This window comes from Saccopteryx bilineata, chromosome 2 (assembly GCF_036850765.1).
Source record: "Saccopteryx bilineata isolate mSacBil1 chromosome 2, mSacBil1_pri_phased_curated, whole genome shotgun sequence".
Classification (NCBI taxonomy): Eukaryota; Metazoa; Chordata; class Mammalia; order Chiroptera; family Emballonuridae; genus Saccopteryx; species Saccopteryx bilineata.
In genome coordinates, this window is record NC_089491.1 from 266,303,402 (window position 1) to 266,375,081 (window position 71,680).

At 48.4% G+C, this 71,680-nt stretch overlaps 1 long non-coding RNA gene across 3 annotated transcripts; it reads right to left on the bottom strand.

Moving 5' to 3' along the window:
* Positions 1-419: 419 nt before the first annotated feature.
* On the bottom strand, positions 420-13,601 carry LOC136323233 (uncharacterized). Of its 3 annotated transcripts, XR_010728944.1 has the most exons (6): positions 13,488-13,601; positions 10,841-10,983; positions 10,337-10,490; positions 9,735-9,792; positions 2,392-3,176; positions 420-1,121 (listed from the first exon to the last, which is right to left on the bottom strand). It is a non-coding gene; the product is annotated as an uncharacterized lncRNA (long non-coding RNA). The 3 variants fall into 3 exon arrangements; XR_010728943.1 differs by lacking the exon at positions 9,735-9,792; XR_010728945.1 differs by lacking the exons at positions 2,392-3,176; positions 9,735-9,792.
* Between the last annotated feature and the right edge of the window lie 58,079 nt (positions 13,602-71,680).

Consider the following 71,680-nt stretch of genomic DNA (forward strand, 5'->3'; position numbering starts at 1 on the left):
TCTGGCAATGACACCTTGGTGGAGTTGGTTTAACCTTGATGTACAGCTTCCGTCTCTGCGGAGAGGGAGGCTGGCTGGCGCGGGAGGATCCCGGCAGATGAGCACAGGAGAACCCAGTGCCGTGCCTCTAACACCTGCGTGGTTTGCTCCCCTCCCCTGGCCTCAGAACCCGGAGGTCAGGTGTGTCCTGGGGGCTCCTTGCGGCCCCTGGTGTGGGGATGGCCTGCCGTTTCCTCATCCACTCGAGAGGCATCCTGCAGCCAGCGCGGGGAAGGCTCACTGCTCAGAGGGGTAGCATCGTTTATTCGAACTTGGGAGAACCTCGCTCCACCAGCCCCCGGGGGACCTGCAGATCAGCCAGCTTCCGACCTGCAGACAAATGAGCCTCCTCCGTAGGACTCAGGAGCAGGGGTCCCAGGGCCACTCAGATGACCGCAGCTCCCGTCCTGACCAAAACCAGAGCAGGGGCAGAATGACCTTCGCGCAGCTACCGCTCCCAGGACAAGGGAGCCGGACAGCGGAGGGAGGCACGGGGCTGTAATGAGATTCGCAGGCGCCTTTACTCACCCTCCGTGTCAAGGAGACATTTTCAAAAAGGTTTGACACAGCACCCTCGCTGAGCCCTTTGCCAAAGCGCGAGGTGGAGGCCCCTGGAGTACTTTGAGCCGGCTTCTGTTAACAGAGCAGTCCGTATGCATATTATAATCACGACGCTCCAATTCCCCGTTAAGCAGCTGTTCCCACAAAGAGGGACAATAGCCTGGCCCCACCCCTCTGAGAGCTGATTTCAGTCTTGTCTTTGCCAGTGCCAATTCTTTGATCAGTTTTCACTTAGGATCTGGAGGGCATGTTACAAAGTGCTTTGGGCTGGCTGCCAACAGGCACCTCACTGGAGCATGACAAGGGCCCAGAAGTGTCAGTGTTGGGAGAGAGACAGAGCTCACAGGATGCCTTTTAAAAAATAATTATATTTGAATTTTAAACGCAATCTTCATATATGTTGGATTCATTTATATGGAAAACTATGCTGGTTCCTCCATCCTTTTAATATTTGATGTTGCATCAGCTTCCTTCGTAGTTGGGATAAGCATTCTGTGGCTTCTTGGGGACTTTCTGGACCCCTGGGTTAAGGAAGAAACAATCAGAGGGCTAGATGCTGTCATTTCTTTGCCATTCCTCATCTGTTCCCCTTCCTCTGGTCCCTCAGCCAGATGCTTTGTTGCTAAATTGATCGTAGAGGATTTGAGGGGTAAGGTTGGGCATGGGGAGCCCCGAATAAATTTGGTTTGTTGTTGGTCCTAGTGGTAACAGTAGCTATCATTCATTTTTTTCCCTTATTGTGTGATAAAATATACAAAACACATCATTTACCATTTTAACCATGATTAGGGGTACAGTGCAATGGCAGTAAGTGCATTCCTATTGTTGTGCAGCTACCACCGCCACCCGTCCACAGAGCCCTCCTCATTTTTCAGAACTGAAACTCTGTCCCATTAAACACTGACTCCCCATTTTCTTTCCCTCCAGCCCTTGGTAACCAGCCTTCTGCCTTTCCATCTCTATGAATTTGATTACCCTGGGGACCTCATACCAGTGGAATCCTACAGTATTTCTTCCTTCACGTCTGATTTCTTTCACTTAGCATAATGCCCTCAGGGTTCATTCATGTTGTAGCAGGTGCCAGAGCTCCCTTTTTATGGCTGAGTAATATTCTGTTTATGTAGGTAGCACATTTGTTTATGCACTCATCTGTTGATGGGCGTTTGGGCTGTCTACCATGTATTGAGTCCTACAGTTTGTGGCCAGCCGTGTTAGATGTTTACCTTCGTCCAGACGTCTGGTTTAATTCTCACCAAGGCCATTACATGCCCGAGGAAGGGAAGCCTGGACAGATGAAGAACCTTGCTTGAGGTCAGCTGCTATTAATTAGTCGAACTGAAATTTGTCTTTAGTGCTGTCTAATTCTGAAACTATACTTCTCAAATGTTCCGGGAGTGCTTAGGGGAATGTGTTAAAGAAGAAAGATTCCCAGGCTTTGTCTTGGGCTATTATGGTTCAGAAGTCTGAAGGGGGGCCCCAGGATTTGTGCCTTCACAAGCGCTTGACTCCAGCCTAGGTCAGCAAGGCCAGGTCTCACTCTAGATGCTGTGAAGTCTAGGGCTTTGACTCCTATCCCAGTTATCTCACTCCTCAGGGAACTGGAGGCAGCTTCCCCCCAAAACATTTTAAGATAAGATAAGCAAAAGTTTCCCAGATAAAGAAAGTTCATAAACAGAAGTGTGTGAGAGGCCCGCAGTGTGGGCTGTGTGTTCGCCACCAAGCTTCTTAGCAGCCTAAGCAAAGGGTGGATCGGCCACAAAATCTCTCTCCAGCTCATAACAGAAAACATACCAGCAGCAGCACAGCTGTCGTGTACATTCTGGTCCGAAGGCTCCTCATTGCGAAGACCCCGTGCTTTAGTGGGAAATAGTCAGGAATGCCCCCAAGTCAGTGAGCTAGGACTGTCACAGGGGCTGTGTCTTCAGGACGAGCCAAGGTGCCATGCTAACACACAACTGGGTAGAGACAGACCTGGAGAAAATCGCACTGAACTCTTTCAAGCCTGCTTTGCTTTTTTCTGCAGGGGTGTCACTGAGTTCTGTGTGCTTTGACACAGACCCACCAGCTCCTTGTTCGATTACTGACCTGCCTCAGCCGCTCCATTCTCTGTGGTTCCTCTCCCGGGCCTGCAGGTCCCCCAACCCCAGAGAGAGGAGCCCAGCGGGGGCATCTGCTTTAATGACTAGGATGCTTGTCTTTAAAGTTTGCAGAGCCCTTGGCCTCCAACCACTGGCCAGTTTGGTCCTTCTTCCTCCGGCATGCAAGAAAAGCTGCTGTCTGGTTGAGTGAGCTCTGCTATAAATCAAAGTGTCACCACTTAGCCAGTAGAAGTGATTTAATTAATCCGCTGTGTTGTCCCCTGAGCATCACTCCACCTGACTGCTAATCAACTTCCATCAGCAGGAGGAAAATACAGTCCCCCTTTTTTCTGAACCGTGTTGCATGAGATGAAGGAGGAGAGGGAGGGGGAGAAAAAGTTAATTGCAGTGGGGAGCTCAAACTGTCACAAGAAGAAAGTCTCTTGTCTGGCATCTGCCTCTTTATACACTGTCGTCCCTGTCTCCGTCTCGGGTGAGCTGCAACAGAGGACCACATTTTAGTGATATTAATATAGACATTATCTATTGTCCATATCTATTTATCAGAAATAATATCTTGCCTAGAATCCCATGACAGCTGGCATATTGCACAAAGACACTGTTCTTTTCTCGTGCACCCAGTGTTTAGACCTTAAAACACACACACACACACACACACACACACACAACCTTCATTGATAATCAGATAACACTGAGAGTTTGTCTATCTCTCCAGTGCAGGAATATTTTTGACCATGACTACCTCAATTTCTGTCACATTCAAGTGAAATAAATGCAAGCAATTTCTCTGCAATGTAATTAGGCAGATCTGGTTAATGCTATAGTGCTTTGAAGGCGAAACAAGCTATCATAGTGAGAATTCCTAGTCTAGGATGCTCAAAAGCTGCTCTAACAGCCTCAGTTTTCCTTGAGTCTCATTATGAATCATAGCCAGTATGGCTCCACTTTATAGGTGGGAGAAACCAAGGCAAACAAGGGTCAGGGAACTTTCCAGAGAGTTGCAGAAAGTGTTCTGAAACTGGGACCTGTGCCTTGTTGGAGGAGGGGGGTGGGTAGGAGAGGGAGGCCCCAGATTCTGTTTTTTGAAGGCATGAGCTTATCTGGAATTGTATTCTTTTCCGATGACTGAGCACTTCTATTGTAAAAAAAAAAAACTTACAGAAAATCTCTTTGGTAGGACGAAGACCAGAAAATCTTTTAACTGATCCAAAAAAAAAAAAAAAAAAAAAAAAAAAGACATCTTGCATCGATTATATAAGAACTTCAGGTTTTCCCCATTAGATGTAGCCGCCCTCAGCCCCCAAGCAGAGATGGAGTTCCTGCCCTGTGTGGGTGAGCCCTTCTGCATGCATAGATGGGGTCGGGGCAGCATTGGCCTGCCCAGAACACTGTGCCTCAGCACAGATGTGCCGGGGACCAGAGCCTCTTCTGTACTGAGGTTGATGGACATGCCTTTTAAAGGGAAGGTTGCCCTGGAATCTCATTCCACTAACTCCCAGTGCCCATTGGCTTGCCAGGACTTTGCTGGGCACTTGCACACATGGCCTCTTTTGTGCATAATGACTGCTGGGCCAGGGCCACCTCTAGAATTCTGGATGGACGACAGGGTAAATGACAGAGTGCTTTTCCATTATTAAGTCTAAATCTGGTTAAAATGGATATGCAGGGCAGCCTTAAAGGGAAAGAGGCATCCTAAGAAGGCCTATGCCTTCTGAAACCCCTGTGCAGAGCTGCTGAGCCGCAGAGGTGTGTGTGGTTCGTCCAACACTAGGGGGCAGTACCACCTCCTCCCTTGCCTTAGGGCATGGCTTCTCTAGGAACAGCTCTCCTCTTGTCTGAAGAAAGCCGAGTTGCTTGGGCAGAGGTGACAGCGAGAGCAGCTGGCTTTCCTGAAACTGAAGCTCACAGGCACTCAGAGGGAGATGACCTCCTCTTTGCAGAGGGTGAAGCCCTGCGCCTATCTGTTGCTGAGGGTCGTATAAAAAGGGCAGGGGTCGGAGCCCCATAGAACTGGGAGGAATTCTGACCGTGCTACCTGACTCTCTGTCTATGAGTGACTCAGATCACAGGGTGATGCAAAACCCCAGAAGCTCCCTCTGAGGCAGGCAGTGGAGAGTGCCCGTCCCTGAGCTCAGGGCTCTATCCCCACCCAATGGGTCATTACAGACATGTGTTCCCACGTGGACCTCAGACTACAGCCATATAACCACACTCCAGGCTGCCATTGGGTGTGTGGGGGCCAGCCAGAGAGCCCTTTATTGTCGGTTTGTTTATTTTTATACACAATTTTGAAACATCTGTTCTGACATTTGCCGGGGTCGCAGACAGGAAGAAAGCAGGGTTGGTATTTCTCAGGTGCTGCTGCCTCCCTGCGTCTGTAATTGGAAAGCTGAATGTTTCCCCTTGCCTTGCCACGTCTTCATAAACATTTCATTTGAAAGAGAAGGCAGCGATATTGTGCCCAGGGGTTACATTGTATGCAAACAGGTGTGCATTAAAGGGACGTCTTATAAGTGAGAAATGGCAAAGTGTTATGAAACCCACGCAAAAAGGTCTGTGCGACTTTCCTTTTAGACAACAGACCAGCCACTGGGAGTCAACGCAGCTCTTTCCGCTTTCTTGGATTGGAAGCCTATTCTCTCTCTGTTAATCCCCTTCTCTAGGTGAACATGATAAAGGTGCCCAGAGGTTCACTGAAGGTCGTATTTGCTCAGAAAACTTTTGCTGAGCACCTACTCTGCCCACATCTGGACTGAGTGTTAAAGAAGACATGGCCCATGGCCTGTCACGTGATTATAATACAGAGGGGTGAGCGTCACTCTGGGCAAGTGAATGAATAAATCGTATGGGAATGCAAAGGGGGAATCAAGGAGGGTTTCATGAGAAGTTAGCCAGATAGAAAAGGAAGAAATTGGGGGCAGAAGGAAGAGCTTCTGCAAAGACCAGCAGAGGTGACAGAAGTGCCAGAGCCACCCGACAGCACCATTTGATCATGGCATGCCATCCTGTATACCAAACGGTGTGCTAACTGCATTCACAGGAAGTCAGGTAGCACGGTCAGAATTACTCCCAGTTCTATGGAGCTCCGACCCCTGCCTTTTTTATACGACCCCCAGCAACAGATAGGCGCAGGGCTTCACCCTCTGCAAAGAGGAGGCCATCTCCCTCTGAGTGCCTGTGAGCTTCAGTTTCAGGAAAGCCAGCTGCTCAAGGTATGTCATCTCAATGAAGTCTCCAGTGTTCTCCAAAAAGTGGGGGGTATTAGCCCTGTTTTTCAGATGATGCTGGGAGAGACTGCATTGTTTGGCCAAAGCCAAGGCTAGTGAGTGGAGAACTGAGACCCCAGCCCAGGTCTGCCGTTCCCCGCCTTCCCACACTCTCCCCAGCCTCGCACAGCTTCATATGGCCAGAGCATAGAAGATGGAGCTGGGGAGGTGGAGGGGACATTGCAAAGGACTTTTCACGCTGTGTTACGGAGTTTGGACTTTTTCCTGTAGGCACTGGGAAGCCAGCAGAGGTTTTTAAGTGGATATTGATTCTGTTACAGATGGGAGATGGATGGGAGAAATACTCTGTGTCAGACTGCAGCCTGGAACCGCGCTCTCAGTGCCGCCCACCCAGCTCTGCCGGCTCCCTGTGGGGCCAGCTGTTCAGGCAGGAGGAGCCTCTCCTCTCCAGCAAGGCCCAAAGGGCCTTTTCTTCCTTTTCTTTTTTCTTTTCTTTTCTTTTCTTTTCTTTTCTTTTCTTTTCTTTTCTTTTCTTTTCTTTCTCTCTCTCTCTCTCTTTCTTCCTTTCTTTCTTTCCTCCCTCCCTCCCTCCTTCCCAATCAACCTCCCTCCTTTCCTTCCTCCCTCCCTCCCTTCCTTTCCTCTTCTTTTTTTCTTGGATGTGCTTTTTAACTTTTTGCTATAAAGCTCATATATGCATATAAGTTTAAAAAAAAAGGTTGAGTGGCATAAAAGATGAAAGTTAAGTCTCCTTTCAACTCATGGCACTTAAGATGTAACTGCTGTTACAAATTCTTGTATTGAAAATTTCTGTCCATATATGAGGTTACATATTTATGTATACACTTCTTTATTAATTTTTTATTTTATCTGTTTTTGCCTAGTTAACACGCGCACAACATTCTGTCCCCCACTGCGGTCCCCAGCTGCTGTGTCCTCTCCCAGTGTCACCGTCTGCTTGTGTTTATACAGAGATGGTTACGCACAGGCAGACCAATTACACCTGCATGTGTTCTTTCTCTTTTAACTACGAAGCTATATAGCACGTTATCGGCACTGTTGTACTTCTTGCTCTTTTGTTCTGTAATAATGGGTTTTTTAAAAAAAAATTCAGAATTCAGATCGTGCTTGCCGGGTACCATGAACTCTTCTAAAGGTTACCTATGCATGAATCCATTTAATCCTGTGGCGGGGGCACTGTGTGTAGTCCCCATTCACCAGGGAGGAAACTGAGGCATGGAGAGATTGAGGGACTTACCCAGGGCCATTCAGTTAGTAAGTCAGCCCTGACAAATAAAGCGGAGAGGCGACGCTGCTGCTGGAGGGCTGGGCTGACAATCTTCTGCTCTTGCCTTTTTTTTTTATTCCCCCTTTCATATCAGCGTATCTCAGAGATCTTTCCGGATTAGCCCATATAGACCTCTTAATTCTTTCATGTTGCTGCCTGCTTAATTTTAATTACTTCGTCATTTGCCTGTTGATGGATATGTGGGTTATGCCGAATGTCCTCTTACAAATAGCGAGGCTGCTGAAACATCCACGGATTGTAGGTCTCGGAGTACCCAAGCCAACGTAGCTGTAGAGTAAATTCCTGGAAGTAGACCGCTGGTCACGGGGTGTGCATCCTTTAACTTTAGTGGGTACTGCTGAATTGCGCTCCAAACAGCTGCACCGGTTTACCCTCCCCCCAGACTGCAAGCGCTGGGCTCACGTCCTCAGCCGCCCCGGGCCCCATCCACCTGTTTAATCTTCGCCAATCCGACTGCTGAAAAATCGGCTCATTTTAATTTGCCTGCATTATGAGTGCATTTTTTTTTTCATGGGTTTATTGGCCATTTTTCTTTTATGAACTGGGTTTGTTTTTTTTTGTGTGTGTCCTTCGTACGTTTTGCGTTCTGGCTTTGTCCTTTTCATAGAGATGTATATAAGAGCTCTCTGAATTCAAAAGAAATGTGTTGCCGGTTTTTTCCAGTTTCTTGTTTGTGTTTATATATATATTTTTCACCAGATAGAAGCTTTTCATTTTTATGTAGCTGGATCTGTCCATCTTTTCTTACGGCCTTTGGGTTTCGTGTTTGCCTTTTTCTCTCCACGCTTATATGTATTTTTAATGACCCACTTTTTTTCTCCTTAGACTTTTTTATGGTTTTAATTTTTTCAGTCGAACACTAGTCCATTTGGAGTTTATTTTGGTGTTAGGAGCGACATAGTGTTCCGGCTAATCCCTAATCCCTATCAAAATCCCAGCTGGATTCTTTGTAGAAATTGACAGGCTGACCCTAAAGTAAACACTGAAATGCAGGGGGAGGGGGGGGAAGAGGGGGTCCAGCTAGCCAAAATGAGCTTGCAGAAGAACAAAACTGGGGGACTTCTGATTTCAAAACTCCCTCAGTAATCAACCCAGTGTGGGCCTGGCATACAGCTATCCATGTAGGACCATGGAATAAAGTGCAGTGTCCAGAAATACACCCTTAGATTTATGCCAATTGATTTTTGACAGCGGTGCCAGAACCATTCAATTGGGGAAAATACTTTTTTTCAACATATTGTGACGGGGCTGCTGAATAGCCACATGCAAATGTTGAATTTGGACTTACATCTCACACCGTATATAAAAATTGTTAACTCAGAATGAACCAAAGACCTAAGTATCAGCCAAAGCTGCGAAAATACTTAGAAGAAAATATAGCTGTAAATCATCGTGACCTTGAGTTAGGCAGTGGTTTCTTAGATGTGATACCAAAAGCACAAGTGACAAAAGGAAAAATAAATTGGACTATCAAAATAAAAACACTTTGTGTTGTAAATGATCCTATCAAGAAAAAGTGAAAGACGCCTCACAGAGTGGGAGAAAATACTTGTGCATCATATATCTGATAAGAGATTTATATCCGACAACATAAAAAAATATTTGCAATTCATTAAATCAAAAGGCAACCCAGTTGAAAAATTAGCGAAATACTTGAGTGGACATTTTCCAGAAAAGATATACAAATGGCCAATAAGCACATGAAAAGATGTTCAACCTCCTTACGTTAGGTATAAGCAAATGAAATCCACAGTGAGACTTCCCTGCTGGGGTGACTGTAATAAAGATGGACGGGGTAATAAGTATAGGGGAGGATGTGGAGAAATGGGAACACTCCTCTTGCTGGTAGGAATGTAACACGAGGTAGCTGCTGAGGAAAAGTCTGCTATTTCCTCCCAAAGTTAAACAGAGAGTTGCCATGTGACCCAGTAATTCTACTTCTTAGGTATATTGCAAAAGAAATCATAACACACATGTCCACACAAAAACATACACACACATGTTCACAGCAGCGCTATTCGCAACAGCCATAAAGTGGAGACAACCCAGGTGTCCATCAGCGGATAGATAAACAGAATGTAGCGTGTCTGCATGATGGGATAATATTTGGAAATGAAAACGAGGGATGTGGCGTTGATGGATGCTACCACATGGATGAACCTTGAAAACATGCCGAGTGAAAGAAGCCGGTCCCGCACCACAGTGTACCATTCTATTTATATGAAATATATAGAATGAGCACAGCCACAGTGACAGAAGGGAGATTAGTGGTTTCGGGGGGGGGGGGAGTGAAGGAAGGGGAACTTGGGACTAACGGCTATTGTTTTTTTGTTTTTTTTGTTTTGTTTTTTTTTTAGGGAAGACAGAAACATTCTAAAAGTAGATTGTGGTATGGGTTGTACAATCCTGAGAATATACCAAAAACCATTGAATTGTATGGTGTGTGAATGATATCTCCAAAAAAAAAAAAAAAAAGATCTATTTAAAGAAAAAGATTACATGGTTCATTCTTTGGTGATCTTTGCCACATGCAGGGACAACATCAATCATCTTCATCCTTGAACACAAAGGGCAGTGACATAATCACTAATCATTATGACCTATTAAATGCGTTTGTAGTTGGTAGCTGTAGGCAGAAATAACTGCACTTCAGATACCGGATCACTGGATTTTTATTATGTTATTCACCACTGTGATATTCCAAACCCACCGCCAGCTCTATAAACAGCCACGTTAATTTTAGGTCTGTGAGGACAGGAGAATTTTAAGAATGCTGGTGCTTCTTCCCATAATCTGCCCGGTTCCGGCAAAGGGAAGCCCTGGCTCCCGTGCCGCTGAGCTGAAGTCAGACGGGAACCCAAAGGGTCTTGGCCCGCGGCCACCTGTCCATCCTGTTTGCTACCAGTCGGGGGTTTTGTGTGTGTGGTTAAATTTTATCTTTTTGGCTGTCAGACAGGCCTCCCCTTTACCCTCACTACCCTCCAGCCCCATCCCTCCCGGAGCACTGCAGCCGCGGTGCTGAGAACCAACCGAGAAATCCCCGCCATCTTTGCCGAGTGGAAACGCATGAGGGCAGCAAGGTGGCAAACGCTGAGTCTCACCTCTGGCGATGGCCTCATGTGCCCTGTCCACACGGCCTCCCGTTGTCCAACCCCTCACTGGCGCCACGCGCTCTCCGTCCTTGGAGAGTGCCCGTGGTTGTGCAGGATGTCCGATGGCGAAAGCACCAGCCTTCAGTACTCCTGCCAGCTCCTTCTAAGAGCACAGAGTCAGAGTTGTCCTCACCCCCTCGTCCCCCCAAGCCCCTGGCCTGGGGCTTTGGGCTGCTCTTGGCCAGTTCCCCAGGCTCATATATTTGTTTGTTTCCCCTTCCTCTTCTCCGAACTTTGAGGTCAGCGCCCCTTCCTATTGCTTTTCTGCTGCTACGTTGTTTCACTCTGGACTGGCGGTCAGCTCGCTTCCTGCCTGCCTAGGACAAGACCTTCCAATGAAAGTCGCTCTTCACTCCAGGGGCCCTTGAGCATTAATGGCCTCTGGAAGCAGATATTGTCTGACTTCCGGGAGTCTAAAGCACTTGACCTGCACATAATTACAGAATGACCTACCAGACAAGGAAATGTTTGTTTATGCTCCATCGCTGCTGCCCCTCGCCCCTGCTCCCCAAGGGGAGAAGCTTGGCACCGTCCATTCTCCCGTGTCCATTGTGAGTCTTTCCTCCGGGTTTCCGTCCTGTCCCCTCCCCGTGGACCTGCAGGCGAGGCGGGCAGTGAAAAGTAGCTGGTATGAGTGTTCTTGCTTAAAAAGTGGGATAACTTATGCAGTTGGATTGCCTTCCCTTAGTCACACCTGCAGCCCCGAGTTCGTCATGATGACGGGTGGAAAGTAAGTCGGGCACAGTCCCTGCTCTCATCAAGCTCACAGTTCAAGGGACAAATGCAAATGCCAACTGTGCTAAGTGCTCTGGTGGAAGAGCCCGGGGCACAGTGAAAGCATTTTATAGGAAGCCCTGACCTAGGGGTGCTGGGAGGTTGAGTGGAGGCCTAGAAAGGCCAGGGGTGCATTATTCACAACTTGATGGGGCCTCTTCTTATTTTTAAAAATTGCATTGACAGCTGCATTAGTATAAATCCAAGCTGGATTCATCATTATATAGTCATTATTACAATCTCTGTTCTTTTTCTAATTTTAAAAGAAATTAAGCTTTTTTTCTTCGTGGACCCCTAAAGGAATGTGGGCCTTGGACACTGCACTTGCTGTATCTAATGAGGAAATCAGACCCAGAAAAGCTGCCCTGCGGAAGAGATGACTGCCTTGAGGTCTGAAGTCTAAACAAGAGTTAACTCAGTGAACCAGGGATGAAGTGGGGTCGAGGCAATGGAAGCAACATAAGCAAAGGAACTGTGGTAGAAGACACTAACATCCAAAGAGAGTCAGAGAACAAGGGGGCACATGGGTAAAGTGAAGCTAGAAAGAAAGCAGGACCATATGGGCTATACAAATCAGTGTGACTTTTCCCCCAGAGCAGTGGGAAATTTTTAATGCTTCAAAAAGGGGCATTCTGAAGGTATCAATAGGAAAAGCTGACCAGAAATGTACCAAAGTGTACCCATATTCTCTCTATTAAATCGGACCAACAGAAAAACCAGCTTGGGATTGATCAGGCATTAATGATACCCCCACCTTAAGAAGAGATGGAGACGCGGTGGCAAGTCTTTGGTTAGCGGAGCAAAAAAGACAGTATTTTCCCTGAACTTCATTATATGCCCCATCCTAGACTGGGTCAGGAAACAAATCCTGAGACAGAGATTTCATGTAGCTTTATGGGCACGTGTTCTTGGGAATAGCATCCCTAAGGAAGTAAGGACAGGACTGGGCAGGTGCAGGGCCTCCCTGGAGCTGAGATGGCCTTTCAGAAATATCACATGTGGAAGACAGGGAGCTGGGCCTTTGCACCTCCTTGGATGAGGGTTGCTGTGGGGAGGGCAGAGAATCTTGGGTGAGCAGCTCTCAAACTAAGAGTAGTTCCCATGGAAGGTCACAACCTCCAGCATCCAACACGGCAGGTCACTGGGGAATGCCTTTTCTAAAGAGGGCCAGACAGTAAACATTTTCAGTTTTTCAGGCCACGCAACCTCTACTGCAACTACTGAACTCCACTGAGGCAGGAAAGCAGCCATGGGTGCCATGTAATGAACCGGCATGGCTGTTGGTCAATAAAATTCTTTATGGACAGAAATTTTAATTTCAAATCATTTTCACGTGTCATGAAATCGTCTTCTTTCACTTTTTTTTTTCTTACCCGAGCCATTTAAATATGTAAAAACCATTCTTAGCTTGCAGACATTGGACCTGGTTTAGCCTGCGGGCTGCAGTATGACAACCCTTGGTCTAAAGGGATTCAAGAAATAACAGAAGTTGGAATCTTTGGTCGTGGAGTTGTCAGCTGTTGGCTGGTTGACAAGAGACATTTGCCTTCTACCTTCAGCTTCCTTGTCAGTAGAATGGGAATGAGTAAAACCGGAGCTCCCCAGGGAGGGCTGAGCGGGGTGGGGAGGGGCAGGTTCTGTTAAAGCAGTCACGAATCACATTTCAGAATATTAAGTAGCATGGATGCGCTTCACCATTAGTACCATCCCTGAGGCCGCAGTCATGCACGAGTCTGAGGAAGAGAAATGTGTCTGATAAGGAACCTGGTGACATCCTGAAAACACACGAGGGAGAAACGGAGTCACAGTGGGTTCAGGATCTTAGGGAGTTTCCTCAGTGTGGGAGTCACTCGGAACCCAAACCCAGACCAGAGGATTTCCTTTCCTGTGTTTCTGAGGAATTGGCAATTCTCTTTCTCCCTTTCCCTCTCCCTCTGCTCCCCACCCTTCTCCCCCTTTCATGATATGTGTGTATTAAGTGGTCGTGCCCAGGTCTGCCTGGCCAGGTGTCCTAACGACAGGCTGCATTCCACAGGCCTGTTTCCAAAGCTGCCGGGGGGTAGCCTCCAAGTACTTGCAAAGGAAAGGACATACTCTAGCCACCCTCCTAGCCATCCTCCTCTCCCCAAACCCCGCCTGGACGCAGATGATAATTACACAGCCCAAAATGCTCAGAGGGAACACGTGGTCTGCGTTCACCACCCTAAGACTCACGAATACCCAGAAGAAATAAAGCATAAAACATCAACCTTACATCCCAGCTCTGACTCCGACCTCTTTCCCCTGAGAGTATGGTTCCCCCCCTCAACCTGCACACGTGGTTCACCTTGTCGGCTGCTATTTAATTGGAGAGGCGAGGACGTGATTGGGAGTGAAGCGGAGGTCCGTCTCGGGGAAGCCCAGCTCTCAAAGCCTGCCGTGGACGTTGCTCACCCTTCTGAATGTCTGCAGCCACACCCGGCTGCAGGTGCCGGGCGCTCTCCTTCCGGCACAGCGCCACGTGGCAACTGTCGTGCCTCTTGTAACTTGTTGGGTTGTTTGGCTTGTTTACTTACTCCCGCCCCACCCTGGTTCTTGTTTTGTCCCCTTCCTCGCTTATGCCAGAATTATTCTGGTTATTGTGGGAGCCAAAAGGTGCAGTGTTTCCATCTGTCACCCAAGTGGCTGATGAAGTCCCCCTTCTGTATCCTATATGCCTGGGTCTGAGTTCCATTTTTATTTTTATCCTTTCCATCCTGGGATGTGCTTGCTTCTGACAACGTTGATTAGCCTTATTGACAAGGTAGTGGATGGTTAGTATATAGATCAACTAGTCAGGCAACAACTTGAGGCTCAAGACCACGCCTTGTGTTTTATTCCTTCTGCCTTTTCACTCTGTTGATTGTTTCCCCGCAATGTGCAGAAGTGTTTAAGTTTGAGGCAGTCTCCTTTGTCTGTTTTTGCTTTTGTTGCCTCTGCTTCTGGTGTAATAATGCCCGTGAAGTCGTTGCCACGTCCAAGGCCCTGGAGCTTTTCCCGTATGTTTTCTTCTAGGGGTTCTGTAGTTTAAGGTCTTACTTAGGTCTTTATTTTGAGTTAGTTTTTGTATATGGTGTCAGGGAAGCGTCCGACTTCATTCCTTGGCATGTGGGCATCCCAGTAGCATTGGTTGAAGAGACCGTCCTTTCCCCGTTATGTAGGTATCTACGGATTTTAAAATCACAACCGAAATGTGCAAGGATAGCTGTGGTGGCGACGGAGGAGGGGTTCCGTTAGCGTTTTCTGGGCCGGACATCTCTCAGTAACTTCCCGAATCTGCTTTGGCTGGGACTGGCCAGCTGACGGTGGATAAAGCTCCCAGGTGACCCAATCCCTGTGCCTGTCACGAGTCTAGAACCAGTGGCACAAAGAAATCATTAAATTGGTTAAAATGGTCACGGTGCAGTGTAGACACTTTGCTCACAGGTGTCTGCTTTGCAGGGGTGGACTTTGTTCCTAGTGGGTTTTCTCAAAGCAGGGCACCCTTGTGAGCTACCTGGGGGCCTGCAGATCGGGCTGCCCAGGTCCCGATGCGGAAGTGCTGGCTGCCTGTGCCTGGACAGGCCGGGAAGCATCTGGAACATCTGCACACCCATTTTAATGACCTTCCCAGGGGAGGGAGGAGGAGGAGGAGCTGCGGGAGGGAGGGGGACGAAGGACAGACGGCTGGTTGGCACGGAAGGCGGCAGATGTGTGCGGCAGCAGATGGCAGGCTGCGGCAGAGCTGGCCTGGTCCCCCTGGCCCCACAGGGGGAACGGGAGGGGAGGAGGCCGGCCAGGCCCCTCTGGAGCCGCAGCCTCCAGCAGCAGCGGCAGCCTCCGCGTGCACAGTGCAGGCATCTGTTCCTCTTCCCCAAGTATTGATCCGAGGCCGAGAGTGCGTAGGCATCTTGGAGAGCCAGGTCTGGCTGCAGACTCACTCTGCTCCTAAACGGTGGTTGCCCGGGGGCTGTGCTACTGCATTCCTCAGTACCCGAGAGAAGCCTGTCAAGCCTTCACGCTGGCCAAGTGGATGAGGGAGCGGCCCAGGGCACCCAGACTTCCCTGCTGGAGAAGACCGTTCACAGGCTGCCTGGCCCTTTTGAACCCCTAACCGAGGCCCCTTTAGATCAGGCAGAGGAAGAAAGAGGTACAGAAATGCAGCCTGAGCAGCCTGGGTACAGCCGAGTTTCAGCCCGCCCCCAAGCGAAGGTGTTGTTTCCTGGTAGGCAAAGCAGCGAGGGGGTAGGGGCCAGCGGGTGAGTGGGGCGAGGATCGAGGCCAGGGGTTCCGGGCACATTCATCTGTGTTTGTGTTGTAACTCAGAAGATAGTCACACATTACTTGGGTTCCTAACTCATTAAAAGAGGGAGAGAGAAAGGGGAGATGGTCAGGGGAAGGGAACCAGAGACAAAGAAAGACGGAAGGTGTCTGGCCTATGGTGGTGCAACGGATGAAGCATCATCCTGGAACACTGAGGTCGCCGGTTCAAAACCTGGGCTTGCCTGGTCGAGGCACATAGGAGAAACAATAATGAGCTGATGCTTTCTGCTCCTCCCTCTCCTTTCTACTTTCTCTCTCTTCTCTCTCTCCTCTCTGTCTAAAATCAATAGATAAAATCTTTAAAAAGAAAAGAGAAAGAGGGTTTTCAGAATCCAGAACTGCCTTTAAACCTGACCTCTTGGCTGCAGAAACTGCTGGCTTCCACCCCCGGCGAAGCTTGTTCCCCGATCCGCACGCGTTGACTCACTGAGGACCCCTGTGTTCCAGGCGCTGTACTGGGCTCTTTCCTCTGTTTCTGCAAACCCAGGGCATGTCCTAACGGTGTTGCTCTACTTCTGTCCCCGGTCTGTGCCTCTGTGGCGATGAAGTCATGGATACATATGAGGGAGGAGGCAGTTCACCCCCCGGCTTCCATTTGCAACGGGCTGTTCCCCCAGAGCAGCTGCTGCAACAACATTTACTTTGTACGGCATCCAAGGGAGAGAAGGAGAGAGAGAGGGAGAGGGAGAGACTGAGAGCAAGTGCACACTAGCCTACCTCCTTCCAAAACGTTTCTGACAAAATCTGGCACTCCTGGTTCTAATCAAAATACTGAACTTTGGAACAAATTAACATTCCACAACCCTCGTAGGGAAGGCGAACTCAGCCGAGACAACTTCAGTTCACAACCACAACAAAAATAGCTTCTCCCGGGGAAGACACACTCTGCTAACAAGGTCACTTTTGTTTTGCTTCCCCTGCCATCTGGCCGGGTGGCACCAGGGGCTGGATTTGGTGTCGGCTTGTTCTGCCGAGAGAGGATGGGAGCCGGGTGGCACTGCAGAAGGCTTCTCAAGCTCCTGGCAAAGGTGCCAGTACTGAGTTACCTTCAGACACCCTCCCCCCCAGAAAGCAGGCAGGCAGATGGAGCCCCAGCTTCACCCAGTCCCACTCTGCTCTGAGCTCCGAGTGTGCAGAAGGTGTGACACCAGCAGACAGCAACAAGCAGGTGGGAAGCAGAGGAGAGCGAAAAGCATGGCAGGATGGGAGAGCTGTCTTCCTCCCGAACAACATTCCAGAACTCCACGTAATGCTCGCTTCGGAGAGTCGGGAGTCTGAGTTCTGGAAGGCGAACAAAGAAGCACGATTTTATCTTTGTTTTTTTTCTCTTTTCCCTTCTACTTCCCAGGTCCAGCCCTTTTCAATCACTGATCAGGGGCGCTGGCCTCAGTTTCCTTCTCTGTAGGGTGGGAACCACCTGTACAGGTGGCGTGCAGTGATGAGGAGGGGGAAAGAGACTGGGGGTCTGGCTGCGGTTCTCAGAGGACACATGTGCATGCTGACCTTTGTAGCCAGGAGGGCGCGTGTGTAGACCAGCGATTTTCGACCTTTTTCATCTCTTGGCACACATAAACTAATTACAAAAGTTCTGCGGCACACTAAAATATGTATTATATGTTTTGCCGAGCTGACAAAGAAATGGGTATAACTTTGATTCATTCACACTGGATGAATACTATTGTGTTGGCTGTTGTCATTTTTAATTAATTTATTGATTGATTTTTAGAGAGAGAGGTAGAGAGGGAGAGAGACGGAGACAGAGAGAGAACATTGATCTGTTTTTCCACTTTGGTTGTCGACCTTTGCATGTCGGGACGAAGCTCTAACCAACTGAGCAACGCGGCCAGGGACTGTTGTCATTTTTTTTAAATTTGACATTCTAAAGGAAAGGAGGTCATGTCCCCTGACCTAAACAGTCACTATTACATATTTGAAAAATTCTTCTAGCACGACAGTTGAAAACCGCTGATGGAGATGATCTCGGAAGACCCCGCAACAGCCCTGGCAGAAGCCCCCATGATGTACAGGACCCGCCAGGGGGAGTTCGCCTGTGAGGTGGAGGGCTGGCGTTGGAGCACAAGCATTCTGGTTACAAAGCCGCTCCTGCGAGACCCATGGTCTCCAACCTTTCACAACAGGATCAAAAGCCGTGCACATACATACATGAGGGGTTCATGACCGCTAGAGCCATCACCTCCCGGGAGGAGTCCAGCGGTTCCAGTTAATTGTCATGGTGGACCTGTTGGGAAAACAAATAAACAAAGCTTTTAGTAAAAACAGAGAAGGAATCCTTAAAAGTGACCCATATCCTTTCTTTCCTTAAATCAAGGAAAAGAAGTTCACTAGAGCATCTCCGTCAACCTAGTGTTTCCCCCAAGAGATACTTAAGGCAACTTTGATTTCCAGGAGCATTGAGTCTGACCTCCAAGGGGTCGGAGGTGGGATGATGAGACCCTGAGACCCCGTGGTGGTGTCACTCTGCCTCTGCGGAGGGGAGTAAGCACGGGGGTCCATTGTTGCAGGTACTTCCTGAATCAGAACCGGACTTAAAGGGTCCATAGTGGGGCCATTTGCAGGTGTTCATGGGTATGAGGACTGAGCCTCTCTCTGCTGCGGTGTCTGTGGGGCTCGTCCCCGAGTCACACGGGGAAGCTTTGCGTTGCCTCCCTACAAGGAACATAGGGGGCAGGCCTCTGCTCCTCTCTAGCCTATGACCTATCTATCTGCTTACTTTTCTTTTTCTTTTCTTTTTTTTTTTGACAGAGACAGAGAGAGAGTCAGGGAAAAGAACAGATAGGGACAGGCAGACAGGAAGGAGAGAGATGAGAAGCATCAATTCTTTGTTGCAGCACCTTAGTTGTTCATTGATTGCTTTCTCATATGTGCCTTGGGGGGGAGGGGCTACAGCAGAGTGAATGACCCCTTGCTCAAGCCAGCGACCCCTTGCTCAAGCTGATGAGCCTGCACTCAAGCCAGCGACCTTGGAGTTTCGAACCTGGGTCCTCTGCATCCCAGTTCAATGCTCTATCCATTGTACCACTGCCTGGTCAGGCATCTGCTCACTTTTTTTTAACCTGCCTCTTCCCTTCTGCCTTGGTGGCCTCCCAGATTGTGGACTAACTTTGTTAACTCAAAGAATGGGACTGGATGGCATTGGGCTGAGATTGATGTTCCAGGTAGAGAAATACAGGCCATTGGAACATCTTGAAACAAGAAAGAACAATGGTAGTTCTAGAATTTTCCATTTCAAAAACACATGTTGATAACTTGCCTTGAAGCTAAGTTTAAACTAGTACTTATAGAAACGAAAATTGTCTAAATCAAAGAATGTATGCAGGAGGAGCTGATGGAAACTGGGGCTGGTGGCTAAGGCCTGCTCAAGGCCCTCTGGGGCCCCACCATTGGGAAAAGACTTTGTGCCTTTGAAGGATAGAGGGGGGACTCATGCGCTTGGGGGTCAGGGGCCAGAGGAGTGCAGGGGAACAGGAGGAGAGGAGAGGGAGGGGAGCCAAGCTGGTGGGCAGACTTTCTGAAGCTGGACTCGTGGGTCCCGTGCTTCAGGATGATCTCGGGGGCGTGTCACTAATGCAGATGTTTGGGTCCAACTCAGACTCTTGGAACCAGCATCTCTGGACAGAAAGCCTGGAATCTGCTGAATGAGCAAGTGCCCTAGGGAGTCACTTCATGCACGAGGCTTCCTAGTTCGCACTAAGGCATTCTGGGTTTTATCCTGAATGCAAAGGGAGCCCGTGGAAAGGTTTAGAAAAGAGAAATGGTGCAGTCCATTTTAAGGACGTGTTTTGCCTCTTGGTGGGAGGGGTGCGGGCATTGAGTGCAGTGGGCTAAGGAGCAAGGTGGACAGACCACTTGGACAGCTAATGGAAGTCTACCCTGGCTCCCTGCCAGTAGCACCATGTAGACTAGCTCATGACTCATCATCCAGTCCTGGGGCACCTGCAGGACACACCCTGGTTATCTAGACCCACAGGCAGGGGCTGCCTGGACCCCAAAGTGACAGGTGGATTGACACTGGACCTTGGATTGTCCACATCTTAAACCTCAGATTGTCTATTGCTCCTTTAGCATTTGACATAGTCACTCACTGTCGACACAGCGTTTGGAGTCCAAGGACTTGTCCTCCCCAGAAGTGTAGGGCAGAAGATTATGTCACCTGTCCCGGGCGCTTTCGACGCAGCATCAGGCCTGAGAATCAGGCGAGCCTCTCAGTGGTTCTCCAGATTCTGTCTGCTCTGATGAGTCTGTGGCATAAGCTGACGTGGTAGGGCCTCAGTCAATGAGACTGTCACTTTTTAGTAGGTCAGATTCCTTACACTGGGTGCAGGTGACTCCGCCCATGTTCCTGGTTAGAAGACCATTACGGAGGAGCTAAGCATCTCATCTCTTCCCATTCGGAAGCTGTGCTAAGTGGCTCTTGATTCAGGCTGGTGCTTACCCAAACTGGCCTCCTTCTTGCAGGTAAATGACAAGTTTTTCATTCTGTCTGCGTTTTCAAAGAGAGGCTGACAGGGAGAGAATGTTGCGAATCACAATCAGAGTTGCCTGCTGCTGAGCACACAGATGAGAATTGATCTCAAACCTTTTACTGTCATCATTTCCTGAGTGCTGGAAAGCCATGCACGTAAGTCAGCAGAGAAAAACTCAGAATCCCGGCCTCTCTCTGCATGTCAACAAAACGCCCAAGTAATGTCGCTTGCTGACTCACAGAGCAGAGTCAAAAGACAACCCAGCCAAAACCCCCTTAGGCTCCAGAAATGTCACGGAGATCTTTGCCTCTGCCTTTACTATTTTTTAATCAACTTTATTGAGGTATAATTTACATAGAATAAATGGCATCTATCTTAAATGTGTGGGTTGTTTTGACAAATGCAGACACCCAAGTCACCATCATCTCAATTCAAGTATAGAATACTTATATCACACATGCACCCAGAAATACCTTTGAGTCTCTTTGAAGTCAACCCCCTTTTCACCTCAGGCCTCAGGCAGCCACTGCTCTGGTCTCTGTCACTCTAGATTTACAATTTGCATAATTTCACATAATGTAATCAGACAATATGTGCTCTTTTGAGATTCAGCCACGCTGTTGCATAGATCAGTAATTCGTTCCCTTTTATTATTGAGCAGCATTCCATATTTGTTTATCTATTCACCTGTTGTTGGACGTTTGGGTTATTTCCAGGTTTTGGATATTATGAATAAAGCTGTTGCAAACATTTTTGTACGAGTCTTTTTGTGTTCATATGTTTTTATTTCCCTTGGGTAAATAAATACCTAAGGGTAGCTGGTTGTATGGCTGGTATAGTTTTACTTTTTAAGAAATTGCCAGACCATTGTCCAAAGTAGATGTACTCTTCTCATTCTTACATTCCCACCAACAATGTATAAGTGTTACAGTTGCTTCACATCCTAGCTAACACGTGTTATTGTCAATCTTTTAATTTTAGCCATTCTAATGGGAGTGTGGTGGTATCTCACTGTGGTTATTATTTGTATTTTCTTGATGACTAGTGTTGAGCACCTTTCCATGTTCTTATTGGTCATTCATATACCTTCTTTTAGTAGTGTCTTTACAGTCTTTTGCCCATTAAAAAATGAGGTTGTTTGTCTTTTGAATAAGTTATAAGAGTTCATTTTAGATTCTGGTTACAAGTCCTTTGTCGTGCCTGTGCGTGCGTGCGTGTGTGCGTGTGTGCGTGTGTGCGTGCGTGCGTGTGTGTGTGTGTGTGTGTTGGTATGTTCTTTCAGTCTTTTTATTTTCATTTTTCTGTGTCTTTCACATAGCAAAGTTTTAAATTTTGATGAAGTCTAACATCAATTTTTTCCTTTTTTTTTCTTTTTTTTTTTTGGTATTTTTCTGAAGCTGGAAATGGGGAGAGACAGTCAGACAGACTCCCGCATGCGCCTGACCGGGATCCACCTGGCACGCCCACCAGGGGCTACGCTCTGCCCCTCCGGGGCGTCGCTCTGCCGCAACCAGAGCCACTCTAGCGCCTGGGGCAGAGGCCAAGGAGCCATCCCCAGCACCCGGGCCATCTTTGCTCCAATGGAGCCTTGGCTGTGGGAGGGGAAGAGAGAGACAGAGAGGAAGGAGGGGGGGCGGGGGTGGAGAAGCAAATGGGCGCTTCTCGTATGTGCCCTGGCCGGGAATCGAACCCGGGTCCCCCGCACGCCAGGCCGACGCTCTACCGCTGAGCCAACCGGCCAGGGCCCAATTTTTTTCTTTTATGCTCGGTATTTTTTGTGTCTTGTCTTAGAAATCTTTGCCTGTCCCAAGATCACAAAGATTTCCCCCTATGTTTTATTCTAGTTTTATAGTTTTCACTTTTACACTTCTGTCTGTGAGCCACTCCTAGTTAATTTTCGTGTTTGTTATGTAGTAAGGTTTGATGTTTATTTTTTCCATGTAGGCAGTCAGTTGACCCATCACCATTTGTTGCAAAATTTTTCCTTCCTCATTTGATTACCTTCATGCTTTTTATCAAAAATCAATGGTCATATACCAATTCCAAATCATATTTCAATTCAATACATATTTCCACACTCTCTCTTCTATTCCATTGGTTTAAGTCTGTTTTCATGCAGTACCACATGGTTTGGTAATTCCTTCACCTTTGTTCTTCTTAAAAATTGTTTTGTCTATTCTAGGTCACTGGCATTTCCACATAAGTTTTAGAATCAGCTTGTCAATTTTTATTAAACTCTACTGGAGTTTTTGTTGGGGTCATGTTGAATCTATTGATCTATATGGGGAGGATCAATATCTTTAACAATTTGATTCTTCCCGTCCATGAATGTGGTATATCATTTTATTTCTTTTAGTCTTTTAAACTTTCTTTCAACAATAAGAGTATAGTTTTTACTGTGCAGATTTTACATACACTTTGTTAAATTTATTTCATGCTCTTTGGTATTGTAAATGGAACTGCATTTTTATTTCCAATTGTGTATTGCCTCTTCTTCCTCCTCTTCCTTCTTTTTCAGTTATCTCTTCCTCCTTAATTGTAACCTGCCATTAAAGCCTTAAATATATCTTCTTATCTTTGACACTACTCATATCAAGGATTTGAAAAGATCCCAATTGATGATTTAGTCAAGAATTGGCATTGATGCTACTTTATATCTTGCCTCTTACCTAGAATTTACAGCTATTCTTGGCATAAGTCTCAGCTCATCAAACCATCTCTCTCTACCACTTCCCTCCTTCTTTATAGCTACCACAATCATGCCTCCTCCATGTAGCCTTCATAGATGTGACAGGTTATCTTCACAACATTGAGTCTTCCTTTACTCGCCACCACGTTGACTGAAATGACTACCCAATTGTTTGTTCAAAATGAAGGCATTTTATGTCGTTTAGCTCTTGTATGACTATATTAATTTCCTAGCACAGCTGTAGCAAAAAACTTCAGTTTATGCCTGGCATTGGCTGACAATGTGTAAAGAGTGACAACATTCTCCAAGTTTGTTGATACTCTCTTTACTGACTCTTGTCATTGATTATTGAATGAATGACTCCTCTTGGCTTCAGGAGCTCTTAGTATGTGGACTGGGACCTTGCTGAACCTTGACAAAGTGATAAATTGCACTTTTATGTCCTGTTTGATTCTATGGCTCTTTTGAAAGCAATACCTTTCTGATGCGCCCAATGAAATCCTCTTTGCTGTGCCAAATATGGACAGTTGAACTTTTAAGAAATTTTAAGCACAGAAAATTTGTATCTGCCCATACAGACACAAGCAAAGTTTTTCTGTTCATTTCTTGTGATGGACATTAGATTTAGGGGACACTCCTTATTCTTGGCAAAGTTGTTTCCCTCTGTGGTATAACAGTCTAGCTCTTACATTCTGAAACTGGAATAAGTCACCCTTTGTTACAGTGAGTAGACTAAACTAAAGTGAGTGCATGTAGAAGCTGAAATGACTTTGAAAGAGAAAGCCAGTGGGAACCGATTCCCCATTGCAGAGGTCAAGTTAGAAGTGACTAGAAATTTATATTTCTTTCTTTTAATACTGTTGAAACACAATTGGTTTTTGACTGGTCTAAACACAGCATTTTCCAGCGCTTGTTATTGGGACATGAGTTGAATAGTAAGTGTTCAGTGGAAAAGGGTGATGAGGTTAAATAAATATGCCAATAACATGTAATAAAATTTCCCAGGGAGAGATGACACAGTATGTTGTGATTTACAAACTTAGTTTTCCATTTGGAGCTTTAAGATACAGACTCTGGGAAGGATTGTGTTGGACGAACTCTTTACTTGTGAAAGTAGGCCTGTGTCTCTTGACACATTTGGGGCACCAATCCAAAAACGGGCACACCTTCACATTTGGGTCACAAGGGCATGAACATAGATCATAGATGCACATATTTGGGTCACAAAGATAGATCATTTTTCTGCTTCTGATACATTTCCTAGTGGGATTATTTTCTAATTTCCTCATAGTCTATTAACACCATTTTCAATCCTGCCTTAGAACTAGCCTCGGTCACTTCAGTCACAAGTTTGTATCTAATGAATGGGGAAGGGAAGGAAATGAACAGTTACTGATCTTCCGCAATGGGATGCGCACTCTGTGTACTTCATCCAACTTAAACTTCACGGGAACCCTGCTGAAATGAGTATTATCACTTTTGGTCCATAAGTGAGAACACTGAAACTCAGAGAGGTTAAGCATTTTGCCTAAGGTTGCACAGCTTAGAAGTAGCAGGGGACATTTGGATCCTAACCACCCGACTGCAAGGCCCATCCTCTTCCCAATACACCCCCTGCTTCTCTGCCCTTGTGAGCTATTCCAATTGACGCTGTGTATGAGTTTACTAAGAGTTGGGTGTTGATCAGATGTTTCGAATTGAGTTACATCTTCCCTGCGATCAACTTTGTGACTTCAGCAATGCCCCATCTTCCCCCGACAGGGGGTTCTGATATGTGAGATCTCGGTTTCCCCACCCTTTCCCTGCTTTCCTTCAAGTGATTCATGATCTGAAAAACCAACTTGTGTGGCACACTAGGGAAGACGAACTCTGGTTCCATTTATTTTCCGTGTGTCTGTGCTTTATAAAGGAATGTGTACCTTCAGATCTATCTGCATACTTAGGGAGAACTTTAGAGCCTCACAGGCCGGGGCTCAACTCATTCGACCTTTGGTTAAGGGATTTCATTTCTGTGCCTGTTTCTTCAAGTCTGTATCATGGGAATGATAATTCTTTCTCGGGGGGCCAGTCAAGGACCAAACAAGGTCGTGAAATGGGCATGAGTTTAAAATACTTACATAAGAATGCTTAGTTTCTTCTCCCTTAATATTGGGGCTTAGTATTGGTGGTAAAACCAAAACCAAACAAATAAACAAAAACAGGAAAAAGAGCCACCTGGATACCATTCCGAGGCTCTGAAAATCGTTATGAAGAAACTGGCACCTTGTCCTGTTGTTTCTGTCAACAGTTTTGCTGCTGGTTCATCGAGGGCCAGCCAGTACCCATTCAGAGCACACTTGAAAATCCGAGTAAACACGAACAGACATTAATATTAACCGAAGAACAAATACTCGTGAAGCTCCCTTGGCCTTCATGTTTATCTTCTCTCTGAGAAGTGTGGTGAGCAGAAGTAACATCAAACAAAAGAAAACCCATCCCTGTCACCCATGGAGAGTTACATCACCGCCGGCATGCGGCCCTATATCCACTCCCTGTCCTAAATTGGGAAGGATGCACTGGTGTTTACACACAAGGTATTTTCACTTAAACGTATGTCCTTTTCACGGGCTCTTATCTCGCTATCCGCAGAGCTCCATCGCGTGGCGCCACAGCGCGCCCGCGGTCAGGCCATTCTGTGGAGTTAATGAATATTTATGGAAACACGCTCAACTCCCATTTCCCTCCGTTCTTAACTCCCGAGGAGGTGAGTGGGTTTTGTGTAGTGTCTGGAAATGGTTAGGCTCCTGGAAAATATTTTTCCTAAGGAGCGGGGAGAAAGATGAAGCGGCCTGACTTTGCTGGAAGTAGAAGCTTTGCTAATATTTGTTCTCCAGACTCGCCAGCCCTGACCTTGAGCTGTTTGACACAGACGTTCGTGGCTCGGCAGATAGGGAAGCAGGGCGCCTCACTTCTGCCTGGATCTCAGGTTGACTCTAGACCCTTACACACAGACAGACACACACACACACACAGACACACACACACACACACAGAGTCGCCCCCCTTCAGAATCCTCAGCTGTCCGGTTCATTCACGTCTCCTTCTGCAGGGTAAGTAAATGGTGCTAAAGCAATCTGGAAACCTTGCCGCCGTTTGCCCTGTTAATTGACCCTGTACCTGCTGTCCACACTTCATGACCCATTACACTCTGCCCCAGCTCCTCCTAACCTCTGACCAGGGCCACTTCACACGGCACATACCGGAGCGGCAAAGTTTTCCAATCTTGCACTCTTTTGCGTTTACAAGCCCTTTGATATTCATTCTGGATCGTATAGATTAACCCCGTTTACAAGCGAGTTCCACTCCAAGCCTGGTGATGCCAGTCTGGCCTCCACACAGCACAGCCTCGGAGGGACTGCTCTTCATACAGCCCACTGAGAAGGTGACACCCGAGCTTCCCTCTAATAACTCACAGGGGCAGATGAGAACAGATTGTTCTAGGTTGTCACATTGGAAGGAGTCAGTGGGTTGGGCTGGGCGGAGGGGGGTGGTGAGGCTGCCTGTGGTGGAAGACACAGTGTCCCTTTTTCCTAATTGGGGATTTAAAAATAGCGTCTCGAGATAATCATTGCAAACAAGAGACTGCAGGGATGCCGCACAGAGACACACAAGGCGGAGGTTGCTGTGTCTGGGAGCTGCTTGGGTTAGGATGGTGACTGACTTTTTGGAAATGAGCTAAGGGGCCAGTAGGATCTGAGCACTGGGGAATGCTGTCCGAGGCTCTTGCTGATAACTGGGTTTTGTCCAGCCTAGGAGAGGACGACTTCTCTCTCAGGACAAGTGCTGTGCTCCCCACCAACCTCGTGCCCGAAAGGTGCAAATGTAACCAACCACACAGACGAGAATCTGAACACCCAGCCTCCGGCGCTGTTGACACACCCCTGGCCTTTGTTGAAAGTGCATCTAATTCCTTTTATTTTTTTTTGAATCATTTCTTTTTCAATTGTAGGAAATACATGTACATGAAATATATCATCCTAACCGTTTTCAAGCGTATAATTCAGTGGTATTCAATACATTCACGTTGTTGTGCAAACATCACCACCACCCAATCACATAATTCTTTGCATTTTGCGAAACTGACACCCCCTACCCATTAAGCACTAAGTCCTCATTCTGTGCTCCCTCCTGCCCCCGCAACCTCCATTCTGCCTCTGTGTCCATGACTTTGACTGCTCCGGGCACCTCACCTAAGTGGAATCATACAGAGCTTTCCCTTCTGTGTCTGGTTTATCTCACTTAGCATAATGTCCTCACGGTTCATGCATGCTGCAGCAGTGTCAGAATTTCTTCCTAGTTAATGGCTAGAAAACATTCCATTGTGTATACAGACAGCATTTTGTTTTTCTATTCATCCATCGACGGACCCTTTTGGTGATTATGAGTCGTGCTGCTATGAGCATGGGCGAGTCTAGTTCCTTTATTAAAATTCTAGGCCTCATCTAGTGCCATACCTCTCTCAGTGAGCTACTCCTCGGAGCAATAATCTGGTGAACCTGGCACAGGTGTGCAGTGCCGGAGACTTAGAAGTTGAACGTGATGTTGGGCAGTCCCTTTGTCAGGGTTTAGACACAGAAACAAGTGCATCCTCCCCTTAGAAGAAGAGGCTTATGTGATGGTGACCATATGTCCCTGTCTGCCCAGGACTGCCTCGGCTTACACCTGTCACCCCAGCGTCATTATTAGTGCCACACCCTTCACTCCCAGGAAGATCCTGGTTTGGACAAGCAGTTATATGGTCACCATGTTTATGGAGAGAGTTGTAAACTGGGGTCATCAGTGGAGAAGAGGAAACTGGAGGATGAGGTGGTCCATTCTGGAGGCTTTGGAGGGTGTGGGGTCCACAAATGGCAACCAGAGGTGTGCCTTCGGGGTGTGAAGTGGACAGCGGAGGAGCTGCAGCACTTAGGCTTGAATGTCCCCAGGGTGCTGACCACTTTCAGTGTCTCTGGTCCAGCTAAGACACTGGTTCTCAACAGGCGGATCTTTTGCCTCCCATGGGACCATGTCTGGAGGCATTTTTGGCTGTCACAGTTTGATGGGGGGGGGTATTACTAGCATCTAGTGGGTCGAGACCAGGGACGGTGCTAAACATCCTACAATGCACAGGACAGCCCCTGTGTATTTCAAAGAATGGCCTGGCCCTAAATGTCAACAGTGCCATTGTGGAGAAACCCCGGGGCTAAGAGATGTAAGGAAGGAAAAGAAATGGACTTGGACATGAATAAGGGAGGACTGAGGATGGAGAAAAAGAAACAGTAGATTACACCATGGGCGAGGGGGAGGGGAGGCAGGTGGGGCACAGACAGATGTGCAGTGTGGGAGCCAGGAAGTGAACTTGGCTTTTCTTTTCTCCCTTGCGCCTGATTCCTCTCCCAAATCACTAAGTCCCTTCTCCCCTCTGCCTCAGTGTCTTTCTCTGTTCGATGGGGTGAACACCAGCCTCCTGTGTGTGACATAGCGGCTGAGAGCAACTTTGTCAGGTGCTTTGAGTAGTTGAACGTGGTCTGCGACGGCCCCATGTCACTCCAGCAGAGGTGCATCGGTTTTACCCTTTTGAGCCTACTGAGAGCGGAGTGGGGGTGGGGGTGGGGGGGGGAAGCATGGCTGTGTTTACAGGACATCTCCCACATGCGTTTTTGCCTAACACTAACAACCGTCACACCACACCAGCTCCCAAGAGATTCGCTTGTTTCAAATCATCAATTGATATTCCCAGGACACCCAAATGACGTGTGGCTTCTGCAAGTCCCGTTCTCCGCATTGGAAGGCATCCTGAGTTGGTGACAGCATGCAGAGAAGAGCTGGCCCCTGTCTTCTTGGGTCCTGTTTGCAATTTGATATATTTTAAAATGCGTGCAGATCGTAACCCCAGATGACGTACCTGTCCTGGTGGCAAGGGCTCACCTGTCTGGTCTGAGCTCAGTTTGCAAATGTTCCCTCTTGGCTCTCTATAAATATTCATTAGCAGTGAGGTCAGAGGAAGCCCTGGAATCCAGCAAAGGATCATTGTTAACACAAACCACAGCCTTCTCCCTTCCTGAAGGGATCCTGTGCCTTCCAACAGGAGCAAGGAGGGCCCAAGATCCCATCCCGAGGGCTGAGAAGTGAGCAGACAGAGCCGAAATGAAGTCAGGACAGAAGACATGGAAGAGGTTAATGACGAGGGGAGAGTACAGGCCGGTGACCAATGGGCCTCGCCACCCTCATCGGTTCGATCACAGTCACTTCCCTCAGTGCAGCGGGGACTGGTGAGAAATCTGTATGCCAATAAAAACATTTGCAAGACACTTTTTTCCCCCTTTTAATTTGGTGAGCCCACCTAGAAGGTTGGCTCGCGTCCCGATGAACTGGAAAATCAAAACGGCCATGGAATTCACCTTCCAACAGGGGAAAGGAACCATGTAAATACCAAGAATTACTTTCATTAGTCCACTGGTCACACATGAACAGCTTCTACTGCCGGGGTTTTTATTGGGCCTGCCTGGCATAGGCCTTCGGGTTCTGGGGTGGGGGGCAGGGCAGGCTGCCTCAGTTACAGACAAAATAGATGACTAGCCTGGTGCCAATTAACCTCCCTTTAATTGATAATTAATTTTAAAACCTATTTGCTTTCCCTGGAACAGCTGAGACTTTAAAGAGACCACGGTGGAAACAAATGGAGAATAAAGTCATCTCTCAGGAAAGGAAGGGGGCCTCTCGGGGAACAAGAAAGACCAGGCCTACTGGACGAGACATTTTATTAAAGGATTCTGCATGTTCATCAAAGTCATAGGGTGGCAGCCTGACCAGGTGGTGGTGCAGTGGTCAGAGCGTCGGACTGGGATGCAGAGGACCCAGGTTCGAGACCCCGAGGTCGCCAGCTTGAGCGCGGGCTCATCTGGTTTGAGCAAAGCTCACCAGCTTGGACCCAAGGTTGCTGGCTCCAACAAGGGGTTACTCGATCTGCTGTAGCCCCGCGGTCAAGGCACATATGAGAAAGCAATCAATGAACAACTAAGGTGTCGCAACGAAAAACTAATGATTGATGCTTCTCATTTCTCTCCGTTCCTGTCTCTCTGTCCCTATCTGACTCTCTCTCTGCCTCTGTAAAAAAAAAAAAAAAAAAAGTCATAGGGTGGTCATAGCTGCCGTCTAACTTTGCTGTCCCTTTGTATCACTGCCCCCATGCCCTGGTAGGTGACCAACTGTCCCTGGGTGCCTGGCCCTGAGGGCTTCCTGGGACGTGACATTTTTAGTGCTCAGATAGGGAAAGCCGCATACCCTACCTGGGCCCTAAACCCTCCAGATTGATTCTTTCCTTTCCCCAGGCCCTTTGGTCTCCAGGCATTCGCCTCAGTTTGCCCTCAGTGCCACTCAGCAACGCTGTGCGTCCCCGCTCGTCGCAGCAGGGCTCTGTAGTGCTCACTGAGTGGCCACACTGAAGGGAGTCCGGAATTGGTTATCCAACTCCTTCCTCAGGCTCCTTGTTCACACACAGGTGTATTATTATTTCTTCCTCACTATAAAAGCAACTGGAACATGCTCACCCATAAAGAATACCAACAAATGCAGAAAAAGAGCAAGAGTCTGTAAATACACCAAAGCTATAAAAACAGAGAGCTAAGCAGAGATCACGCTGAATCCCAGCCCTTATGGAAAACACGGTCAAGGTCTTTGTGCCGACCCCTTCCAAGCAGTGACGCCAGGGGTCTTCTGGCCGGCGTTCTGTTTCATCCATTCACTCTGGGATAGCCTGGGAGAGTCTGCCTGGCCTCCATCACGATTAGTCTCGGAAGAGACCCAAATGTGAGATTCTACCATTCACACATGCACCGATGATGTTTGGGCATTTTCAACTATTGCTGATGAAAAATATACTTTTTGACCTGTTCAGAATTCAGTCCAAAGTGTGTGTGTGTGTGTGTGTGTGTGTGTGTGTGTGTGTGTTTGGGGGGGGTGCTAAGAAAACCATTAGCTAATACATCACTTTGACGGTGCTCAAGAGCAACACAAAATGTCTTGGAGGGCTCTCCTTGGCCGAGGTCTGGACCCATCGATGAGCCCAACTGCTCCTGTAGGGTTTAAATTGGTTAAGCCCGAACTTATGTCCCGGGGGGCGAATCTCTGAGTTTCCCACAGGATTCTGTGATTCAGCACACAGTAGAAGATCCGTGACTCTGAGTTTGAATCCCCATTTCCCTTGAGAGGTGTGGATGTAATAATATTTACCGGTACCTGGCAAGGGGATTGGTAAAATACCCAAGTGCTCCACGAGTGAAATTCTCATTAGTGCGGCAGTGCCAGTTAGCTCCTACCCGATTAAATAAGGGTGTCCTAGGATGCGAAGGAATCTCAAGAGATTGCCCGGCTTCTGGAAATACTGGACTTCGATAGTGCTTTTTTTTTTCATGAGCTCATTCATTATGTTATTTCCTCCCTCCCTCCCTTTCTTCCCGTGAGGCAGCTGTACCTAAAACCATGGATTCTAACCTAGACTATGTAGGTACAAACTCCACTCTCTCACGTACTAGCTGTGTGCCCTTGGGCAAATCACCTAACCTTTCTGTGCTCAATTTTCTCATCTGTCCAACAGGGAGGATAACAGTGCCTACCTTAGGGTTAATGCGAAGTCTCATGAGTTACTATGCATGTCTAGTGCTTAAAACAGTTTTATTATAGCACATAGGGGTTCGATGAATGCTGACCGTTATTATTATGATTCCTTCATTCAACTAAGATCCATCGAGTTATTGCAGAGAGCAGGGCTTGTGTGATGCGGACCCGCATAAATGAGAAAATATGATCTCTGCTCTCATGGGGTCGATCATATCGTGAAGGGGATGGTCAATAACCAATGCAACAGGTAATGCAATAAACAAGAATACAATGCAACAATGAGGAAGGAGGCGAGTGAAATCATCACAGATTGGTGTACATCCTCCAAAGGGAAGGCCCGGTGCGGTGAGAAGAACCCTCAGGGGGGCACGCTCTTTGGCTGCATGTCCGGTGGTCCTGGCAAGGCTTTTTGGAGAGGTGGCGTTGAAGCTGCCGTCAAGGACTCAGGCACGGGAAGGGCCAGAGGGAAAACTTGCCAGGTGGAGGGCATGGCCGGTGCAGAGTCTGGAGACGGAAAGAACTTATATAGGAGCTAGTGTGGCTGCCCTGGAGGGAGCGCGATGCGGTAGAGAGCGGAGGGAGTCGAGGAACGCCCCGCCCCCGCCCCCCCCCCCCCCACGCACAGGGCCTTCCAAGGAGGCAAGCGATATGATTTCCATTTTTAAAAAGATCATTTTGACTGCCGACTGGAGAACAGATTGAAGAGGGGTCTATTAGTCAGTCCTGAGGGTAAACAACAGAATCCACTCTTGTCTAATTTAAGCAGAAAAGAGATTTATTTATTAAAGGATATGAGGTCACTCACAAAGTTATTTGGAAGACTGGAGAGAACCAGATTTGAAATGAAGCTTCCAAGAGCCACCCCCCCCCTCCAAACAGTGCCTGCAAAAGGCCTGGTGCTTAAAACTCTGTGAGCTGTTGCCGCTGCTGAACCCCAGAAGCCAGTAGCACAGCTCTCCACAGTACCACTGCCCCGGCACCAGCATCACCTCTGAACATGGCAGCCTCTGGGCCACCACCACCGCTGTTCTGGCCACATACCGGTGGGAGTCTCTGTTGCCACCTACGCCCATGCAAACGGCCCTTGGAGATGTGTTGCATGGGGAACAGTCAATGTGTGGGTTCCAGATCACGTGTCCACAAGGGGGCCTGGGAATTTGAATTCTGATGTCTAAAACTTTGAAGGTGGGAATCTCATGATGGGATTTTTTTTAATGTTCATTTTAGAGAGGAGAAAGAGAGAGAAAGAAGGGAGGAGGAGCAGGAAGCATTAACTCCCATATGTGCCTTGACCAGGCAAGCCTGAAGTTTCAAACCAGCGACCTCAGTGTTCCAGGTCAATGCTTTATCCACTGTGCCACCACAGGTCAGGCATCATGATGGGATATCCTTATTTCACGAAGGCAGCCAAGAATGTGTCATATTCTAGGAACATGACGGGAGTCCCTAGTCAATAGGGGAAAGACATGTAGAGCCAGTTAGGAAGCCATTACAGTCCCACAGGAAGGAGCGTTTGCCTGGGCGCTGCTACGGAAGCAGAGAAGGAGCAGCAGGTGGACTGGGAGGTGGTGTGGAGGCAGCACCTGCAGGCTTGGATGCAGGGGAAGGAGGGGCAGGAACCAAGGATGCCTGCTCAGATGCTGGCTTCCAGTCTATAGATATTTTGGCCATCCTTTTTTTTTTTTTTTTTTTTTTTTTATGACAGAGACAGAGAGAGGGACAGATAAGAAAGGAGAGAGATGAGAGGCATCAATTCTTTTTTGTGGCACCTTAGTTGTTCACTGATTGCTTTCTCATATGTGCCTTGACTGGGTAGGGCTACAGCAGAACGAGGGACCCCTTGCTCAAGCCAGTGACGTTGGGCTCAAGCCAGCGACCTTTGGGCTCAAACCAGCGACCATGGGGTCATGTCTACGATCCCATGCTCAAGCCAGTGAGCCCACGCTCAAGCCAGTGACCAGGAGGTTTCAAATCTGAGTCCTCTGTGTTGTCCCAGTCCGACGCTCTATCCACTGTGCCACCACCCGGTCATGCTTGGCCATGTTTTGTTTTTTTTTTTAATATTTCCCATGGGGTTATGGGTTAATAATTCTTTTTTTTTTTTTTTTTTTGTATTTTTCCGAAGCTGGAAACCAGGAGAGACAGTCAGACAGACTCCGCATGCGCCCGACCGGGATCCACCCGGCACGCCCACCAGGGGGCGACGCTCTGCCCACCAGGGGGCGACGCTCTGCCCCTCTGGGGCGTCGCTCTGCCGTGACTAGAGCCACTCTAGCGCCTGGGGCAGAGGCCAAGGAGCTATCCCCAGCGCCCGGGCCATCTTTGCTCCAATGGAGCCTCACTGCGGAAGGGGAAGAGAGAGACAGAGAGGAAGGAGAGAGGGAGGGGTGGAGAAGCAGATGGGCGCTTCTCCTGTGTGCCCTGGCCGGGAATCGAACCCGAGACTTCTGCATGCCAGGCCGACGCTCTACCACTGAGCCAACCGGCCAGGGCCTTGGCCATGTTTTTTAAGGGGGGGGGAAATATATATATCACTCAGCAACATTCTGTTTTGAAGCTTTGAAATTAAACAATTACTGGGAAACTGGGGACCTAGCTCCTATTTCTTAGTAGCCTATCAGGTATCTAGAATATTCTTCTGCATCTACTCCCTTGGATGTTTTCATTACCCCCAGATGCGTTGTGAATGGATGACTGAGGGGAACTGATAAACTGAGTCATCTTTGTAGATCCAGATCTGCCATCTCCCCTCCATCCTTTTTCTGTGAACAGGTGTCCAGGTGCGAAACGAGCTATTCGGAGTTTCCTCCTCGCTGACAGAGTGCTGGCAGGCTGTGGAGTGGCCGAGAGGCAGCCGAAGGAGGTGGCGGGAGAGGCCCCCCCATCACTGCCCAGCGCCTGCAGGAAGCAGGGCTCCCCAGCCGCACCCAGCCTGCGGTGCGTGTTGAGCCCTTAGTGTGTCCCCTTTCATGAGAACGGTGGGTGGATTCAGGGAGTGAGATGCAGAGCCATCATCAGCTCAAGGGCTTCTGAGTCTGCCTTCGGCTCATGTAGAAACACGGTCCAAAAACGAACCTGATGCTACAGCCCATGGGTGAAGTCTGCTCTGCTTCATCGGAGGTTTGAGTAAGTCATGGATGAGAAAACCAATAAGATGCAGAGAATGGGCCAGAAACCCCATGGCTGTCCACCCAGACCCTCCGATTCAGTCATTTCTTACACCCGTGCTGTTTCCGGGTTAGCCGGGTGCCCGAGAAGGAGTGATGCTCTTCAATTCTAGAAACGCCGAGTAGGTGCATAGTGCAAAGGAAGGGCCAGCCCTGGCCAGTCAGGCAGGCTTGAAGAAATCTAGTATGTATCTGGCTTCAGGTGCTGGGGAGAGACTTCTATGGACTACAGATTGGGGCGGTCCTGGCAGGACTTTTCTGAGAATTTCTCTGACACTTGCTGCCTGAACCATACCACTCTGGGATTGCACATGATTTTCCTCTTCCTCCTCATTTGAGTTCCTGTTGTGTTTAAGGATCTTTCTCCTCTTGACTGAGTCAAAACAGCTGCCATTTGTCAAAGGCCCGGTCTGCGCCAGGTGCTTGCCATACATTGTTGCTAAAGCTTGCGGTCCACAGGTGGCTCTTATCCGCTGCATTTTACAGATGGGAAAACTGAGGCTTATAAAGCCACATGCTTTGGACACAGAGCCATACAAATTAGTATAAACGGCAGAGCAGGGATTCAAACTCAGGTCTCTCTGTGTAAGGCAACACTTCTGCATCCCTGGTCCTTAACATTTGGTGAATTTACTTCCCACCACATCGTCCCCACCTCCTTATCTGGTCCCTCTTCTCGCAGGGGACAGGGAGGCTGGATGGAGTAAAGCGTCCCTTGCAGGCAAGTCTCTGGGTATTTTTAGCCTCCTAGTAAAACAGGCTCAGGACCTGAACTTGCCTTGTCAGCCCTGCCTCTCGAGTCCCCACTGAAGGTTTACGGTCGAGTCTGAGCAGCTCTGCTGAGGCAGCCAGTAGTGTTTATAACCGCAATCAAGCACTCGAGAGCCCAGCACTGATTTCTTGCCCGTCTCTATCCTGTAACAGAAGATTTTTCAATTGAGTAGGTTTGTCTCATGCACAACATTAGTTTTAAAATAGCTCTAGCCCAGCTCGGAGGATTGCACGAGGCCTCGCACAGGGATTTGTGCCTGAAGTCATGGAAATACATTTATTTTACCTTTCTCTTTCTCCCTCTTCGAAGAATCCTCGTAGATTAGGCAGGAGTATTTCTCACACGTCAGGAGAAAGGCTCGCTCTGCACCGGAGACAAAGAACTGCGTGTTGGGTTTATGATAGAGACGAGCCCTGTTTGGGCTCAGGCATGGTCTTCTCAGGGTTAGCTCATTAGGGAGACCCTTAGCGCTGGATGCTGGGGGTGCCGCTGGGAGCCTGCCATACAACGGTGATCACCCCATGATTTAAATGCTGGATGTGGCATAGGCAGAGGGAGGGTTCACTGGGGGGACATCACCTTCTAGTCTCAGTGTAGGTGGAGAGATAGAGCATACATTGGAGTGACTCAGGCCCTGCCGATGGCACGGAGTCACAGCCTGAACCTGTTTATCTGCAGGACAACTAGCCTGCAGGTGTCAACGAGGAGCCCCGTACATAATCAGTTTGCACCTATTCCATTGTATCTGTAGGATGAAGTCTGAGAAATTGTTGACCTTAAAAAATAAAACATTCAGGCCCTGGCTGGTTGGCTCAGTGGTAGAGCGTCGGCCTGGCGTGCGGGGGACCCGGGTTCGATTCCCGGCCAGGGCACATAGGAGAAGCACCCATTTGTTTCTCCACCCCCCCCTCCTTCCTCTCTGTCTCTCTCTTCCCCTCCTGCAGCCAAGGCTCCATTGGAGCAAAGATGGCCTGGGCGCTGGGGATGGTTCCTTGGCCTCTGCCCCAGGCGCTAGAGTGGCTCTGGTCACGGCAGAGCGACACCCCGGAGGGGCAGAGCATTGCCCCCTGGTGGGTATGCCGGGTGGATCCCGGTCGGGCGCATGCGGGAGTCTGTCTGACTGTCTCTCCCTGTTTCCAGCTTCAGAAAAATACAAAAAAAAAAAATACAAAAAATAAATAAAATAAAATAAAACATTCAGTTATTTTGCCAGCAAAATGGGTTTATTCGGGAATAGCAGAGAATTGCAATTTGAGACAAGCCTGCTATAGCAAGAAAACTATAGGTAAGTCCAGCAAATAAGCCCGAGGAATGTTACTTCATAGAGGAAATGGAGGAACTGGGGAGAGGGTGCTTTGCATAAAAGTTTTTGGGAGGAAAGTGAGAATTCAGGGTGGTGAGGGCTTCTCATTGGTTGATCTGTGACGGTTTCCATTGGCTGAGCTTGTTAATGGGCGAGGAGAAAAATGTTCTTTCCTCTTGTAGGGTAGAGACACTTCCTGTTAGGAATGCAAGATATGAGTCTTCCTGTTGGGGTATGTAATTGATGTTGAGTGGAAGTGTGTGAGAGCACCTCCTTCAGGCCTCCTGACTCCATTTTAAATAACTCCATTTTTTTGTTTTATAAAGTGAAATTGTTTAATGTAAGATTATGTGTTAGTTTCTTATGGCTGTTTTGACACAAACTAGGCTTTAAGACAGTACAGGCCCTGGCAGGTTGTCTCAGTGGGAGAGTGTCAGCCTGGCGTGTGGCTGTCCCAGTTCCGATGCCTGGTCAGAGCACAAAGGAGAAGTGACCATCTGCTTCTACCTCTCCCACTCTCCCTTGTCTCTCTCCATTTCTCTCTTCCTCTCCTGCAGCCATGGCTCGGTTGGAGCAAGTTGGCCCTAGGTGCTGAGATTGGCTCCATGACCTAGCCTCAAGCACTAAAATAGCTCAGTTGTTGGGATCTGAGCAAGGGCCCACTGGGGGTGCATGCAGGAGTCTGTCTGTCTGCCTTTATGCTTCTCACTTAAAAAAAATACAAATTTATTCTCTCACTGTTTTGAATATCAGATATATAAAATCAATTTTATCGGGTTAAAAATCAAGGTGTTGACTGGTCAAGTGCCTTCTGCAGGCTCTAGAAGAATCCACTCTTTGCGTCCTTCAGCTTCTGGTAGTCACCTGTATTGCTTGGCTTGTGGCCTCTTCCTCCATTTTCAGAGGACATGACTCTAATTTCTGGATGTTGACATAGAGACTTCTCACTGATTTTCTGCCATCCTCCTGTAAGGACCCCTGTCATTACACCAGACCCATCTGGATAGCCTAGCATAATTTTCCCATCTCAAGATTCTTAACATCATCACACTTGCAGAGGCCTTTCAGCCAGCCTCCCTGAGAGACTGGGCTTCCCGAGTTCACGCAGCAGGAAACAGAGGCTCAGAGAGGTTATGCGACCTACCCAAGGTTTTGCAGCCAGCAAATGGCAGAGCTGGGATTTGAACCCAGGTCTTTCTCACTTAGAAACCCATGCATGCATTTACCTGCACTGCCCCTAGTCCATCCCCACTCCCTTCCCCACCCTGGGCACTGGTTTGCTGGTTGCACAGTGGATCACCAATTGGTGATTGCCCTCCAGGACCACGAACATCCACATTAAGACATTTAACTCTTTTACTGCATGCAGTGGGATTCCAGAGATAGCCCACCAAATGATTAAAGGGCCTCTCTGCTCCACCATTGATTGTTTTGGTGACACAGCACCTCCACGAGGTGGGAAAGTACAATGAGCCCCATATACAAGTATTGAAAGTGGACAGGTGACATGATTTTGTAAAGTTGCCCAGTACGTGAGCCTTGTAGCCAAGAATAATAAATAGTATTATTGCAGTAGACTTAAACTCAGTGAACCTAAGAGCTTCCTGGGGCCCCATAGTACTCAGATCATCTGAAGGTTTTCCATCAGGGCCCTTCCAAAGCAACACTTCGCACCATGGCAGAGGTCTTCGAGTGTGACACTTCTGGGAGTCTCACTGTCCATGTGAGCTTAGACCACCCCGAGAACTTTCTTCCCATTTTTCTTTTCAGATCACAGCTTAATTATTTTTTCCATCAAGAGAACAGCACTATGTATTTTATAGTGGTAAAAATAATACAGGTTTTGCCTAATGGAACGCTTCCAGGGTTACTGTGAAGATGAATGGATTAGCATTCGAAAAGCACTTTTGAATCCTAGACAGGTTGAAGTGGAGGGCAATCTATTGTTATTCATGGTAACAATAGTAATTGATGGAGGTGGGGAAGTCCCTTAATAACCTCTTGATTTTGCTATAAAAAACTGGTTGAACAAAAGGTTGCTATTTCCCATAGGTCTAAGGACAATTCGTCCCCTTTGGACTCCCCTTCAGCCATTTCCCTGGTATTGTCAGCTACATGTTTTCATAATTCTTAGTGACTCATCTGACTTACACAACCGGAGCGGACTCCTTCAGGCTCACCTACATGCTACAGACTGTTACGAGGGTGCCGTGCATCTGAGAAACAGCTGGTTTGGTTTTAAAATTTGGAGAGTTAAAACTTTATGTCCACACAAAAACCTGCACATGAATGTTTATAGCTGTTTTATTCGTAACTGCCCAAACTTGGAAGCAATTGAAACGTCCTTCAGTAAGTAAATAGATAAATAAACGGCGGTACATCCAGACCATGGAATATTATTCAGTGCTAAAGAGAAAGGAGCTATCAAGCCGTGGAAAGGCAGAGAGGAAACTTAAATGCATATCGCAAAGGCTATGTACTGTATTCCAGTCACATGACATTCTGGGAAAGGAACAACAATGGAGACAGAATGAAGATCAGTGGTCGCCAGTGGCTGGGTGGGGGGAGGGGTGACTAGCCGGAGCAGAGAGGACTTTGAAGGCAAGGAAGCTATTCTCAATGACATTGTAATGACGGACACATGCCATTCATTATACATTTGTCAAAACCCATAGCGTGTTCAACACCAAGAGTGAACCCTAATGTAAACTATGGACATTGGGTGACAATACTGTGTCATTGCAGGTTCATCAATTACGACACTGTGGTGGGCGATATTGATCATGGTGGAGGCTGCCCATGTGTGGGAGGGGGCAGTGGATCTCTGGGACATCTCTGCTTTTTGTTCAATGCTATGAACCTAAAACTGCTCTAAAAATTAAAGGCTATTAAAAACAAAATGAGCCTGACCAGGTGGTGGTGCAGTGGATAGAGTGTCAGACTGGGATGCAGAGGACCCAGGTTCGAGACCCCGAGGTTGCCAGCTTAAGCGCGGGCTCATCTGGTTTGAGCAAAAGCTCACCAGCTTGGAACCCAAGGTTGCTGGCTCCAGCAAGGGGTTACTCAGTCTACTGAAGGCCCTCGGTCAAGGCACGTGTTAGAAAGCAATCAATGAACAACTAAGGTGTTGCTACGCGCAATGAAAAACTAATGATTGATGCTTCTCATCTCTCTCCGTTCCTGTCTGTCTGTCCCTGTCTATCCCTCTCTCTGACTCTCTCTCTGTCTCTGTAAAAAAAAAAAAAAAAAAAAATGCAAAAAGAAAAGACCATGCATTTAAAAAACACACAAAAACACAAAAAAACAAAACGGAAGCTTGTTGGGCGGGCTCCTGGAGAGTCCCATTTTACAGATGGGGAAGCTGAAGGTAGACCTGGGCTGCAGCTGGGATCTGACCCCAGGTCTCCTGACCCTGTGGTCATTGTCCTTTCCACTGTGCCCTACCTGCCAAGGAAAAATGTTGGTATCAACCCATCTCTGTGCTGGTGACCCATCCCAGAATGGAATCCAGCTGACAGGGATGTCTGCGGCCCCTAAAGGCCACTCCCCCTGAACGTTCTCCTCAAGCGTTCTTGCTGTTACAGCAGGTTGTTGACAGTCATCTCTCAATTACAACAGTGCCTGTTGGTCTGAGTAATAGTTGGAATCTGGTGGGCACAGTGTCTGGGCTTTAGGGGGTGTCTATGTTATGCCTCAGGCAAGGGAAAGCTTTATTCAGACCAGCATCCGTTCTAGAAAGGTCCAAGAAGCTCAGCTATGCAGCAGAGCCTGATTGAAAAGTTAAACCCTGAATAGATATGTCTAAGGTCATCCTTTGTCTCGTTTGGAGGTGGGAGCGAGGGGTTCTGAGCCTTCACTTTCACTGACCTCAACTGTTGCCTGAAACTTTCCAATCCTAACTTTAATCTTTTTTTTCTAGAAATAACCTCCGGTTTTTAAACAAATGTGTAAATACTACCTAACTTGTTTTAGTAGAAAGCTTTATGCCAAGAAAAGAGATTGCCTCTTACGTCTTCGAATAGATTAAGCCTCAATGGATGAAGTCAGATTAAAATGAGGGGGGGCAAATTCCGACTTGTGGGGGGTGTTTACCCTGCTCCTGGAGGCCCCGGCAGGGGTCCTGGCCCCTTGGCTGTTTCCTCTGACCAGCAGCTGACTCTTCTGCTATTCCATCTTGTGTCCTGTCCAAAATAAATGATGAGAGCTGTGCAGGCTGCAGTAGCATGGAGAGACCGTCTGCTAGTGCCATCTGATTCCTCAGCAGGCGGAGCTGCACAGTCCTGGGACGCAGGGCCACCAAGGCGCATTTGTAGGCTGCAAGGGAGGGGGGGGCTTGTCCTTCACAGAGGAAAGCAACCTACAGAGGGGCAGTACTTTGCACCATCTCGGGTTTCAGCTCCTGGAACTCAGGCCAGGAAATCTCCTGGACCTCTGATCCCACAGGAAGCTGCCCTGTGTGATGGATGGCCACCAACTTGCTGTGTGACCTTGGGCAAGGCACTTCCCCTCTCTGAGTCTAATTTTCCCCCGTATGTAAATGGAAAGGGCAGAAGAACAATAAAAACATACTCATTATAATAATAATGAGCATAGTGTATGTATTCTCTTAGGAACCCCCCAAAGGACCTCTGTGGTTAGCCTTATTCTCATTTTGCTGACAGGGAATTGAGACAGAGTGAGGTTAAGTCATTCGCCCACAATCACAGAGCCAGTAACTGACACAGACAGGATTTGGGCTCAATCTGTCTGATTCCGGAGCGTAAGCTGTTAACCTACTACAATACAATAGCAAACACCTTCTGTAAGTCCGCTCCGTGAATCCTCAGAGCGGCCGTGTGAGGTTGATGCTATCGTTATCCATGTTTTCTAGACAAGCAAAGGTCTTGTAACATCTTTTCCACCTGTGAAAAATCTATTATTTTTTTTTAAGTTCAGGAGGATGGGGACAGAAACACCAGACTGAGAAGTTCAGCGCCTCGCACTTGCGGTTGGCCAAGGGAAGGGACGGAGAGCGTGGAGGGGAGGGCAGGTGGGGAGAGATTCCCCCGAATCCAGACTCCCCAGTTTGTCAGCGGCACCCTTCCCAGGGGGTCTCCCAAGCCTCTCTCAAATCACAATGTCCTTTAATGGCTATAATCCTAAGAGGTGAGCGCCCTTGTCATCTACTTTTTATGAAGGCACAACGAGAGAGGGTGAACAAGGTGCCCTGGTCACACATCTCTTCAGTGGAGAGCTGCAGCACTTGAACCCGGGCCTGATTCCAAAGACCTCTTTATTATTATTATTGATATTTTTTTAGAGAGAGGGAGACAGAGACAGAAGGATTTGAGAGCAAGAAAGACGCATTTGTTTGTTGTTCCACTTAGTTGTGCACTCATTGTTCACTTCCAGGGTGTTCCCTGACCGGGGACTGTACCCGCAACTTGGTGTTTCCGGACGATGCTCTAACCAACTGAGCTACCGGCCACAGCCCCAAAGACCTAACTCCTGAGCTCTCCTTTATCTATCCTGCCTCCTGGCACGGACCTCTGCCGATTCTATGATATAAGTGCCCCATACCCTTTCTGACACCCAGGACTTTCATCATGCAGATTCCTCTGTCCAGAACACCCCCCCCCCCCACCATGCCTGTTGGTCAGATTCTTTCAGGCATCTGATCAGGCTAGCTCAGGGGTCACCTCTTCTGCAAAGTCTTTCCTGACACCCTAGGCAGACATCGTTACACCTCTCTATCTGTGTCCCCCCAAATTCTGTTATGGAAATGAGAGTATTGGATGGTGACGATGGCAATAATAATGATCATTGCTGTTATAAACATGGCAGCCTTTGCTGAGTCCTCACTGTGTGCAGCTGCAGTGCTCAGCCTTTACGCATACCTCATTTGATGTGTTCCCATCACCCCTGTCTTTCTGATGAGGAAACTGGGGCTCAAGAGACATTAAGTACCTTTCCAGTTGCCCCTCAGCTTGCACACTCCTGCCCTGTGCCATGAGCATTCGTAGGCAATGTGATGACAGAAACAGAGGTTGGAGTGATGTGAGGAAGGGGCCACAAGCCAAGGAATGCAGGCAGCCTCTAGAAGGAGAAAAAGGCGAGGAAATGGATACTCACCATGCAGCCTCCGCAGGGAACCAGCCCCACTGACATCTGGATCTTAGACTTCTGACCTCCAGAACAGTAAACAAAATAAATTCGTGTTGTTTTAAGCCAGTAGGTCTGTGGTCATTTGTTATAGCAGCAAGAGGAAACTCTTGCAGGCAGAAATGCTTTTTGAGAGAGGGCTGACATCATGCAGTCAGTACCTTAGCCAGGGCCTGGCTTACAGAAAGGTCCAGTACAGGTCAGTGCAGCTCTGCTGGCTGGGCCTCATCGATGTACAGGACTGATGGAATATTCCAGGCACCCCCTTCTGGAATAGTGGCTTTTAACCCTGGACCTCGAGGTCTCAGCCTGTCCTGTCCATGCTCCACAAGCACAGGCCCATCCTGCTTGATTGAATGGTTCTTTTCTGTCTGCACAAAGAATTATTGTTCCCAATTATTTGCCCATCTCTATGGAAACGTTCCTTAAAAATACTATACATTGACTTGAATTTTCCACCAGCAAACTTTTGGAACATCTGTTTCCGACCGAGCGTGGGCTTGGTTTACATTGAGGGAGGAGAGACCTCCCTTCCATCCACTCCTCAGTGGTAGCCTTATCTACCTTATCTACCCAGAGGGGTCAGGAAGCCTGAACTCTGATCCAGGCCTGCCCCAGACCTTCTCTGTGACCTTGGACAAGTCATTTTACCCCACGTCCGCGTACTTCAGCCTTACTTCCGTACTTGTAAAGCGAACCAGATAATCACAAATATTCCTTTCTTCTCTCAAATGTTATGCTCCTATGCCCTCTTAGCAGAAGTGATGCTGTTCTACCTACCAACCAGTCTTGCTATCCGCCACTGTCCCTTTGCCTCTGAGTCCAAGGATTACAGAGCTATTTAATGTTTTCTGAATGTAGAGTAATAACGACAACAGTAACATCAGATTACTTCCCACTTGATGCTACTCTGCAAAGCACTTTACATGTGCACATCTCACTTAATCATCGTAGCCCCATAAGTAGGTCTTTTGATCTCTGCCTTCCATATGAGTAAACTTGGGCTCAGAGAAGTTAAGTAAGTTCCCCGAGGTCACACAGCTAGTAAGGGGTCGAGCTGGCATGTAAGTGAGCCCTGTTTTCACAGCCAGCGACATTCCTAGCCATCCAATCATGTACCCCCAGGAACATTGTAAGGGCCCAATTAGCATTTGAAGAATATTTAAATGGCTGAACCTGAAAATCATTCCAAGAAGCAGAATAGTTATCCCTGACTGGGGGCTGAATGTACTCCTTAGAGCAGTCAGCCCCTCGCTGTAGGCTCAGGTAGGAGCTTTCTGGTTGGTTTGTGGCCTTGGGGTCATAGCTGTGGAAGAATGACAAGGTATGAAGCACACATTTGGATTGTCCTAGCATCGCCAGAACCCCTAGGGAGAGGGTGGCCCAGATGAATGCATTTCATGTGTTTCTCATCTTCTTGATGAGTTTCAGCTCCTCACCCCGGAAGCAGTTCTCTCAGAAATCACGGAGCTGGGGGGTCTGTGCAGGGCGAACCCAGGGTCTGCAGACCCTCCAGGACCTGGGTCAGGTTCTTCTCCACGACCACAGCAGCTTCTACGGCGTCCGGAGTTTACACCCCCTCCCCGGAAGAGGACGCAACTACGTGTTTGTTCTTCATCTTTAAGAGCTGCCTGGCGCCCTTGGTTTCTGTTCGGCCGACTCTCAGGGGGGAAGCGGCCCACGCCCAGCGGGACCACACTGTCACGAGGAAACAGCCCAGAGAGAGGTAGGTGTATGCGGCCTGCAGGTGCAGGTTAACCAGGTGGCTGACAGCAGCCTCCACCTCGATGGAGTTTGGGAGCTCATGGTTGTTCGGCAATAAAGGAGTTAAGGTCAAAAACCGATGCTGGTGGGTCTCAGAGACTGAGGTTGACTGAGGTGGTTTCAAACGTGGTGACTTCCAGAGATTGGAGGGTGGTCGGAGGCTGGAAGAAGGGACGTCCGTGGGTCTGTTCTGTCCAAATACCATTGATGCAAGACACAGATTGGGGGGACCGCTGAAGGCACTGCCCCCTTCAGTCTTAGGGGACCTCTTAGCCATTTATTCAGTCTAAATGCTACTTAGCACCTCTGCTGTACCAAGCCTGGGCTGGGCACTGAGGCTTTGAAAATGCACTCATAGGCAAAAGAAGGAGAAAACCCAGGTTTGGGAGTCCAATTGATCGCCTCCTGCCACTTAGCAGCTGTGTGACCTTGGACAGTACGTTTCTTCGTCTGAATTGTGGCGCAGATAACAATGGGATGGACCTCAGAGCGTCGCTGGGCATGAGGCAAGCCACTTAGCTCCTTGCCTGGTAAACAGGAACGTCCCAGGGAATGGTGTCCTTGATGAGCTGCTGTCCCCGTGGCCCAGGAACTCACAGCCAGAGCAGAGAGCACCGAAGAACACAGTTTAATGTCACCATTTTGTCGTGCGGTCACATTGCCCTCATCCCTGCTGGAATGGATGTCCAGGATAGACTGTCAAGTGGAAAAGTGTATTTTAGGAACGCATGCAAAGCAGGGTCCAATTTTTTGTAGAAGAAGGAGTTTTCTGTGTTCCATATTAATAGACAGTAGAGGAGGTCATGAGTAATGTGCATAAATATGCATCTATCAGAGGATGGTCTCTAAGGACACTGGCCTGCTGTTACCAGGGTCAGTTACCTCTGCCGAGTGGCATCGGGGCATGGAGGTAACCTTCAGTATGTGGCAGAGGAGGTCACGCTCACTTCCCTTTCCTCACCTCGTGTCATTGTACGGGGGCCGAGTGACTGAGCTGGCTTCACAGTTGGCACATCTACACGTCCGTCCCGGGCAGAGGTATTTAGAGCAGGTGAGCATTTTCTACTCTCTCTGTGCCCTCACTGCAGTGACTCTGGGAGCCGTGTGCTGAGGTCGGGGAGTTACTGTGGTCCTGCAGCAGATTTGTGTGAGAGATGAATGCACCGTGAGCGCCTGAGATTCCAGGGCCCCTTCGTGACCGCAGCTCAGCATAGCCAGCCTGGCGGGTTCGCAGTGGAAATCATGTGTACTACTGTGCAGTCGGATTTTTCTACATTAAGCATGCGTTTTTGGGTTGGGTTTTTTTTGTATTTTTCTGAAATTAGAAGTGGTGGGGGGGTGGTGGGAGGGGCAGACAGACTCCCACATGCACCCAACCAGGATCCACTCAGCATGCCCACCAGGGGGCAATGCTCAGCCTATCTGGGGCGTTGCTTCGCTGCAACTGGAGCCATTCTAGCATCTGAGGAGGAGGCTATGGAGCCGTCCTCAGCGCCCAGGCTAACTTTGCTCCAATGGAGCCTTGGCTGTGGGAGAGAAAGAGAGAAAAGAGAGAGGGAAGGATGGAGAAGCAGATGGGTGCTTCTCCTGTGTGCCTTGGCTGGGAATCAAAATCCGGACTTCCACACGTTGGGTCAACGCTGTACTGCTGAGCCAACTGGCCAGGGCTGTTTCTTTGGGGTTTTTTTATGTTTGTTTTTAGATAGAAACTTTACTAACAAGGCAAAACCATGGAGACAGTAAATGACCAGTGGTGGCCAGGTGTCGGGCTGCGGGCAGGAGTGCTGAACAGGTGCACAGAGGGTCCTCAGGGCAGCTACTCTGTCTGATACAGTGCTGGTGGGCATGGGTCATCCTGTGTTTGTCCAGACCCACAGAATGGACACCACCAAGAGTGAACCCTTCAGTGCACTGAGGGCTTTGGGTGGTGATGATGTGTCAGCGCAGGTCTATTGACTGTAACCGATGTCCCACTCTGGTGGGGCATGCACCTCGTGGGAGGGCTGGTATGTGTGGGGGTTGGAAGTATATACAGGAGAACTGTCCATTTTGCTGTGAACCTAAAACTGCTCTTACAAAAATGAAGATTTTGCTTGGTTTGTTTTTTAAAGATTAGAGAAGGGGGAAGAGCAGGAAGCATCAACTCCCATATGTGCCTTGACCAGGCAAGCCTGGGGATTTGAACCAGCAACCTCAGCGTTCCAGGTCGACGCTTTATCCACTGTGCCACCACAGGTCAGGTGAAGCTTATTCTTTATTTTATTTCATGTTAGAACTTCGCTGTGGTGTGGACCATTTCTTTGACTTTAGGAGCACAGATTCCTGAAAACACAGATTACGAGGCTCAGGAATTCAGCAGCCGTGGGAAAGGCAGCTGCTCGGTGCCGGCGTCGGTGGCGGTCGCATCCTTGGGAATAAGGCCAGAAGTTGTGGGGTTTTCCAGGCGTTTGGGGACCCCGGGACCCTACAGCCTAGAGAGGAAAGGGGAGCAGAACCACTCGGGAAGAGGACGCCGGGAGCCCTGAGGCCTGCTCCTTTCGGTGAGGCTGGGTTCACCAGCGCCAGGAGCTGCCTGTTCTCCTTTGAGTGTCTTTATCCGGGATGAGACCAGCAGCCCAGCCGATGTCTATAAATAACCAGCCCACGATGATTTGTCCCTCCTGGTTGCAGTTGTCCAAACAAAGGGAAGTAGCCCATCCCCAGACCGGAGGCCCCCTGACCACTCCGACGGGCGTCTTGGCAGCGCTTGTGTCCCCAGAAGGACATTTTAGCGGTTGCCGCACAAGAATCCTCCAAGGCGTGCTCAGCTTCAGTCCCCGGCCACAATGTGAGGATGCAGCCAGCCAGCCATTTGGGAGGCTGAGTGGTGGGAGAGAAGGCAGAAAGAGGAAGGCACTGCTCAGTGCTCAGGGAGCCCAGACAAGGAGCAGTCAGTAGGCGGTTTGATTTTTTTTTAAAAAAACCACTTCATGGTGACCACGAACTTGCCTTCGGATCTTGGCCATAGCAGGACGTGGTGAGGTAAGCAGGCCAGGGCTGCTCTGGTGCTCTCTCCCAACCCGTTAAGGCCGCTGGGAACTGTAGTCCGGCCTGGGCCTCCTCCACCCCTGAGAAACGGGGCTCCCGGGCTGCCAAGGCCAGCAGCAGGGTCCAGTTCTGCAAGCAGAGGGGCTCCTTCCTCCCCTCTCACCTTCTTGTCTGTGACTTCTGCCCTCCTGGTGGCTCTGACTTGTCTTCCCATTCCTTGTGCTACCTACTGACGGCTGCTTGTGGGAGTCTTGTGTGGCTTGCAGTGAGTGGGACCCTCAGCCCCGGCTGGGCCCCCGTCTCCGCCCTCGCTCTCCTTGTCTCTGAGCCTGTCTTCGTGCCCGCCTCCGCAGGGCCCTCCTGTGGCAGGTCCGGTCCACGGACCAGAGATCTCAGCACCCTGATCTCAGCAGGCCTGACTCCATGCTTGGTTTAAGGTTCAGCACTCACCGTCTCAAAATTCTTCATAGAGTTTGAACAGGGGAAGGGGTGTGTGTGTCTCGTTTTCATTTTGCTTTGAGCCCTGTAAATTATCCAGCCAGTCCTGCCTACAGGCACCGGGGACTTTAGGACTTCCAAGGAAAGTACGCAGGCAAATTACTTCATTTCCCTGCGTTGCAGTTTTTGTGGGTTATTAAGTGACTTCAGTGACGTTCTTGGAAAGTGCTAAGCACAGTGCCTGGCAGGCGTGCGTGAGGCAGGCTGGTCAGGTTGTTAGGGTTTCTCCACTTGCTCCTCCCCTGAGCCGCTCCTGGTCTCAGGAAAAGGGGATCATCTGCTAATTGCTAGCTCCTCCCGTTTCCACTCTCCACAGTCAGTCTGTCATCCGCCTGTCTCCATCCTGCACGTGAAATGTTTATTAAACCTCTCCTGTCCTTACCTCTCTGCTGCCACGGTGCACATCCTGCCTCCACGGGTTGTTGCAACAGCTTCCTGACTCATCTCGGGGCCTCCCGTCTTGTCTCTTTCTTCCAAAAGCGAGCCACTCGATTCAGTGGCAGAGATGAAGTCAAACTGGCCCAACAGGAATCAACACAAATGCCCGTTTGTTTGTCCTTGAGGATGGAGCATGGTCCTTTGAAAGAGGGTGGGAAACACAGTCAACGTCCCTGCTGACTTGCGGGCCGGGGTCTGGACACAGGCGTTTGCCTGTAACCATCACAAGGGCCCTGGGGGGGGGGGGGGGTAGACATGGCTCTCTCTGATTCTACAGAAAATAAACCAGAGCTCAGAGGAATGGGACAGCCCGCACAGTTTCATGGTGACCGAGCTGGGATTTATACCCAGATCTCTGACTTGAAAGTACCTGTCCTCCAGAAAAAGGACATTTATGGAAAAAAAACCAAAAACTAAAACCTGGTGAAATTCAACCAGGACCTGTCGTTCAGTTAACGGTCATGTACCAATCAATGTTTGTTTCCTGGTTGGGATCATTGTACAACAGTTATGTAAGCCAGTAACGTTAGAGAAAGCGGTGAGGCATCTAGGGAAACCTCTGTCCTGTTTCCACACCTTTTCTGTAACTCTAACATGATTTCAACATTAAAAAGAAAAAAAAAAGTTTAAAAAACAAGAAAGAAACTATTTGCCCTTTCTACTCTATACTCCCTGTACCTTTCACTGAACTTGATCTCAGTGTCCAGAACAATCCCCGCTTCTCACCACTATCTTCCCAGACACACGGTCGCGCACAGGCACACACGGCTGCACACACGTACGTGCGCGCGCGCACACACACGCGCGCTCACAGAGACTCCACAGTGTCTCCACACAGGGACTGTTGCCCTAGATTGCTGCTCCCGTCAGCTGACACAGTGCCGGCTGTGACCCACCCCCGAGGCATCAGTGGGAATTATGAGAGGAGACAGGGACAGGGTGCCTGTGAATTACATTAGAGCCGTGTTCCTCTGCTCATCCCCCTGCTCTGGCTACTAAACACGCAGCAGTGTTACTTGCACCTTATACATTGCAGACGCCTCTCCTATCCCTCCCTACCCTCCATGTCGCTTCCACCCCCCCGCCTCCACCCCATCTCTCAGAGTTGGCTTGTAACCTTGATGATCCAGCCAAATGAGTTATTTGAGATGGAAACGTTAATTTATTTGAGCAGATGGGTGTCAACGCTGCTCCGTAAAAAGGTGGCGGTATGCCGCGTTGGCCCAGCGCGATGCAGATGAAGTCCTGGCCGCCTCGCTGAGTCGCCGAGTGTGAACGGAATCATATGTTAACGGCACTCAGGGAAATGACTCTTTAAGCTGAGCCCTTCCAGAAAACAAATCATTACCCCCGCAGCAACACCCCCCCCTTTTTTGTTTTGTTTTGTTTTGTTTTAAATCTGGATTTTCACATCTCTCTGATTTGCCCAGGGTCTGAAAAACCTGAAACTCATTATTTCTCAAAGTGTGGTCCAGCGACCGCCCACCTCAGAGTCACCCAAGGGCTTTATTAACAGCATAGATCCGTGGGACCCACGCCCGCCCTGCAGACTCCCCCTCTCAGGGGTGCAGGCTTGGGGGTTCAGCAGCTTTAACAAGCTCCCTGGGTGACTGTTACACACACTTGCTGTTGGACCCCATTGCTGGGATGGTGCCATCAAACTGCCCAGGAAAATCTTCAAAACAAAGCAAAACAGAGCGAGAAACCTTGGGATTTGAGGTGGGGTGTTTTGGTTGTTCTATTTCTGTCTACTTCCCTCTACCCTTTTAGATTTTGTGCAAAAGGAAAAAAAAAAGTATTCCTTTTGTGGTCGGAAATAAATACATAAAAAGAGTAAAAAGATAGCACAAAGAGATTATTTGTGCCCTCAGAGTGAAAGATGGTTTGGAAATCTCAGGAATTTCCAGGACAAGGGATGTCCCTTGTCCGTGGCACTGAACTTCCAGTCCAGCTTTCAGCCACCCCCCCATCTCCTCCCTGACCGCTGCCTTCTCTAAGTGTTACATCCAATTTTCTCTTGAATACATGTAGTGAGGAAACTCAATGACTTCCCAGGGGACCTCACTTATAGGGAAGAGGCGCCTCAGAAAGATTTATGGAATGTCTGTAAAATATGTGAGTAGAAACTCGCGACATTTTGATCGCTACCAAGGAGAAAAATGGACAGTTTCTAAACCAGTCAGTTTCATGAGCATTTTTTATGGGTTTTTGAAATTAATTAATTTCACACACACATACACACACACCTCACCGCCTTTGTTCAGAATTCTTGGCACAGACACACGCCCCAGAGAAGGGAAACATTGCCCACGGGCTGTATGTCCAAACTGTCAGGTTTTCAATCTCGAATCTCTGGGGGCAAAGCCAGATCTCACGTGCTTCCCGTGAAGTGGGGAGAGCCTGTCAGTGTTCGAGAGAAGGGGTGTGTTATTATTAGTAGATACGCCACACTCCACTAACAGGCTTCGTGCCACCGGCAAGGGTCTCGTGGTCCCCGACAGCCTCTTCCCCCAGCTGTCCCAGCACCCAGAGCCACCTTGAGGACAGGAAGGCGCCCGAGAAGTCCTCCACACTGCACGGGGCCCATCTGCCTCCAGGGCCCTTGTCGCACGCAGGAGCATCGATTAGGCATCTGGTTTTCCTCAGCCTCGCAGTTTCCAATGGTTCCCCCACCCACCCTGCCAGAGTTTGCAGCCAAAGACAATGGGCTGAGCGGAATTTCCCGGCTGGTGGAGGAAGAGCCTGGGAGGGGAATTTTGGCCACGCATCCTGCTTTTGTCACTCGATGGGTCCTGGGCTCCTTCTGAGCCTCAGTCTCTTCGTCTGTAAAGTACAAATCCAGGGCACCTGCTTCGGAGGTGTGTGATGAAGATTAGAGAATATGCAGTGACTAAATAGTTCTCAACCCTTGACGACTTTGTACCCCCTCTCCCAGGGGACATTTGACAACGTTGGGGGACATTTTCAGTTGTCACCACTTGGGTATATGTGTGGAGGGGGTGTGCTACTGGTGTGTAATGGGTGGAGGCCAGGGATGCTATTAAATACCCTCCAGTGCACAGCACAGCCCCTCCCCCCCCAACTAAGAATTATCCAGCCCAAAGGTCAACGGTGCCACGGCTAAGAAACCCTGATACAAAGGTGTCTGGCCAACAATCAGTGATTAAAGTGCAAATAATGGGAAAGGGTGTGGGAAAAAGGAATACAGTAAATGTGTTCAATAAACCTTTGCTGTTCTTAGCAGAGACAGGATAATTGGTGGTTGCTTCCTGGAATGCCTGGAAAGATTCTAAAGCTACCAACCAGCTCAGCTAGACAATGTCATGATTGATTAGTAATGTCTGCCATGGGCATGGCAGGGGGAAGTGTCAGCATGAGTGCAGTGTGTTTTCTGACCCCAGACTCTATGATGTCTAGCATCTGTTTCTACTCTGACATTCTGCGATTCTATTGCTCTGATTCTGTGAATCCATCGATAAAGTTCTATAGTCAGCATTATTTACAGAATATTTAAGCAGCCCAAGCTCCCGCGGGCTTGTTCGGCAGGGCAGGCTGGTGAGCCAAGAGCCAGGAAGACAGAGCCTGCTCTGCGCAAGGTGAACTGGGCAACTGCTGACAGGATGTGATGTGGCAATTCCCCGCTTACCCCCCACCCCACTCCAAAGATCCCTCAGATCTCCTGGGCTCAGAATGCTTACTCTTAGTCACTCCATTGGATTAAAACATTGTCTCCAGGAGGCCTTTGTTTAAATGCACAAATATTGCCTAGAAGGGATAGGCTTGCAATCCATGCTGATGAGTTAACCTGCTAAACTAGTTGCTCAGCAGGATCGAACTGGGAGGGAGTGGGGAGGGAGAGAGGGTTACTTCTGGGAGCAGGTGAGTATGTTCCAAAAAGCGTGGTGGCCAGGGCAGGAGTCCCAATCACTGCATTTCACAGCTCCAGAAAACTGAGTTAGGGTGGCCACCTTGTCCTGGGACTTTCCTACCTTTAAAACCGAAGATCCCATGTTGTAGGAACTCCCTCTGTCCTGCCAAACCATGATAGTTGGTCACTAAACTTACAAAGCTTGGAAGAAACTATGTTGTCCTTGCTGTAATGTATCACTCATGTAGCTTTCTGAATTCTCTTTCTTGACCTGTTTCCTCCTTGCTTGGGGACCCTCTTTGGCTCCCTAGGACCCACTGAACTATGTTGGAACACCCCCTCATGGCATTTAAAGTGGCCCCAGCTTTGTTTTCTAACATCATCTCATCCATTGCTCACCTGCCAGGAGTCACTTCAAATAGTGACTGTGTAGAGACCCACGATGCATTCTTCTCTCCCTGGGTTAGAGAAAGAGCTTTCCTGGGGGGTGGGGGCAGGGGCTGATGTCTTGGAATGTATTCAACTTGTATCAGTAGCAAAAGAGTTTATTAGCGGAGGCTTTGTATCATTAGTAGAACTCATCTGACGTCCTGGGTGAGTTGGGGCTCAGGATATAGCTACCACTCACGAGAGTCCCCATTTGTCCCAGAGAGCCCTAGGAACCGTCAAAGGATGAGGGTGAAGCCACCAGGCAAATGAAATGAAAATAAGGACTTCCTTCCTTGACTCTTTAAACTTTTTAAAACAGTTTCACATATATCATTCAACAGATCCCTTCCATATCTCTGAGCAAGAAGGATGACGGGTGCCATACCCATCCGACAGGTGGGAAAACTGAGGTTCCAGGTAGAGGGCCCGACACTCACTAAAGAAGTGTTTCTGGATGAGGAGAAGCGGGCACAGCGGTGCTTAGTGTCTCATGGCACATTGGTGGCTGCACTGTGACTAATGGAAGTCTCCTGACCCAGGTTCCACAGTGTTTCCATTCGTTCCTCCCTAGCATACTTACTGAGTGCTCGATATGTGTAGCACCGTGTCTGCTCCGTGGTGACGACAACAAGCAGGATCCTAGAGGACCTGACTAACTGAGAGACTGTCTGTGCCCTCATTTCAGTGCTCACAACCACCCTTTGTGGTATGATTCCTGTCCCCAGGTACAGGTGAGGTCGCCGAGACTGAAGGGCAGAAGCCACTCACAGAAGAGTGCTTGCTCCGCTTGTAAGTGGGGACGTTGCTGAGGCTTGTCGTTTGCCCTGGTGGGCCGGTCCTAGTTGAACTCTCCCTCTCGCAAGGAGAGAAACGTGCTGTTCTTCTCTGAGGTCTGGCCTTTGTCTCCGTGACTCTGCAAGCAGTTCCTCCCCAGTGAGTAACACTCCTAGGAGACAGATGTAGATGAAGCATCTTCTATGGGCCAGGCACGTGCACACATGCTTTCTAAACCACCTGGAAAAGGAGCTATCATCGGATCCGGAAGAAATTGAGGCTGGTTGGTTTCATGTGGTTGGCCAAAGCTGGCACAGTTGGTTTGCAGGGAGTGGAGACCAGCTCTTGGATGGTGATGCCACGTGAGTTACTGCTTCTGCCATTCCTGGCTGTCCCAGAGGACAGGTCACATAATAACCACAGGAGCCACTCTCTTGTGGCTTGGTACGTGATCTTAAGCACAGACTCTCTAGACAGGAGCCAGAAAGCCTCTCTCTTCCACCCATTGTAAAGCCACGGGAATGGGGAGAGAACCCAGGCCATCCCAGATGCTCACGACAGACAGCAGGTGGCGCTGTGGCCCCGGTTTAACAAGGACAGCGGGAAGGTGGAAGGGGGTGGGGGGGTCGGAATTCAGAAAGAAAAACTAGTGGAAAACAAGGATTTAAAAGAAGAACAATTTGTTCCAAAACATTTGCCTTGTAACGGGGTCATCTATAAATTCTGGGATTTCCTGTTTGCCGTTGGGCAGGCTGGCCAGCAGGCAGGCCGCTGGCTGCTCTGCAGTCTGGGAGAATCATTCCGGCCCAGCTCACGAGCTCCTGCCTCCCCTGGCCCAGATTGGCTCTGAAATTTCCCGGCTTTTGTGCCCGTAAGCAGGATCCTGTGACAGCAGGTCTCCTTGAGCCGTGCTCCAGTTTCCACCGGGTGGGGGAGGAGTGAGATCACGGTCATTTTTAAAGGAGAGGCTGTCTTCGCGATCCCCTGTGCTCTCTGCGCCGCCGGCCTTGTTTTGAGACAGAAAGTAAGAGAAGAGAATAACATGAAAGAAACAGAGGCGGACCCTTCTGTTTTCATTTTTCATAATTGTGATTTATGGGTGTGTGTGTGTGTGTGTGTGTGTGTGTGTGTGTGTGGTAAAAACACTTAAGGTCTACACTCTCAGCAGATTTCAAGTATGCAATGCAGGGTTATTGACTCTAGGCACCCTGCTGGACATTAGAAGCCCAGAACGGACTCTTCTCCTAACTGAAAGCATGTACCCTTTGATCTGCATCTCCCTGTCTAACCCACTCAGCCCACGGGGCTGCCGTCTTTGGCACTGTCTGCTTCAGCAAGATCGTCGCTTTCGGATTCCACATTATAAGTGATACCGTGCAGTATTTGGGTTTCTGTCTCTGGCTTATTTCTTTTCTTTTTTTTTTTCTTTTTTTTTTTTTGTATTTTTCTGAAGCTGGAAACGGGGTGGCAGTCAGACAGACTCCCACATGCGCCCGACTGGGATCCACTCGGCGCGCTCACCAGGGGGCGATGCTGTGCCCATCCGGGGCATCGCTCTGTTGCGACCAGAGCCATTCTAGCACCTGAGGCAGAGGCCATGGAGCCATCCTCAGCGCCCGGGCTAATTTTGCTCCAATGGAACCTTGGCTGTGGGAGGGGAAGAGAGAGACAGAGAGGAAGGAGAGGGGGAGGGGTGGAGAAGCAGATGGGCGCTTCTCCTGTGTGCCCTGGCCGGAATTGAACCCGGGACTTCTGCACACCAGGCCAACTCTCTACCACTGAGCCAACCGGCCAGGGCCCTGGCTTATTATTTCACTGAGCAAAAATGATCTCCAGGTTCCCGTGGTTGAAGATGGCCAGATTGCCTTCTTTTTGGTGGCTGCATAATATTCCATTGTGTGTCCAGACAGACCACCTTTTCTTTAGCCACTTCATCTGTTGATGGACACTCAGGCTGTGTCCCTCTCTTGGCTATTATGGATAATGCTTCAGTGTTTATGGAAGTACAGATATCTCTTCAAGATCCTAATTTCATTTCTTTTGGACACATTTACCCAGAAGTGGGAATAGAAATGGTAATTCTATTTTTAGGATTTTTTTTTTTGAGGAAGGAGTTGGCTCTTTTAAAAAAGAGGAGAGCTATTCTAGTCAATATGGGGATAGAAACTTCTCATTGGAAAAGACAAAGAAAAGTTTTTCTTTACCAGCTCAGTAAAACCTGCACTCAAAAAACCCCAAAAAACAGAAAACCTGCACTCCACCCACCCATCCTCCCGTCCACCCATCCGTCCTTGTGTCCCTCTGTTTAGTTGTTCACTTACTCATTCAGCAAAGTCATGTTTGTACCTCACCTTACTTTACTCTGAGGCTAAGCCTAGGCCAGTTCTGCAGTCTCGTCCTGGGGCTCGTGGCATGTGGGAGGCATACGGGTAGCATCTGGAGATGGGTTCGAGAAGGTGGGCTCACGATTGCTGGACAACAACTGCTGGGACCTTTCGCGAGGATTGCAACATATTGTATTTGGCCAGGGTGAGGGGTACCGTTTGTGGCTGAAAACAGTTTTTCTCTGAGTAAGTCAAACGAGCCTGTCTGGGATCAAATCCACGAGGGCTGGACAATCTGGTCCCAACAAATTAAAGCAACATGGGCACCAGCCAGCTACGTTTTGAAAACAGTATTTGTGTTGTTTTAATCAAGGACACCACCCGCCATCCCCTGCCCTCAACAACAAGCTCTGAATTGAAATGGGGCAGCATTTATAAGAAAATAGAAACGATTCTTGGGTGTATCGGCACAGACTCATTTTCCTTCTCATCAGCTTTGCAATTGCAGTGCCTCTCTATACCCCGTTCTCCCCTTCTGTCCACAGGCCTATGAGGGTTAATGGGCCCCTGCAAAGAGAGTGTCTTAAATGACACAACAAAGCCGTGCTGTTCTTTGCCTTTGTAGCTGAAGCCAACTTGTTGCATTCTCCCCATGGGTAGACAGTCCCTGTTAGCCAGGGTCTTGCTCTCTGCGGTGACTGTGGGCAACCAAAGGGGCATCCTGAGCCATGGGCTGAGCCTGCATATTAACCATGTCTTTTATTTTCTGTATTCTGAAGCTTTGAGGCCTTGGGACCTTGCTACCCTGTGGGGTCTGCCTCTTCCAAAGTTAGCCAGTTCCTGGAGATAGTAAACAACTTGCTAGGAGGTGTGTCTTCCTAATGCAAACTGTTCATTTTAGAGCTCATAACCCCAACCCCGTCCTCTATGGGTGCTCACACTCTGGCCACTATCCACCTGCCCTACTCACCCCAGGGCACCCAACTCAAGACAGCCTGAAACTCCAGAACCCACTGAAATTACTCGGATGGGCCCATCTAAGCCTGCCTACCCTGACTTGCTCATTCCTCCTGTGGGAACCACAGTAAAGGCTCTCACCTATGTTCACCCCATTCCCTCTGCTTCCTGGCCAACCCTGGTGCTTCCCCGTGTGACCCTGCAAGGTGGGCTGCGCCTCCTGCTTTTACAGATCTGTGGGTGTGATAAACTTCTTCCTTCATGGCAGCCATTTTCATGCCTTACCAACTTGAGTAAAACAAGTCTCGGATACCCTTAAAACAGTCTGCTCTTTGTGTGTGAGTGACCGAGGCAGGTCACTGTACTCTCCAACCTGCAGTCCCCTCTTCCATAAAATAGGTACAGTGACATCCAGCTGTTGTGGGGACTGAGTAAGAGACAGAAGTGATTTCCTAACCTCAAAGGGCACCTCTCCCAGCTCCCTCTTTATGCCACCTTCATTGCTCTCTCTTTTTTTTTTTAAGTGAGAGGAGGAGAGATAGTGAGGCAGACTCATGCATGTGCCCTGACCAGGATCCACCTGAAAACCCCTGTTTGGTGCCAATGCTTGAATCAACTGAGCTATTTTTAGCGCCTCAGGCTAACACTCGGACCAGTTGAGCTATCCTCAGTTCCTGGGGTTGATGCTCAAACCAATTGAGCCACTGGTCATGGGAGGAGAAGAGGGAGAGAAGGGGGAGGGGGAGAGAAGCAGATAATTGCTTCTCCTGTGTGTCCTGACCAGGAATTAAACCTGGGACGTCCACATGCTGGGCCAATGCTCTATCCACTGAGAAAACCGGCCAGGGCCCTTTGTTCTCTTTTCTTTATAGCAATTGTTTGCATTTGAAATGACTCATTTCTTTCCTCACCTGCCTCCCCCGGCTAGAGTGAAAGCGGTTGTTCACTCAGTGTCTGGAACAGTGCCTGGCACACAGTAGGAGCTCACGGGACAACCTGGGATGGATGGGAACGTGCCTAGCTCATAGATGTGCACATGTGTTTGTTGCTTTCCCCCCTCAGTCTCTTGGGATCCTTTTGTGTGAACTGGTATGGATTTGGGCCACTTTGTAGACTGGAAACCATTCAAGGAGTTTGTTCCTTCTGCTGGCCTGTAATGCTTTGTACTTGCGTGGAGGCTCTTGTCCAAGACACGTGGGGCACTTTGGAATCATTAACGACGTAAATGGTGTGCTTTGTTTGTGGCAGGTGGGGCATGATTTGCTGAAGCAAGATGGTTCCCAGTGAAGTCAAACCTGTTCTGGAAGTGAGTGGAAAGTTTAAGCACAGTCAGAGACCTCAGGGGCCATTGGGCCATTTGCCCAGTGACGTCTAATGAGCGGCTCAGGACGGCAGATTCCTGGAATACGGCCCCTCCCCGCTCGGAACCCCTCCCTCCTCACGTAGCCCCAAGTCCTGGAGCGGGTATTGTTTTTGCTCCTTTGGCAGAGCTTCCCAAATCAAGTTAAGAGGCATCTCCTGTTGCCAGGGGCTCCTTGCATGGATTCACTGAGCCCCCACTTAGAGGTGTGGAGGCCATAAGTTGTATGGGACTCACACTGAGTCATTCCACAGATCCCTTTGAGCATCCAGTCTGGACTCTGTAGATACAGAGGCAAGGAGCGCAGCGAGGGGACAGTGCCACTAGCAGAGGAAGTACTTGGCTGAGCACACACAGCAAGGGTCCGTGGGAGCCTAGAGACAAGCATTGGGCCAGGACAGGCTTCTCGGAGGAGTAATGCTTCTGTCACTACCCAGACTACTCATTAAGTTATAAGTTACAAAACCAAAACTCAAACAGGCTTAGGTTGTTTTTTAAAAAAAAACCAAACACATTAACTCAGGGAGTGGGAAACTCTAGAAGTTGCTGGCTTCAGGCATGGCTGGATCAAGGGGCTTAAATGAGAACTCCATCTTGGTGCTGACCCTCGTGCTGCATTGGCCTCCAACCACGGGGAGGCTTTCCCCCACATGGTGGAGAAGATAGGATTCGGAAGCTCCCAGCTCACATTCTTCTTTCATTTGTTTGTTCAGTTAATCAGTAGTTGCTGAGTGGTAACCAGACAGTGCCTTACAGATAAGCTTAGGCATATGTGCCAAACGCATCTATAAAAATATTTATTGTTGCCTTGTTTATACTAACCAAAGACTGGAGACGACTTAAATGGCTCCCAGGGAGGGATTGGTTAAATACATTACGCAAAGGAAGACTGGACAGCCCTTCAGAAGAATGAGTTAGATCTGGATCAGTAGTTCTCACTCGGGGCAGCCTTGCCCGCCAGAGGCATTGGGCAATGTGTGGACACGATTTCAGTCGTTGTAGTTAAGGGGAGAGAGACAATGCTAATGACCTCTGGTGGGTAGAGCCCAGAGATCCTGTAATGCACAGACCCTGTTCCAAGGACGCATCCTGCCGCCCTGGATGTCCATAGTGCTGAGACTGAGGACCCTGATCCGTATTTACTGACACAGAAATATAAGATATGATAAGTTAAAAAAAAAAAAAAAGAACTGTGTAAAACAATAAATATAGCCTGACATGTGGTGGCGCAGTGGGGTAAAGCATCGACCTGGAACACTGAGGTTGCCGGTTTGAAACCCTGGGCTTGCCTGGTCAAGGCACATATGGGAGTTGATGCTTCCTGCTCCTCCCCCGTCTCTCTCTCTCTCTCTCTCTCTCTCTCTCTCTCTCTCTCTCTCTCTCTCTCCCCCCTCTCCAATAAATAAAATATATAAAAAAAACAAAAAAACAAAAAAACCCAAAACAATAAATATAGTTGACTACCATTGTGCAGAACCAGAGGCATATCTGTACAATTACTTATATGGGCATAGACTTATCTCTGTGCGAATGAACAAGGGAATGGGGGCGGTGCCTTGTCGAGGCCTTGGGGAGAAGTGCAGGAGAAATTTACGTTCACGGCACCATTTCTTTACCGTTTGAATATTTTAAAACAGCAAATGTATATTCTTTGAGAAACTAAAATATGAAAAGTATAAACGTTTGACCCGACCTGCCCCTCTACATTCACTGCCTGGCCCGTTCTTAGCCGCGTCTTCTCCCTGTGAGATGATTAGGCTAAGGGCGCCCCACAGAGTCACAGTGGGGACAGATCTTAGTGGTCATCAAACCTTAGGAGTCATCAGAGAGGTTGTTGGATGCATTGAAATGGGTCTTTCTTAGGGGACTTCTCAGAACCTTTACCGCAAGCATGTGCGTGGTGGACCTTGGAGGGGATACGGGATGAGCGAATGTTCTTGATGCCTTTACGTTCCCTGGGGCTGCCATGGAAGGTGTACTATCTTACAGTCTGGGGGCCATGCTCCCTCTGAAGGCTCCAGGGAAGACTCTCCATTGCTTCATCCTAACTTCTGGAAGTCTCTGATGATCTTATGCATTCCTTGGCTTATGGCTTCATCCCTTCAATCTCGGCCTCTGTCTTTACAAGGCTGCCTTCTCTGTGTGTCTCTATGTGGTCTCTCCTCTTCTTATAAAGATGTCAGACATGCTCAGTGAGGGGCCCACCCTACTCTAGTATGTCCTCACCTTAACTAATTACAGTTACTTTATTCTAAAAAAGGAAACCTCCTAAGGTACTAGTTGTTAAGACTTCAACATCTTTGGGGGGGGGGGGCAGGGGATGTATTTCAGCTCCTATCAACTCCTAAGCACACACACATACGTAAGTAGTTTTCTCCATTCCATTTTATAAAAGACTGCTGTTGGACTTGATTATGCTTCAAAAAATGTGGACCTCATATAGTTACTTCACTTTACAGTTGAGGTGCCTGAGGCCCAGAGAGGGACAGTCACTAGCCCAAGATCAGATTAGAGGCAGGGCTGACACCAAAATCTAGGTCACTGCTGTCCTGGAGCAGAGTGGCAGTGAGCCTTGTCTGTTCTTGACAGGGGCTGCTCTTTGTATATGAGGCTCGGCTCACTGGTGATCTCACCCACCCACCCACCCACCCACCTGCCCACTCCACCACTGTATCTCCCTGCATGCAAACAGAGTTACCTGGCAAAGCAATTCCTGCTCCTATGGACGTGGGTCTTATTTCCGAATGTCCCCAACTGTGTCTGGAGACTCCAGGTTGTATGTGACACAAAACCCTGCTAACTGATTGAGGCTAAAAGAGGGACTGACCGGCTCAGGTATCAGCAGGGGCACCGCTGGAGCCAGGAGCTCGGACAATGCCATCATTCCTCTTTCTTCCTTTGGATCCCGTTTTCCTAGTGCTGGCACAGTTCTCAGACAGACTCAGCTTGTGGGGGGGGGGAACATGGGTCCCCCATCTCGCGGCTTGTCAGAATTAGAAGGCCCATCAGGATTAGGAGGGTCTGCCCTTTTCCCAGGCTCCCACCGAGGTCCACAGGAGGGCTATAGTGGCCGCATCCCAGAACCTACTGCGAGAGCCAGGAGTATTTGGGTCTTTGCTTGGCCAGACTTGGACCAAGTGAGGGAGGTCAGTGTCACCTGAACCAGTGGTGATTGAGAAAGGGAGGGCAGTGGTTCCCCCAAGAGCTGTTCGTCAAATAAAATCCTTTTGTCCAGTGCAGTGAGTTAGCGCTGTTTCTTCTTTACGGACTCTCCACCAAATGCGCAGCTCCATCCAATGGGGACAGGGCACGGAGACTGAAAGGCCCTGGGCAGCCCGTTCCCACTGTGGGGCGCCAACTTGAACCATGGACTCTTTGGTCCTCTGCGTGTTTCTCTCGAACTGTCCTCACTCTACTAGGTTTTTACTTTTTTATCCCCCACCCACAGCCAGACTGTAAACTCCTTGAAGGACCCTGCCTTATCCCTCTCTGCAAACTCAGCCTCCAGCGCAGCAGACATAGAATAGGCTCTCATTGGACCAGGGATGTGGTAGGTAGGCACTCCACAAAGGTTTGCTGAATGAATGAGTGAATGACTGCATGGATGCATGGATGGATGGATGGATGGATGGATGCATGCATGGATGGATGGATGGATGGATAGGTGGATGGATGGATGGATAAGTGAATGGATGGATGGATGCATGGTTGTGTGGGTTGATGGATGCAAGGAAGGGTAGATAGATCAATAGATTGATTGATAGATGGATGAGTGGATTTGTGGGAAATGCATGAGTGGATAGATAAGTTGATGGTTGGATGGGTGGACAAGCTGTCGTATGGATGCATGGGCGGGGTGTTGAGTTGACAGATGCTGTCATAATCGTCACTCAGTTACAGCCTCATGCAGAGAGCAGCTTCTGCCGAGGGCAAACAGCTCACTGATTCTCTCATTGTTTGGCTACCTGATTTCTGTAACACGGCCTACTCACTTTCTTTTATAACACAGGGGAGTTAATACTCATTCGCCTAGTGAATCTCATTCTGATTCTGTTGTTTATTATCAAGGGCAATGACAAACTGTGCTGCAAAGGATGGGTCCAGGTGTCTGCTCAGAAAGAGAAGGAAATGGTTAAGAGGTAGGAGCTGGGGGCCCCCTCTCTTCCTGCAGAGGCCCTCATCCCCATGGTGGTGAAGATGGCTGGGAGGAGCTCAAGTTACATCCTTCCGGCTGTGTGGGGAAAGGTGCTCTCTTCCCAGGCTTGTACCCCGCAGAGCCTGTGCAGGCTGGGTACGATGTTCTGGAGGCAGCCGGGATGCTTGGGTTCTCCTGGTCTGTACTGTGGCTTTTCTAGACGGGCTGCTCTGGGAGAGATGTCAGGTCCCAGCTTGCCTCCATTTCAGATCAGAGTGGATCCACCAGGAGGGAGTGTGAGGGCATCGCACTCCGCCCTTAAGGAGCTCTGCTTCCCTGCCCCCTTGCTGTTGTCTTTATGTGCCCTGGGGAAAGGGCCAACTCAGCAGTCAGTCTCAGAGGGAAACCCTCTTGGGAAATCAGCCCAGAAGGACCAGCTGTGCTGAGGGGCAGGGGTTATTAGGAGCTGGGTGGCCCTCTGGAGTCCAGCTTGCTGGACAGAGAGAGCTCACACCAAGAACTGCAGACCCTCCTCCTCCCTTAGGCATCAGCTCTTGTGAGGTTCAATTAAATAGTTTGCAAGATGCTGAGCAGAAAGGCTATTTCCTGCTGCCTCTGCCACGCTCTCCACGGGGTGCCCTGCAAGAGCAGCTCCTCCTCCGTGCCAGGCCCCCACCCACCCCTGCGAGACAGCTAGGAATATCCTCACTTTACAGAACAGAAAATGAAGCTCGGAGTGGTCGGTGGACACGCTCATCCTCGCGCAGCCTGTAAGTGGCAGGGCCGAAACTCAAACCCGGCTGCCTGCAAGGTCACAGCCACCTCCGTGGCCTGGCATGTCCAAGGGGCACCAGTGTTCACTGCTGGTCCATTTGGAGTTGAATCAATGAAAAATTTTACTGGGGTTTTTATATCTCTATCAGCAATTCATGCACCATCATAGCCTTTAAGGGAGAAAAATAGCCCATGGATACAAAGATTGATGCTAAACACCAGATGTGAGTCAGTGTTAGCCCTTGCCACCCTTTTTGTTTGGGCTGCTGGGATGGCGTAAAACACAGGGACCCTTGGAGATGTGATGTGAGGATCCCCAAGAGCTCCCCACACCTTGCAAATCCTTTGTTTCTGTGATTTCACCTGGAGACTTTAATTTCTTTGGGTCTGAAATCCTTTTTGATTTTCAAAAGACTTTAATTAAAATGACAATACCTCAGAGTGTGGTCATATTAAACTTTGAGCCTACGCATCAGCTAAAAGCTTAAGCAAAGGAGCAGAGAGTGAGGGGGCTCTTAGGAAAGGGGCACAGGGGTGCTCTCAGGCAGGCAGGAAGCGGGTATGGACTCTAAAGAGGTGACCCACTTTGCCTCCATCATGACTTCACCTAGGAAAGGGAGAACAGTGTGTCTGCTATGTACTGGTACCCCACAGCTTACTCTGACACACACAGAAGTTCAAAGCAACCATAAACATTCGTTATCTCACATGGTTTCTGAGGGTCGGGAATCTGAGAATGGTTGGGTGAGGTGGTTCTGACTCTGGATCTCTTTTGAGGCTTGAGGATGCAGGTGAGATGTCAGCTGGGGCTGCAGTCTCATCTGAAGGCTTGGCCGTGGCCAGAGGAGCTGCTCCAAGGTGACCTACTCACATCGCTGCTGGCAAGATGATGCCAGCCAATAGCGAGAGGCCTCAGTTCTTCACTACGTGGACCTCCCTGCAGGGCTGCTTGAGCATCTATTTCTGCAGTATCCTACTGGTTACACTCCTCAGTGTAGGAGGGGTCCTAACACAAAGGTGGGAAAAGCAGGTGGCGAGATTATTGGGGGCCATCTTGGATGGCTACCACCGTCATTATCTGTATTTTATAAGCGATGAAATAAACAGAAGCAGGAAGAGCTTACCCTGAATGCATCCTCGGTTTTCTGTGAGGCAGGGACCCTGTTGGGCTGCTTGCTACCATATTTCCGGAAGCACCTGTGACAGTGTCCGGCGTCTAGTGGCTGCTCAGTACACCCTTGTGGAAGGAAACATGTGAATGAATTCCTGCTTGACAAACTGCAGTGGCTGTGGAAACACAGTCCATTTTATTTTGTGCTCCATTAGACGTCTCTGGGGAGCAGGGATCAAGGAATGGGAGTTTCACGTTGCTGGATTTCTCAAATCATCAACTTTCCGTGCCCACACGTGTTACTGTGGCTTGTTGTTCAGTGGGATCTCTTTCTTGAAGCTCTGAATCTTCTGGTGTGCTGTTGAAGGGAAGGGGCGTGCAGAAACTCCGCAGGGAGGATTCCTTCCCTTCTGCGGATGATAAAATGGTCACTTTAATTGAAATAGAGTTATAACTGGTTGCCAGATGTAAGCACAGGGCCTCATATGTCAAAACCTTAGAGCAGAGAGATTATATGTACAGGCAGCATATATATACACACATACATATATAAGTGTATATATAATTTATACAATACTTCTCCTATTCACGCTCTCTACTTAAGCTATCCATTAAAGCTCATCACATTAATTTAATTGAAAAATTCTGGGGGAATTGTATTAGCTCTTTTCCCATTAAATTAACATTACAGCCTTTAAATAGATGTCCTGGATGCCCATTGTTGCTAACAAAATTATTATGCAAATTGAAATCTGGCCTTTCTGGATTCGGCCACCAGCTTCCCACCCTCCTCCTCCTTCCGTGACCCTGCTAATTTAATTGCCCCTTCCCCGAGTTCCCAGGCCACAGCAGTGGGACTGGAGCCCTGGCTGGAGCCGGAGGCTGTGTGCGGGGTGCGGGGCCTGGTCCACATTCAGCACAGCCCAGCTTGGAGTTCTGGACGCAGGTCTGCATGGACCCTGTGAAAACACTCTTATTTCCAGGAAAAACAAAAACAAAAACAAAAGCAGGTGGGCGATCTCCCCCCCACACCCACCCACCCTCCCACTTGGTGGCCAAGGGCACAGGTGTCTGTCAGATCAGCTGGATTTGACATCAGATTCTTGTCCTTCATGACTCTGGGAGCTGGAGCAAATTCCCTAACCTCCGGAAAACCAAGAGAACTTGCAATAGTGAACAGCGCAGGTGCTCAGGAAGGGCTGCTGTTATCACTTATCACACATTCATGCATCTTTTTACCCGGGAAACAGTTTCCCAGCCCCGTGCTGTGTCAGCCAGGGGACAGATGACCCAGGCCTCGGATTTCCTGAAGCTTGTCTGGTGGGGTGGGCTTGGTGACAGGGAATAATACACAGGTGAACAGGTAAATAATACAGTTGTGGATAGAGATGGGTGTTATTTTCATTATTAGCATGTCAAACACATCCTTATATAGTGAAAAGTGCCGTCCTGTTCCTGTATCAACCACCCTGACACGCCTGCTCCAGGTAAACCTCCGGGGCGTAGAACCAGCTGTTTCCCCTGGGCTGGATCCGAGAGGCCTGGTTAGATCCCGGGCCCAGTAGGAAGGAGCTCCTTCTAACCTGATGTGTTAAATCACCGGAGCCAGCAACTGAGTGACACCGGGCAGTAAGATCTCTTTGTGAAACTGGCCTATCTCTCTCTTTCTTGGATGGGGTAAGGGTACTCCCAGGTCCCTGTAAGGTCTTATCTCTCTGACCAAAGCTCTCAAAGTGATCTCCAGCTAATCTCTCCGGATGAACACGAAGACATTACTCACTACCCCTCAGGCGTCTCCAAGGGGGACTTCTCTGTCTTATCTAGTCTTCTCCATCTGTTTTCCCTCCAGGAGTCTTTCCCTTTTCAGGAATGTGCTCTTCCATTTACATAAACAGGGAGGAGATTAAACTGAGTTTTGTAGAAGGAAAGTCCAAGCTTCCTTTGCCTGTGTGGGTTGAAAGCACCCCCCCCCTCCCCCAATAAGCAGCAGGGGTAAAGACCATCCTACCTCGGCCCATGGGTTAGAAACATGGGTACCTCCTTTCCTGCTGTTACACTTATTGATTGCTGTGTAACAAATGTGCCCTAACCACAGTGGCTCAAAACAACAGGCATCTATTCTCTTTCACGCTTTCTGTAGGGCTAGGGATTCAGAAGCAGCTGGCTGAGTTCTAGCTCGGGGTCCCTAGCTAGGGGGGAGGTCGTGGAGAAATCTTCATGCTCCTGTCTAGTGTTGGGATTGGAAAGACTTGTCCAGCGAGGGGCAGGGACAGCTGGGCTTCGTGGGTGTAAGTTATACCTCAGTATGGTCTCTCTACAAGGTCTTTCTGGCAGGGTGGCTTCCGGGGGCAGGACTTCTTATGTGGTGGTCAGGGCAGCCAAAACAGTTTTCCTGAGAGGGAGACAGAGAAAGAGAGTTGGGTGGAAGCCATATCACTTTCTATCACTTCACTCTCCTTGGAAGTCATGCCATGTAACTGCTGCGGCATTCTGTTGGTTGAGGTGGTCACAGAGGCCAGCCCCAGCCGAGGGCAGGGGGAATTAGATGCCATCTCTTGATGGCAAACAGCAAGGTTCTGGAAGTCCAGGAGGGACCAAAAACATTGCAATGGGTAGTGCACGTCCCTAAACATTCCTGGTTGAGATTGTTATCGCGGTTGTAGACTCGCCTGTACAAAGTGAAAGAATAGGCCGTTAGGAGATAACAGGAGAGTATCTCCATGACATTAGGACAGGCAACTGCGATGCAATAAAAAAGGTATTTTGGTTGTAGACTAGCCTGTACAAAGTGAAAGAATAGGCCGTTAGGAGATAACAGGAGAGTATCTCCATGACATTAGGACAGGCAACTGCGATGCAATAAAAAAGGTATTTTGGTCTCTGCCTCTGCTTCCTGGCACAGAGCTCCTAAATGGAATTTCAGAGGGGATGGTAGGAGCATCCTTTGCTCTAATGAGGTGACTTCTGGGTGATCTCCTGGGTGGCTTCAGGATGGGGGCTGGTGGCCGGGAAGATCAAGCCGTGATCAGAAGCCTAGAACGTTCAGCCCCACCTCCCATCCTCTGCAGAGTGAAGAGGAGCTGGAGATTGAGTGAAGGATCAGTGGTGCCTACACAATGACGATGACGCCTCCACAGAAGTCCCTAAACTGTGGGATGCAAGGAGCTTCTGGGTTGGTGAACACTTATCTGTGTGTCTGGCAGGTGGCGTCCTCAGCTTCATGGGGACAGAAGCTTCTGGGTTTGGGACCCTTCTGGTTGTTTACCTGTATCTTCACCTGGATGTTTATCTGTTATAATAGATCAGTCAGCAGAGGTAAATGTTTCCCTGAGTGTTGGGGATGTCACTGAACCTGGGTGGAGGGACATCTGGGTGCGGGCCATCTTGTAGTACTGAGCTCCAAGCTTGTGCAGTCTGATGCTGTGTGTAGTTAGTGTCCAGGGTGAATTGACATCAAGTGGGTGTCCCCAGAGTTGGAAAATTGGTTGGTGTGGGGTCAAACCCCCCCCCCCCATGATTGCTGTCGAAAGTGTTACGAGTAGAGAAATAGTTTTCTTTAGCAAGTATTTCTGAGGGCAGGATACACACACTCTCTCACACACAAAACACTAATCGTAAAGAAAACAATTGGTCAATTGGGTGTCATTAAAATTAAGAACGTCTGTTCATCAAAAGATTCCATTAAGAACATGAAAACACAAACCACAGAGTGAGAACAGAGTTGGGATAAAGGTGTCCAGCAGAGAACTTGTATTTAGAATATTTAAAGAATGCCTTTAAATCAAAAAGGAAATGGCAACCAACCTGATTTTTTTTTAATGGGCAAAACACCTGAATAAGGTTTTCCTAGAAAAGAAATCCAAATGTCCCATAAAGCTGCCAAAAGGGAAACTAATCTCATGAATCTTCAGGGAGATGCAATTAAAACCACAACGAGGATTTTCACATGTGCAAAAACTTTTAGTTGGACACTTAAAATTTTTGCATTTTACTGTACATAGATATTACACATACACAAACAAGAATGGCTAGAATTCCAAATTCAAGAAACCTGTTGATACCAAGTGTTGGCAATGCTTAGAGCAAGCAGCTGTAACTCCCATCCACTAAGGGTAGGAGTGTTGCACAACCACTTGGGAACATTGATTAGCAGTATCCACGAAAGCTAAATATAGCACATACACACTACAAATCTGCTCAATAGTGATATATAAATATATGCACCCAAAGACATGGTCAAGAATGTTCATAAGTGGCATTATCTGTAATAGCCCTGTTTAGTCCATTCAGGCAGCTATATTAGTCAGACAGAGCAGCTTACAAACAACAGACACTTGTTTCTTACAGTTTGGAGGTTGGGAAGTCCAAGATCAAGGTGCCAGCAGATTCTGTGTTTAGGGACAGCCTGCTTTCTGGTTCATAGAGCATACCTTCTCACTGTGTTCTTACATGGTGGAAGGTGTGAGGGAACTCCCTGGTCTCTTTTATAAGGACACTAATCCCATTCATGAGGGCTTCACCCTCATGGCCTAATCGCCTCCCAAAGGCTCCACCTCCAATAATACCATCACATGAGGGATTCTGTTTCAATGTAAATTTTAGCAGGACACAAACATTCCGTGTATATAGCAAGTCCCATATTGAAAACAACCTAAATATGAACAATAGTAGAACAGATACATAAAGTGTGGCATATCTTTCTTTTTTTTTTTCCATTTTTCCGAAGCTGGAAACGGGGAGGCAGTCAGACAGACTCCCGCATGCGCCCAGCCGGGATCCATCCAGCACGCCCACCAGGGGGCGATGTTCTGCCCATCCGGGGCATCGCTCTGTTGCATCCAGAGCCACTCTAGCGCCTGAGGCAGAGGCCACAGAGCCATCCCTAGTGCCCGGGCCATCTTTGCTCCAATGGAGCCTCGGCTGTGGGAGGGGAAGAGAGAGACAGAGAGGAAGGAGGGGGGAGGGGTGGAGAAGCAGATGGGCGCTTCTCCTGTGTGCCCTGGCCGGGAATCGAACCCGGAACTCCTGCACACCAGGCCGACACTCTACCGCTGAGCCAACCGGCCAGGGCCATATCTTTCAATGTTATAATTGTAGCCCTACACTAGACAGCAATGCAATTGGACAAACCCACAGCATAACGTGAATGCATCTGACTCATACGTCACTCAGTGAAGTGCCGTGTGATTCCCTGTGCATTAGGTTTCCAGCCAAGCAAAACAAATGATGAAAAGAGATGTCAAATGCGTGGTTATCTTTGTGGGGAGGGATGGGGATAACTGGGAGGTACACGAGGAACACCTTTGGGGTGTTGGTAATCTACATTTTAATCTGGGTAGCAGTTATGAAGATGCGTTCTCTCGGTGAAAATTAATCAGATTCATGTACTTTTATCATAGGCATATTATATATATACTTCAATTAAAAAGTTTACTTTTTTTGCCTGACCAGGCAGTGGCGCAGTGGATAGTGTCGAACTGGAATGCAGAGGACCCAGGTTCTAAACCCTGAGGTCGCCAGCTTGAGTGCAGGCTCATCTGATTTGAGCAGGGCTCACCAGCTTGAGCCCAAGGTCACTGGCTTGAGCAAGGGGTCACTTGGTCTGCTGTAGCCCCCCCCCCCCCGTCAAGGCACATATGAGAAAGCAATCCATGAACAACTAAGGTGCTGCACCAAAGAATTGGTGCTTCTCATCTCCCTTCCTTCCTGTCTGTCCCTATCTGTCCCTCTCTCTGTCTCTGTCACAACAAAAAAAGTTTACATTTTTCTATTATATATTTTTTTAAATTACAGTTGACAGTCAATATTAATTTCATGTGTACAGTGTAATGGTCAGTCATTTATATAATTTATGAAGTGATCCTCCCAGTAAGTCTAAAAAAAATAACATACCTCGAAATAAATTTAATCAATGAGGTAAAAGACCTATACTCTGAAAATTATAAGCCATTGGAGAAAGAAATTGAAGAAGATACAAATAAATGGAAGCTTATATAAATATTATGCTCACAGATAGGAAGAATTAACATCATGAAAATGTCCATACTACCCAAAGCAATCTATAGATTCAGTGCAATCTCTATCACAGTACCAATTGCCCTTTTCACACTCAAGAACAAATAATTCTACATTTTATATGGAACCATAAAAGATCCCAAACAGTCACAGCAATCTTGAGAAAGAAAAACAAAGTTGGAAGTATCGTGCTACCTAACAGCAAAACATACTTTAAGGCTATAGTAATTAAAACAGCATGGTACTGGCATAAAAACAGATACATAGATCAATGGAACAGACTAGAGAGCCCAGGAATAAACTCATGTCTGTATGGTCAATTAATATTTGACAAAGAAGGCAACATAAAATATAGTAAAGACAGAATATTGAATAGTGTTGGGAAAAATGAACAGATACACGCAAAAAAGAAAAAAACTAGACCACTTTCTTATACCATATACAAGAATAAACTCAAAATGGATTAAAGAGTTAAATGTAAGACCTGAAACCATAAAACTCATAGAAGAAAACACAGGCAGTAAATTCTTTGACATGGCTCTTACTAATATGTATGTGTGTGTGTGTGTATATATATATATATATATATATATATATATATATATATATATGACATATCTCCTCAGGCAAGAGAAACAAAAGAAAAAATAAACAAATGGAACTACATCAAACTAAAAAGTTTTTGCACAGCAAAGGAAACCATCAACAAAACAGTTTACTTTTAAAATATAATTATGCCAATGATCCCTCACAGAGGTCAGTGAGCTATATAGCCCGTGGGTCAAGTCTGGCTCACTACCTGTTTTATAAATAACATTTTATTGGGACACAGCCATGCCCTAGAGTAATTTACTGTGATCTCTGGCTGTGGATGCACAACAAAGAGCTCTGAGTAGTTGTGACAGAGACTGGGTGGCCCACAAACCCTAACACATGTTCTGTCTAGCCTTTTACAGAAAAAAGTATGTCAACCCCTGTTTTGATGCATAATTACTTTGAGGCCTCATTCTGTCCTTTGGCATGTATTAGAGAAGAGTCAGGACTGTTTTTCAAGGAAAATGTGGGCTCTATTGAAAGGCTGTCCTTCAACCCACCCTCCTGCATAGCTGGGGCGCCTTCTATTAGCCAAAGCCCCCATTGGGTTTAGTGCCCTAAGAGTCCATAGCAGGAGGCCAGCCCCCCCCCACCCCGCCTCCCCCGGCCTCCCAGTGATTCTCAAATAATTTGATTTGCTTTGAATTTTTTTTCTTAATTCTGCTTTTAAAAATTATGATAATTTGAGGCCCTGGCGGGTTGGCTCAATGGTTAGAGCACTAGCCTGGTGTATGGACATCCGGGTTCAATTCCCAGTCAGGGAACACAAAAGAAGTGACCATCTGCTTTTCTCCCCCTCTCACTCCCCCTTTTCTTCCTCTTCCCCTTCTCTCCCTCTTCCCCTCCCACAGTTGGTGGCTTGATTGGTTCAAGTGTTGGTCCTGGATGCTAAATATAGCTCTGTTCCTTGGAGTGTGTCAACCTCAAGTGCTAAAATA